Below are 72089 nucleotides of genomic sequence, written 5' to 3'. Positions count from 1 at the left end.
AATATTTCAGTGGAAATTTGATCAGGCAAATGGAAATTAGCTGTCAGCAGGTTTTTTGCAGAAGAGGTTTTCCTAAATCCAAGAGAATAAAAAAATTGTGTAGAAGTTGTCAAAAGGGAATTTATGTGGAGACATATGGCAAGTCTAAGATGAAATTCATTAAATTAGTTATACATTTTTAAATCCTGTATCAGTCAGTGAATTTTCAAACAGTAGGCCTAAAAATATTTTAATTAATTTAAATAAATTCAATGTTTTATCATTCAATACAAAACAGGCTAGATTAAAATTACAACCAAACATTCAGCTAGATGGATAAAAAATTATTCAAGTAAACCATACAAAATTCCTTGGATTAATACTGGACGAGAATTTGAGTTGGGATAAGCAACAAAAGTCATGTAGTAAATAAAATGTCAACTGGCATATACGCTCTGAGACTAATGTCTCATGTATGCGATATTGGCACTATGAAATCAATCTATTTTGCTCTGATCAACTCGCATATAGCTTACGGTATTGCTATATATGGCGGGACTAGCAATAAAAACCTCAAAAATGTTCTGAAACAGCAAAAGAAAGCATTATGAATAATTTTTAATATAAAAAATAGAAAGTCAACAAAATAATATTTTTCCAAATAAGGCATCATGACTGTTTATGACCTATAAATATTTGAAACCATTTTACATGTAAAAAAATCAAACACAAAAGTACAGCCGAAAATCACATAGCCTACATACAATAGAACCACATAAATTACAGGTTTTTTTTTAAAAGAAAACTACTTTTATTGGTACTAAATTTCTTTATAATCTGCCTAAAAATATAATATTCTTTGTGAAGAAAAATATAACAGTTTCAAAACCCGCTTTAAAGAATGCCTATTGACTCATCCTAACTTTTCAAGTAAAGATTTTTTAAATTTAAGGAATGTAAAATACATGTTTTTGTATTAGTGTCATACAACAACATACAATTATTTGTAACTATCACATTTTATGTAGTTATAAAATTTGACCCTGTTTAATGTATTCATGTAAATACTAATGATGAATAAAGATTATTTGATTTGATTTTATACGATTGAAGCTCTGCTGGGAAACTGGAGGTGCTAGATTAATGATGATGATGAAGAAGAAGTGCAAAATCTAAATGAGAATGCAAGGCTAATTTATTGCTGGGACTTACCTCTGTTACTGACTTCTCCTTTCAGTTCTTTGTTAAAGTTGAAACTTTGGATAATTGATCTAACAAGGGAAGCTACAAACCCAATTCCTTCAACATCAATTTTAAACTTGTGTTGTCCTTTAACAACAAAATAATAATGCTAAAAATTTGAATATGTACCTGCATTTATGCAGTCCACAATGTTGCTATAGGGCAACCAGTTACAACCATACCAAGTAGTTATATTGAGGCATACTAAAATGTTGTATTTCTATTGATAAAATTGATAAATTTTGTATCAAAGTACAATTTAATTCAATTTAACATCTTTGGTTTATGATTATATAATTTATTCGGTTTGATTCAACCAGTTGTAAGGAAGATTAATAACTTATTAAAATGCAAACAAAGTTTATGGAAATACAAAGTTTATACCGTAACTTTAATCACTGTTTTGATTTTTTCACTGTTAAGGAGACCAAGCACTGCTATTTATAAAAGCACCACTTAGAGCATTTTAAAGTCCACAGGGCGTTGCCTGAGAGGATCATGATAATCCCGTCATGATAATCGTAAGGACATCATAAGCCATGTTGGACGGGTTCATGATCTACTTTTACGTAAATAAATAACAGCCCATTATTGGCTCACCTAGAACAATTACACAGGCACACAAATAAAAAGCACCCCATCTTTATAACATGATAGATTTTAGTATCACATACCTTGTTCTGAATATGAGAACTCCAAATTGTTTTTTATCCAATCCAAAGCTTCACTCAGAGCGAAATCAATCCCAAGAACAATTGAGCAAACAAGTATCAGAGCACATATTAGCCAAAACTCTTTGTTCTGTAACATTAGATTAATGTATGTACTATCGGACAGCTAGGAAAACAGTTAGTTTCTTTGATACTTTTTGGATATAAATTCATTCATACAAAATATATGACCACAACTATTGAAATAAAACTTAACTATTAAAAATAAAACTCTGCGATGTGAAATGCGCCACAATGCATGCAAGTGCTGTTAAGAGGAGCTAGATTGTGAGAAACAACACTCAACTCAGTCTAAAAATCTTTGATGATTAAGAAGATCCAAAATAACAGGGCAGTCCAAGATCCAAGATCACTAACAGACAAGTGGAGACTCCTGAGAAGAATAAATAGGAGGTTGTAGAACTACATGATCTGAGGTTGTAGATAATGAAGATTCATTAAAGCAAGAAGGATCTGTTGAATGGGATGCTCAGAGTAAAGTGTTTAGAAACATGGTGCAAAGTGGGGGAAAAATGCAAATATGGATGAGGAGATGGAATACCTGGTGAACTTTAAGAGGGAGAGACTGAAAAGTTCTACATCAACAAAGTGAGCCGAATGAAGTGAAATTGGGACAGGGTGAGTCGGTGGCTCAGTCGGTAGCGTCGCAGACTTCGGGCCCAAGGCAGTAGTGTCGTGGGTTCGGATCCTGGTCACTGCCACTAACTTTTATCAGTACAGTTCACCTTTGTACCGGCTCACCCCTTGCTTTGCTGGATACGTTCAACGCACAGATCTGTAGTCTATGTGGACGGGCAAATGCAAGGTTAAAAGAGGCCGCCAACCTCTTAAAAAAAAACAAAAAAAAAACATGGACAACAAGGCCTGACAGAAGAAAATGTAACTACATAATAAGTAAGAATAGACTGAAGTATGATATGTATCTCCAATATTATTTAAAGGATTTTTAGGATTTTCGTGTGCAGCATATCGACCCCTAAATATTTATTTTTATAGGCATATTGAGTATCAATTTAAAGCTCTATTCTCTGATGTGCATTTTGCCGGTTTGGATGATATCCCGTGAAAGCACATGTCCTATAGGCTTTAAAATTTCATAGTTTGTGCTGAATTAGTCTGTTGTCAATAATCTGAACTTTTTCAAGAAAACATTTGTTTACAAACAGATGGCAATGATACAATTTTGTTTACATCCATACGAAAATGGGGTTTTCTTTAGTTGGTGATCTTTAAGTGAATTGAAGTAAAATGTTGTAATATTATTTGTATAAAATGTAAAGAAGAAAATGATTTATGCTAGATATTGTATTGTGATAGGATTTTGTGTTTTCATAGTATGTTTTATTGATGTTTTAGGGAATTCAAGTAAACTATTGTAATGTTATTTGTTTAGATGTAAAGAAGAAAATGACTTGCGTTAGGTTTTCTGTTTTCATTGTATGTTTCATTAGTATTTTTAGTATTTCTTAGATGCCTCGAAGAAATCGTGCATACAATGAAAATAATAGGGCTTGCGGTGCAAATAATAGGAATATGATGAGACATAATTGTTTTCACCCTTATCAACTATACCCATATCAAATATATACGGATTTTGAAGTCACAAAGTGACACAGGCTGCTAGAAGTTTTAAATATGTCATGTATCTAATATTAGTATCTTGTATCTAATGAAGTATTGTTAACTGACCTAGACTAGTTATTGATCTGACCAAGTGAGGTGGCATGCTTCTTCTTATTCAGGAGGTCGGGTTGTGAGGGGCTCCTCAATAATGGTCCTGACTAAAGAGCCAGCTGAACTTAGTCAGTATTAGAGCTCTTATCTCATACATTCAACACTCATTCTCCATTCATCTTTGTTTTGGGTGTCAGCATCGTAAAAATCTAATCTATTCCAAACATATCTGACATATTGAACTGTAGGCTACTACTAACCAAACCAGACTTTTCTGCCTTTGACAGTGACAGACTGTATGGATCAGCTGTCAATCTTCTCTCGACTTTGGTCTGTGGAAGCAGTGTTGATTTGCTGTGTTTACGGCGTCGGGCATCCAAAACCCTATAATCTGCTGTTATATAAATGTTATCATAGTCTGTGAATCGTAGGTAGTTATTGTGGTAGGTTTGGGCACTGCAACAAAAGCAATCCAATTATGAGCTGGAAAATATCAGAGAAGAGGCTGGGTTGGTAACTAAGTAATCATCTCATCAATGATTATTTTCATTCATCACCATTAATTTTCGAACTATGGTATTGTTACACTTGAAACTTATTGCCAACTCAACCAAGCCTTTGTTATAAGAAATTAACAAAATACTTGCTAAGAAAGAAAATTGGAAAAAAAATATCAACATTCTTTATTTAATTACCGGTAGTGATAGAAACAAGAGCTGTTTGTAAGTTAAGGTCATTGAACTTCTGACGAGACCAGAGAGCTGGTTCATATCTGAGACCAACGCTGTGTTGTTTATGTAGTTCACAACAACTCCAACCAGCAGTTTCTACCCCTTTAAGATGATTTGCCTTGTCTAATAGCCGAAAACGATAGAAGGGAATATCACCCTTCCCACTATGTAATGAATAAGATAAACCCATATTTAAATTCATTGGCAATTAATATATGTGTATGTAAGAAACTGTTTAGACATATGACATGTGCACGAGAGGTTTAAAGAATTCTCAGAAGGCCATACATATTCGCACAAACAGGATGGCACCGAGCATTCAACAATTTTCATCCGGTCAGAAGTCTATAGTCTTATAGAGCAGTCGCCTATCAGTTCAATAGGCTCTCGTTCAATCACAACACAATCCATGAACAAAACTAACCCCTGGTCACTGCTTCTAGCGAAACTGATAAAAGACTGTCATACACCATTGTGCAAATGATTATAACTAGGCTACCTCTGTACCCCTCAACCACTTCATACTTTACTCCATTCACATCCACCAACTATTAATATTTGGTGGACGCCTTACACTACAGAAATCTTCATAATTGGTGGGAGCGTAGATTTTCCTTCACTTCGTATTTGACTAATTTGATGAGACCAATCGCCCAATAGGGGTGGGAACCAGCTAGAACAGTAGTGCATGATATAAAATACACAAGTTGTTCTCGACTTTGAACTGGCTTGTTTGACCACATCAGCAGTTCAATAATGACTGTAATTTACAAATAGCTCTTGTAATTCTATCTTGTGTATGATAATAGAGGTAAGTAACCTTCTAACCTAATCAGAAAGATTTCAAAAATCCACACATTAGTTATGTTTAAAAATTATACCTCATAATTATCTCACCTGAAAATTACCATTATAAACAAAAAAGCAAGAAAAGTTCTCGTAATGGTCAAGAAGGCATCGGCTAAAGTCTTTTTTAAATAAATTTCATGAATGAATTCTTTTGTAATTGAAACCACTGAGTGAAGTCCAACCTGAAAGAAGTTCATGGTTGTTTAGGAAAAGTAGGCTATATGATGGTTCTAAGTATTACTCGTATGTGTAGTTCAATGTCTTCAACGGTTTTTGTTTTAATTTATATTTGTTTCATCTATGAATAAAATAATAAAAGTGTTATACTGCTTAAGCAAAAGAGTTTAAAGAAAGACCAAAATTTTGCTGTTCACAATGATACAAAATTTCTCGGTTTGTACGTAGATTCAAATTTAAATTTGAACAAAAGCATGAAAATTTAATTAGTAGACTGAATTTGGCTTGTTATTAAATTATATGTTTAACCCTAGATCTGGCGGTCATTTTATTCACCAGTGGCGGGTATATTTTGGCACTTTTGTAGTGGTATCATATATTTTGCCACAGAATATTTATTTGTGAATATAAGTACACACATATATATATTTTCTATTTCAGTGATGATTTTAGAATGTAATAATGTAAAAATATTCTTTTCCTAGCAATGCGTTTAGGCGTAGTAGCAAAAGGTTTGCAAATCTTTGGATTATGCAAATTAGAAATTTCAAAAGCAACCCACAAGAAAACCACAAAATAATTTTTTTACACATTTTATCTAAATGTAAAAGTTGTGTGAAATATGATTCCCTAAGTAGAAATATCAATGTTTTTTTTAATACTCATAAAAATAAAATTATAAAAAAATAAATTCTACATTCATATTTTCTTTTTTGAAAAACTACCAAATTTCTTTTTGTCACGTAGGAAATAATAGAATGCATAAACAAAAAATGAAATGGTACTGTACAATAGGTAATAAAAAGATCTATCTGAAAATATATAGTTATATTTAGTTGAATTCTAAAATGTCGGAGAAATTTACGTCGGAATGTAAAATTTTGAAGATTTTTTAACAAAAACATAATATTTATGACATTTTTAAAAACAAATACAATTTTTACAATCAACCTTATAGATTCACAGGGATTGTAGGGAATTTATTGTAGTTTCAGAATAATGTACTAATATTGTATACAAGTTAATTGACAATCACCAAAAACAGCTGTTTTTGTAGTCAGGTGACCAAAACTTACCACCGCCAAAATCGATTTTGAACTCTCTAGTTTTTCAAACTATGTTTCTCGCTACATAATACTCACTCAATAATGTTTTATGCATGAAAATGAATCCTCAGAATCTCACCTTTCTAATGGTATAAGATTTATTGCGTTTTAAAACTGTTTTCATATTTTAATAATAGAAAAAACCCGACCCTTGTCAACTTGGTCTATAATCGACCAGCGCCACTGAGAACTCACGTTTTAGTGGTCGAAAATCGACCAGCGCCAGATAGAGGGTTAAAAAACACTATTGACTTAAAAACTCGTTGGATGTTATACTATGCATACTTCTATTCAATTCTTCAATATGGAATATTTTGTTTATCCCAATTTTATTTTTATAGTTTTAGTTTATTTTAGTCTTTTATTATTATGTACTTTGACTAATTTAATAAATTAAATTGTGCACATAATGTTGGCTGTGTAGTGTATATTTATTACTGAATAAACTTCACATAAACATAAATAAAAACAACAACAAATAATTAACTGATCAGCTGGATTAAATAGGGACAGTCTTTGGAAATATGTATCAACTCTCCCCGCCTAAATTTCACATTTTAGAAGCTGATCGATATGAGGTGTTAGGGCATATAGTAGTGTATATACTTTACCTTTATTATCAGGTTCTTGGTTATTTAGATACAAAAATACTTCCAGTCTTCTTATGAAGTTTGTGATAGTTTCTTCGGGGTGATATGGTGTGAAATTAATTCTCCCTGATGTGTTACATAAATGTGTACTGGGTGATGAAGATGAAGAGGTGTTAGAGTTTTTCTGTTCAACAGCTAGCATCATTTCTTGAAGTGTAGTTGTAATCTGTAAATATTCATCTTCCATACTGCATCTGCATTCAATTTCTCTACTAAGCTCATCCAAATCTGTGCGTGAATCTATTTCATCTTGTATTTGTTTGTACTTTGTCCAGTATTCGGTAACAGTTTTGAGCTTTACATTTAGTTCTGTCGCCGTTGGTTTGCCTTTTAATAATCTGCTTGAGTAAATTGGCCTTTGACCACCGTTCTTGCTTTGATTAGTTTCTATAGTGTCTGTTCTTCAGTCATTTTGTTTTCCTCGTCGCCAATATTATGTACTTTGACTAATTTAATACAATTAAATTGTGCACATAATGTTGGCTGTGTAGTGTATATTTATTACTGAATAAACTTCACATAAACATAAATAAAAACAACAAATAATTAACTGATCAGCTGGATTAAATAGGGACAGTCTTTGGAAATATGTATCATTTATAACTCCTTAGTCTTAAGGTATTTGTATTTTGACAATATGACCTGTTTTGTAGCATTGCTATATTATGAAAACGTCGATTTATTTATTTCATACAAACCATATTAGTTAAGGTTATATGTAGTTATTGAGCTTTCTGCGATGACGTAGAACCATTCTCAGCCTGCCCCTTTGATGCCGTTGTCAACGCGGGCGCGGTTTACCCCAAACGTAGTAAATTATAACTTTGAAAAAAAAAGTCAGATTCTTACCCCTCGACGGGTTTTGGGACGTTACAAATACAAGATTGAATAAATTATATTGAAGATATTGCCAATTATTAATTAAATGTATAACTAAACTTATATGTTCAACAAGGCCAATATAAAATAAAATTATTTGTTTTATTCACAAGCGCTTTCAGAAACTATATGTTTCTATCGTCAGGCTTTGTTTTTCAACACCAGTAAAAAAAGTAAATATTAACTTAATAATAAATTAATTTGAAACTAAGTTAAAACAGATGATGTAAAAGATATTGGAAAAATATAAAAAAAATAATATTAGAAAAAATAATCTTTTGAATTTTGTATAAATTACAGTGTTGTTCTGGATGTAATTATTTTCAGAAATTCCGAGTTTATAATTGGGCCGTCAACCGCAGTTATGTACTTGAGAATGAGATTGGATGTCCGGCTAACTTTCCGAGAACAGATAATGTTTGCGACTGAGAAAGCGGAAAGGATTGTTGCCAATCTGAGCAGGCTGATGAGGAATATCGGTGGACCAGTTGACAGCAGGCAGCGAGTTCTGATGTCCGTTGTTCACTCCGTTCCTCTTTTCGGATGTGAGACATGGGCAGAGGCACTCAAAACAAAAGACTAAGAAGAAAGATGACAACAGTCCAGAGGAGAAGCGCTCTTTGGATCGCCTCGGCGTATTGTACAGTGTCAGAGCCAGCGGTCCTCGTAGTTGCAGGGGTAATTCCCATTGATCTCCTTGCTTTTGAACAGAAGCGGATTTTTGATGGGAACGGTGACTCGAGCCGTACTGAAGCCCGAGAACGCACTACGGAAGATTGCGATATCGCTGGGAGAGGGATGAACGATGAAGATGGACAGTGAGACTCATTGGGGATCTCCAAAGGTGGGTTGAGCGAGAGCACGGAGAGGTAGACTTCTATCTCACCCAACTGCTCACCGGGCACGGCTTTTTCGGGGCCTACCTTCACAAGATGAGGAAGATAGAGAGCCCAGAATGTCAGTATGGTGATTCCGACTACGATGATGTGCAGCATACCTTTTTCCTCTGTGTGAGGTGGGAAATACTCAGAAGGACCCTCAAAACGGTCGTTGGACCGGTTTTGTCGGACACACTCGTCCAACTGATGTTGTCCAGCCCTGAATCGTTGAATACTGTTTCTGCATTCTCCATTGGAGTGCTAAAAGTGAAGAGAACCAAACAGCTGTGATGCACCAGTGCAGCTGAACCCGGTGGATCATTGTGGCTGAAATGCCATCTCTGGCATACGAAGGCACCCTTTTGAAGTACAGTATTGCAAATAGCGTTTCTGAGAGGGTTTCTATTGCCTGGACCGATAGGTTTTAAGTGGGTGAGAGTCCCACACACCAGGGTAAAAAACATCTTTAGATCCTGACGGTTCAATAAGCATTTCCCTATCACAAAAAAACATTAAATCCATTTTTTGAGAGGATAGCAGGCTTACCTAAATGGGAAAGAGTCCAAACTGGCACAAGAGACACAAAACTTTACACTAAGCCTATATACAGTAAACAGTAAAATATTCTAATGTTTTGTGTAGATAGTGTAGGCTACAGTAGAACCACTAATATCTGGCCTCGGAAATTGCACATTCCTGCTCATGTATACATTCCTTACATCCTCGGTTCATCCGGTCACTTCCCGGAATCGATACCAAAAATATTTCCCTCGGCTGTACATGTAGTCTCCATGATTTAAGCGTTCTCACGTTTTATCTATTTCCTGTTCATATACATTTTAAGTGGGTTCACTACTCAGTTGAACTATCAAATTTGAAAAAGAGACTCCTAAAACCCATTTAAACAATACTTTTAAGGAATCACAAGTTGTTATGAGATACAAATTATCATTTTTATAATAGGTTGGTTTACCCGCTGGCCGGATATAAGGGGTTTTACTGTAAAGTTTTGTGTCTCTTGTGCCAGTTTGGACTCTTTTCCATTCAGGTAAGCCAAATCAATCAAATCAAATATCACTTAATTCAACTTGAGAAATATACAGGAATACATTAATGGTGGTAGGAATAGTATAACCCCGAATGGACTGAAAGTCCGTGCTCGAGGGAAGAGCTCTTACCAGCAGGAAATATATATTGGTTATTGTCCATAGGTCAAAAACATGTATACACTGTTTAAAAATAATGTGTACATCTATACTTAAATACGTATCAGGAGCTCTTAAAAAAATGTATATGCTATATATATATATATATATATATATATATATATTGTATACTAGAATATTATTTAACAATAAACAGCCTTAAGCAACAATAAAAATGTTATTCTATAAAGAAAAATGTATTTTGATAGCTATTATTGCGGTGTTTGATGTAAGAGATGAATTGAAATGTAAGGCGAGCGAATTAAAGCCTCTGCAGCCTCTCGTCCTACAGTCATCAACCAGCTATCCTCACAAAAAATCCTAAAAACCTAGGCCCTTGTGCTCTATGTTACATCCTTAACATAAAAGTCACAATCTTAGAAACAGAAACACAATTCATAAAATGTATCTGTAAATAGTTTTGTCTAAGAAAGTGTAGTATCATTAATAATAAGATATGGATAGACTTATACTTACAATGTTAGGAGGCTTAATTAGTTTATACTGGATACGCTCTTCTATAACTTTATTTTGAAGTTTATCAGGTGCATTTCTTAGATCTATGTATCCTTTTCCAATACAACTACTGACTACGGATGAAGGGTCACAGTCGTATCCTCCATAAGTAAACACTAAAACATGTTAAAACATGCATTTAGTTGGGAGGCTCACAGGCCTTGTGGAAGGGAAAATGCCAACATGGAGGGAGTAGTATGGGTTAATATAGTATGGGTTAATAGTATGGGTTTTATATTGATGACTTTTCTGACTCTTCGTTGTTTATTGATCCCAAATATTTGTATTTAAAAAGTTCCATTAAAACCTTTCTGAAACAATATTACACAATGTTCCTGTTTTAAGAAATGGAATTAATTTTTTATATAGGCCTATGATTACAAATTATATCCCATATAATTACAAAAATACCTTAACTCAAAATTATGTAATATAGTTTTGGAGTTGGCTTACACTACTCCTCTTTGATAAAAATCTTGTCTTCCAATGATATATTCCAAACAATAATTATTTACGTTTAAACATTTTTCATCGTATATTTCTAAGTTATAAGCGACAAAATTTAAATGCAACTGAACACCATATAATTAATAATTATTAATTATTCTAATACATGAACACTGCTGGTTACATTTCAGCATTTCATAGCCCAAACACTTTATTCGAAGCAGACAACTATTGACACTGACTAAACTGAGGTAGTGCAGTGAGTGACACATAAGTGAAATGACAGATCAACAAGTGGCTAATACGTGTCACTTGTGCATCTATCAGCCAATGAGAGCGCTCGGAGCTACTTCTAAGGCAGCTCCCCATAAATTTGCAGGGATTGAAGCGGTAAATCGGCTGTTGCTTCCTTGCAAGATGTAAGACGGGGATGACACCAGCAATCACCATGACTGCAGGCTCGTAGACCGTGCTGTAGGCAGAAGCAATTCGCGAGGCCCTCGACACTGAATATAGGAAAGCCGGTCATGGAAGACACGCCTTTCCAGCACATGGTCCAAGACCTTAGCACTGTGCAAGAGCACTGATTGGACAGCAGGCATCAGTAGTGGTGGTGTTGCAAGAGCAGGGACTGCCGGCATTTGTCATAAGCCTACAAAGGGCAGCGAATCCCTTAGCGCTATTACCGTTGATGGCATGGTAAGACCTAGACTCGGGACTGATTACGCTGTCATTTTTTAAATCGTCACAGACAAAAAACACTAATCGTTATATTTTTTTTTATGTATATTTTTCCCTGTCCAATTAGCAGCAAACCTGAGTTTACAATTTACAATTTACTTGTTAAATCTAATGTTATTTAAATTAATAAATATAATAATTCTAGTAAAACTTGTTACTTTTGAAAATAAAGTCCTGCGCAAAATCTTTGGCCCTACTTAAGAAGGAGATGTGTGGAGAATTAAACATAATCAGGAACTAAGAGACCTGTTCAAGGAGCCAGATATAATTGCAGAGGCTAAAAGCAGGAGGCTTCGCTGGACGGGCCACATCATTAGAAGAGATGAAACTAGCACACATTATCAAATATGGAAAAGTGACCCACTGGGGAGGAGACCACGAGGGAGACCGAGGAAACGCTGGACGGATGAAGTAAAGACAGATATGGGCAGGATGGAAGTTAATGAAGATACCGCAAGAGACAGGGCGACGTGGAGACAGTGTGTTGGTGAGGCCAAGTACCACTTGGGGTACAAATGGCCATGAGAGTAAGAGAGTAAGTAATAATTCTAGTAGTGAAACCAGGTATTGGCTGGGTCAAATGCACAATAAAAAAACCTTTTTAATCAGCAATGTATCAATGTTTATTTTACTTTAAAATGTTTAAAGTCCCTTCATATTAGCTGGGGTGGTGGTCCAGGACCTCCAATCCAGGCCTGACATCTCTTTCATAATGCCATGCGATTGTCGTCATCACAAGTGATATTTCGCCTGTCGTCTGTTGTTTGTTGTTGTTCATTTTTTAAAGCTTGGTCCAAGTCCTTAATCAAGATGTTTATTTTGTAAATCCTCATTTTGCGATCTCTCTCAATAGTTGTTTCTTCATGTTTTAAATACTCAGCTTTTTCTCCTGGCTTTTTCAATCTTCTACAACCCCTAGAAGGAACTTTGTTGATGTTCCAGGCCCACCAATTGTCTGTCTAGTTTTCAGATAGGCCTTTAAAGGTGTGGTTTTTTTAACTCCTACTGAAGCTCTCTATTTGATGGTGCTGCATAAAATATTTGGCAATACTGTAGTACCCCTTTCCTTTTCAAGCAGCAGAATTCGCCCAGTTAGCTTACCCGGCGGGTGCCGGCTGAGGGTGGCCAACCACAGGAAGCACAGCAGGAAGAGGTGGTGGTCCAAATAGTTGCTCAACGACCCAATTAACACTAGTCCAACACCTAACAAAAAAGTAAGGACACGACACGACCCATTACTATTACTTACACATAAAAAAGAAGAATTAGTATGGAAAATTAGCTTGTGCTATCAATATTGTAAGAGAGATGTATGCTTACTTTCTTGATGAGTTCATTAATAATTTTTTACTCTAATTGGTTTTTTATAGTTCAAAAACATAATTCAACTGCTTGATTTTTAATGTAATCGTTCACCAGACCCAGATGCCATTTTTGCCGTTAAGCTAACAATTAATGATAATATCTTTAAAAAAAGATCAACGTTTGATAGTAACAAGACCGAGGTTTGGTTTGTTTCTCTACAAAAACGTTATAAAATGCCAACATATAGACAAATAAAAAAATTCTAAACCCATTTTCCTGGATCAAAAACGGTTTAAGCTGAATATGGTTCTTGATTCCATGCCTAGAGCGGGCGCACAGCTAGTTAACATTAAAAGAGTACAAAGTGATTGTATTGTTGTGATTGTTGTACCAATTTAATGCAACATGGAAAGATTATGCTTAACGAGAGTTGCTAAACAAACTCAAAGTGTAATTTTAACCATGCTAACTTACAAATATTGGTATATACAATTGGAACAAAAATGTTTACATTTTCAACTAGGCCCCTACTTACAATCACACTTTATAACTCACTTTAAAGATTCAGGCATTTTTCTACTAGACTTGCACAGAAACAATTAATTCTACATTACAGTCCTGCCTGTGATAAAGATGGGAACTGAAGTATTTAACACGTTCGCTACTGAGCGTCATATATGCGCTGCCGCGGTCATTGCCATGGACCAAGGTATACAATTTAATCTTACACATAGACCGGTTGTCACATTGTACCAGTAGGCCTACACGCAGACCACAGGCGAAAACCTGTTAAAGAGAGATCATTTACTTTATAATACGCTGCAATCGGGTTTGTAAATAATATATTCTTGTTTTATATATGTTTGATGACCTTTTTTAATGTCGCTAAGCAGTGTTTTAATTTACAGCAGATAAACTGACCTCTATTTTTTCCCAAGTACAGGAAGTAAATCTGAGAGCTAGTTAGGTCAGGGTTGGTTAAAAGAGTCTATTATACATAAACATTTAAATATTATACTCACTTTTAACTATATCACAGATGACGTCCAATTTCATAGGCCAACAAATGGCCCAAGATATTGCCCAGTGTAACGCCTCTTCACATTTGTCTTTGAAATTAGAAAATCGCTTCTTGCAAGCTTTTCCCATACCAGTTTTAACATCTGTACAAACAAGTTAACAACATATTAATATATGAAATGTGTTTAACGATGGGAAAATATAAATGCCTATATACATAATAATATTTAAAAGAAAAACAAGTTATGATGCTGCTGAAGTCATAAAGCTGTCAACCTGACAAATGCTACAGTTATGATAGTATCTTGATCAGCCAGTCACAAAAAGGAAACTATGGCATAGTCTTACACACTCGAGAGTTTCTGGAACAGTTGCATCACACAATTAAAAACTATAATTGGACTGGGTGGCGTCGTCCTGTAATCCAGCTACTAGGAGGTCACGAATTGTGGATATTTATAGGGATGGACTCTGGATGCGATGCTCCCTGGTGTGGATTAACGTCCGCACTAGTGAGTACTACGACTATCCGCAGTACTATCCTGATAATTAGACCAATTCGTAAATTACAAGGAAAAATGTGGTTCGGATTCCACTATAAACTGTAGGTCCCTTAGTTGCCATTAGCTGTATGGGCTTTTAATTAACAGCTGTGTCTAAGGCACATGTCGGCCTTAGTCACTAACAAGACTACAAGATCGCGCCACTCATCCTAAATTCATATTTGGGTTAAAATACGCACATAGTGGCGTCCCCATCTTAAATAATTGATAATTGATAATTGATATAAAAGCAATGAGGAGTCAAGCATGCCAGAGCATCTGCTTCAAGCTTGGAAGCATTACAATTGGCTTCAAGCATTACAATTCGTAGAGCAGCACAATTTGGAATTTTATTGGAAGAAAACTAGTTATTTAGTAAACAAATTTTACACTACCTTCCAGAAACTTTAAAGTTAGAAAAAAATCCAAATAAGTTTTTGAAATCATTAAAAGGGGTTTTTATTGGATCAGCATTTCACTCCATTCAAGAATTTTTTTGTATGCAAAAATCAATAAAAGACATTAAGTTACCTCCATTGATTGTTCTATGCTTTTTTACTGTACTTTTAAAATGCATTGACATGTTTTTGGACTACTGTTATACCGTAAAGTTAAAAGTATCAATCACTAGTTTTAAGCAATTTAGATAAGACAACTAGATATTATTTAATGTACCAAAATGTACATTTTATGAAATAAAGATGATGGTGGTGATGATGATGACGACGATGATGATGATGATGATGATGATTTGTCATTTTGTAAAACTCAATGTGTAACAACATCCAGTTTTGTTTTTGAATAAAATAGTATATTTCATTTCATCACTAGAGAGTAAAGTGACTCTTTTCGCCCCGTGCTCAAGTTTTACGATCAAGGCGATGACGAGGTTGGAAGTAGAGTGAGGGTTCAAAAGACAATTTTTGTTGTGTTATGAACTATTTTTTTTTTGTCATATTGCACCATTATTTGAACCAACTATGTTACAAAACTTAAATAGTTTTCATTTTAAAATAACCTCTCAAAACTACTTCAAACTTGTTTTTAATTTAATTTGCTACTGGAAACAAGCAGCTGTCTAGTAAGTGATTTAATCGTTTTGTCTGTTACAATTGTGTTAGTGTACCTACATTCATTATACTATCAAACTTTTTACAATAAGGCAAATGTAACAACAACAAACATTGTCAAACAATAATCTGCAATCAATGCACCCATTTGATACATGTGATAAAAACCAAGTTGAGAACAGCTGATTTTTACTTCCTAGGGGCTAAAGATAGTTTTTACTTCCTAGGGAGTAAAATACTACTTTAGATCCGCAATGCATGCATTAAAAACGGTTGTTTTTGCTGCAGTATGAGGAAAATTCTTTTTATTAGATATTGTAAAAAGTTATAGTGTGTACTACAGTTATAGAAATGCAACTTTTTTATAACTAATAATAAAAACATTACTATAGTATACACCATAATCCTTCTTTTTTTACTACTTTTTGTGAAACAAACTATAACTTCAATTAGAGTCTGTTTTCTAAAGATTTGTATCAAGAGGCATTTAACACTCATCTATGATTTAACCATAAAAAAATGCACCGTAATGTAATGTAATGGAAGTATAATTAATTTTGGAAACACTTACTTTCACATCTAGTTTCCAATTTCTTCAAGTATTGTTTTTGATATTCCTCAGCAGTTACTGTATTATTTAATTCATACTCTTTAAAACTTGTTGACTTGTTCACATTTTTTATAATGTCAAACATGTTCCTGCTTAAATTATTAGAATATTTATTTTCTAGTTCTTCACTTCTTTTTGTGTCATTCTACAACAATTGAACTGATAAAGTAGTGAGGTGTTTAAAAAACTAAGATAAAAGGTAAAGCTGTGATTGATGTAGGTTCAGGGATTAAAAAATATATGTGGCATGGTGTATTCAGGAACCTTATAGACAATAATGTCTGCATTAAATAAGGCTATTAATTGCTATACCAGTCAGTTGTGGTTAGGCGCTCACAACGTCTGCGTGAGAGAAATACAATAGAACCACCTTGAAAACGCTGCACGTTGACATTGGTGCAGCAAAACATCAAAAATAAGAGTCTGGATTTTATTTTTATATTTGCATTTTTATTCTAATTGTATGTGTTTTTGAACAATCGTGACAAGGACTGTATTCTCCTTATTTCAAATACCCCGGCCGCAGCAAACCTGCCAACTAAGCGAATTTTCATTTGTCTGAATTGATTTTCAATCAAAATCTATTTAAATAGCATTAGGTACTTAACGTGGACCAACGATCACATAAGACCAATAGATGGAGCACATTGGCTGCGACGTGAAGACAGTATTTTTCACTAATCTTCTTCACCAAGATGGTGGCTGCCGGCTGTGATGAGCCCTAGTAGCGTGCACAACTAATTAAATGTTAGTTGATATCAAAATGCACGGCTTTGTATTATAAATATTTCTATTAATAACATAATAACCTTCAAAGTACACTTTTAATTTTTTCCTAACGTTTACCGTTTCTTAGAAAAAGTTAGTTTAGATAATAAACAACAAAAACTTTTTGGGCAAAAGAAAAATTCTGAAAGCTAGAAATTAATTTAAAATATATGTATCTATATCGTATTAAAGTTTGATGAAGTTCTGACGTTTGGTTTACAATATACAAATTTTCAAAGTCACAAGATAGTTTCTGAAACTCTTAAATCAACTCTCCTTTATATTCTGACTGTCATATTAACGTTTGTGAAAGAGCTAAAAAAATATTAATTTTTATATGAATACAAAGAATTAAACGAAGAACATTTATATGTACTCCGTATCTCAATCCACTCTACACTAACTTTGTATTTATATTCAGCTTAAAATATTTACAAAAAGTAGTAACTATTCTTCACTGCCTTATTGATGTGATTTTCTGATTTTTTGATCTAGGTTAAAACTTAAATAAATAAAGACTGCAAGATTGCAGTCTGTGGTTGGAATTTAAGTATGATCATAGAAAGGTTTAAAACTCTAGCACTTACCAATGCTTCATCCATATAGTCGTTTTCTTCTTGGATGAATTTGACATCATCAACTCCCTCTATCTCTTGAGCAAACGGCTCTACTACATTGTTTACAAATCCCATCATATCTTTAAGTTCTTCTGATTCAACCTACAGTATAATTGACAAAGATTATTACTTCTTTTATCTAAATAGGATGGAACTGACCGATTGGTTGTTGGCCATTCTAAGGCTCACTTGCGAACCGACTAATACGGTCAGTTGGCCACTCTCAGGGTTAAAGTTACAGCTATAGTTTTTGAATTAAATCTAATTAGAATGAAACTAGCCAGGCTAGTTGAACTGACCCAACGAAAAGAGTCGGCTGTTATATCAATTACTGATTTATTTCCTAAAGACCAATTTTTTTAACAATCCAAACTCAAATGACAATTTATTGATAACTTAGGAATTGTTTCTATCATATTAATTACAGAGTTATAAAAACTTAAGAGTTAAAAAAAGACGTTTTGACATGTTTTGTGAGTGTGGCTCATTCAACTTTGGTTCAGAGGGGTTACTTTCAAGTATGTAAACGTAAAGTCAATGAATAGTTATAACCACCAACCTTGGTGTTCAAGAAGGCAATCTTGAAAGGTTTGACAAGAAGATCATATCTAGCCTGAGAGAGGTTATGAGCCATGGAGTTGCTACAGGTAAACATCCTCATCAACTCTTCAACATTGACCATGATGTTAGGAACAGGTCCAGACATCAGTGCACTAATGACCAGAGCCTTCACAATGTGTCTCCCTGACTTTCCGAAGAATGAAGGCATCGTCAACAATGTTATGCATCTGATCTAAACATTCAAATGCCACTGATTGGTTGGACAATTATGTATTTCAGAGCTGAATTCCAAAATAAATTTGCTGGGTTAAATTCCAGCATCAACTAATCCATTGTCCGAAAATCCGGGTTTGGACAATGGACACTTCTAGCTGCCAAGATAAAAGGCATCTTCAAAAGTGTTAAATATCAGACTTAAACATCTTCTACTGAATTTTGAATTTGTGACTGCATAGAACTGACCTATTCTCAATGAGCTTCTTAGTACTTAAATCGACGTGAGGGGCTCTCCCACAATCCCCCACTCTTTCGCAGAAAAGGTTCTCATCAGTATCTCAGAAGGGGAAAATGAGACGCTAGTACTTAAAACCCTCTGGGGCGGAGACCTTTTGACGGATCTGCACCAAACTTCAAACATATATACAGGGTGTTTTTTTAAAAACTTGCATCTTTATTTATGTAAAAACCGCAATAGATAGAAATATGCAGTTTGCGGGAATCATCTATTGACGTAGGGGGACCAATTGTTTTGAATTCAACGTTACATTCACATTCCCCCCCTTTCCCCCCTGCCCTCAACTAATTTTTTTAAATAGCAAGGTACCCCTTGTGACATATCAAATGAAAGAGAATAAAAAAAGAAAATGTTTGATCAAAAAAAAATTTAAATCGGTTCATAAATTTGTGAGATATTCCCCCCCTCACCCCCCCGGAACTTATTTTTTTTAATAGCAAAGTACCCCTTGTGACATATCAAATGAAAGAGCATGAAAAAAGAAAATTTTTGGTGAAAAAAAATTTAAAATCGGCTCATGAATTAGTGAGATAATCACCCCCCTTTTCCCCTACCCATAACTTGTTTTTTTAATAGCAAGGTACCCGCCCTTGTGACATATCAAATGAAAAATAAATTTCACCAAAATTTTTCTTTTTTTATGCTCTTTCATTTGATATGTCACAAGGGGTACTTTGCTATTAAAAAAAAATAAGTTCCGGGGGGGTAAGGGGGGGAATATCTCACAAATTTATAAACCGATTTTCAATTTTTTTTCATCAAACATTTTCTTTTTTCATGCTCTTTTATTTGATATGTCAGAAGGGGTACCTTGCTATTTAAAAACATTTAGTTGGGGGCAGGGGGGAAAGGGGGGGGAATGTGAATGTAACGTTGAATTCAAAACAATTGGTCCCCCTACGTCAATAGATGATTCCCGCAAACTGCATATTTCTATCTATTGCGGTTTTTACATAAATAAAGATGCAAGTTTTTAAAAAAACACCCTGTATGTTTGTTATTATTGTTTTAGAATGCTCAAACAATATACAGGGTGGCGCAGATGGATCGGGTGGTTCTAAAATACTTGTCAAAATGTCAATTTTAAAGGTATTGGATTGAAATAAAGTGCAAAACGTGTAGTAACAATGGAAGTTTAATAACAAAAAATTAGTTAAGTTAGTTTTTAAAAATTACATCCATCAAATGCCTTCCTTCTCGAGCTACGCATTCTTGGTGTCGGTCCTTAAGGTTCTGCATTGCTCGCTCAAGCACATCACCAGGAATTGATGTGATTTTGTTGTGAATTGCAGCCTTCAACTCCTGGAATAGTCCAGAGTTTGTTCATGTAGACCCTTGCTTTTAAATATCCCCATAAGAAAAAGTCACATACCGTGAGGTCCGGTGAGCGAGGGGGCCAGTGGAAATCTCCATTACGGGAAATCATACGGCCAGGGAACAAAGCGCGTACAGCTTGCATTGATATCCTAGCGGTATGTGCAGTTGCCCCGTCTTGTTGGAACCACATATTGTCCATGTCGTAATTGTTCACTTCAAGTTGTGGGAGAAGAAACTCTTCAATTATGTTCACATAACGCTGCGAATTAACAGTAACCGCCTGCTCCCTTTCGTTTTAAAAAAAGTAAGGCCCAATTATCCCTACCTTAGAAACACCATACCAAACTGTCACTTAGACACCATGGAGAGGCCAGGCCGTTGGTGTGGGTCTCTTGGGTTAGTGTCGGCCCAGTAACGGCAATTTTGCTTGTTGACGCAGCCGTTAATGTGAAAGTGAGCCTCATCAGACATCAGGATAATCAGGTTTTCATCTTCCAATATCTCCAACATACGTTTGCTAAACTGAAGCCTTTGAAGATGGTCTGTTGGGAGAATCTTTTGCACCACCATGATTTTATAGGGGTGGAATTTCAGTTCTTTGTTAAGAATCCTTTGAAGGCTCCGACGTGACATTCCAAGAACTTGAGCACGACGTCTAGTTGATGGACGTGGGCTCGTAGCGACATCGTGTCTCACACGCTCCACGTTGTCAGGTGTTCTTACTGTTCGAGGTCTAGGCGTCCATTTTGCAGCACATGAACCAGTAGTGCAGAAATTATGCACCCAACTCATAATCATATCTCGCTTAAGAACACTACCGCAAGGTGGGATGTTGAAATGCCGGCAAAAGGCACGCGTCACAGCAGCAATTGACTCGTTATTGCGGATAAACTCTTCCACTGAGAAAACACGATGCTCAACGGACCACGTGGCCATCACGACTGACTGCCAGTCTGCAACTGAGACTTCCGGTCCCCCCACCACAGGACGAAGACCGCCAAATACCTGGCTTCCTCCTCCCAGACGTACGGTACACTTCAAAACCACCCAATCCATTTGTGCCACCCTGTATATATACATACAAACTTCCTCTTTTATAGATATAGATGTATTTAAACACTAGGTAAATAACACTGGGTAAATAACACTAAGTAAATAACACTAGGTAAAATCTTTAAAATTAAATTATTTCTAAATTTCACTCAAAATTTAACTGTATAAAAGACGCTAAAGACCAAGTTCCTACTTCACAAACTTACAAGGCTTATTTAATATATTTATAGCCCAAGACTTAATTTTTACCTGAGAAGATAGAGAGCAACCCAGAGTCAGTAACATGGTGAATACGACTCCTAGAGTGAACACTGTAGATGGCTGGAAGGCTATGCCAGAGATAATGAATTCGTAAAAAGCTGAAAATGTTTAACAATGTTAGATGGATGGATGGATACAACATATATGGAGTTAGTAGTGCTCTGCTATATGATGAGTGATGGTTTTTAAGTTATTCATCCATTCCTGTGCACTCCATTTTTAACTCAATAGTAAGGCTACACAATTAAATACATAGCTATGCCTCCTTGTCATTGACCCAATACCGGATTTGCCACTAGGCCGACTGTGCTGCGGCTTGGCCACAATCAAAAGGGGGCCACAGCAATTAATTGGTACAAAAGCAAAGTTTTAGAACAAAAAAAGAAATTTTTTTAAATCAATAATTCACTTCAATAATGGGTGATGATGAGGATGTCTCCCTGTGAGATCGCAGAGGTGATATTTATGATTTGCTGCAAATACCGGTGAAGATAATAATTTCTCCACGATCGCTGGAGTTGTTCACAATTCTATCACGACCGCAGTGCCAATAATGATGTCCCCATGATCGCTGGAGTTGTTCAAGATTAATTCAGGCAGTTGCCAATGACGGTGATCGTTTCCCTGAGATAACAGAGATGTTCAAAATTGTTATACGATCACGGAAATGATGATGTCCCCGCTATCGTAAGAAAATCTTTATCGCCACTTTCAATTACAGCCTGCTACAAAAAGCTTCAGCGATCGTGGGGACATCATTGTAGTCAACATCGTCATCGTCACCCATCATATTTGTGGTGAATTGTTGATTTTATAGTATAAAATTTGAATTTTAGTTCACAATTTTGTACCAATCGTGTAGGGAAATTTAAACTTAACGGCAGGGACCGTCTATAGAAGTGTTTATTTAGTTTTTAAATCTGGCTCTGTTTTAACCAGTTATTCTTAATCATAATTGTCCATCTAAGTAGGCCTGTCTCTTTCGGAAGCTTTAATAGAAAGTAAAACTTAAATTGAAAAAACACAAAAATAACAATGAATGGGGATCAAAAATATAAGGGCTAAAATACCACACTTACCAAGCCCGACAGTTAACCCGAACACACTTCCGATCAGCATTCTGTAGATTAAGCATTCATTTTGTTCCCCAAAAATAACACGATTCATCAAGGGAACCTGTTGTTTGGTCTGTTTTTGTCCACCTTAAACATTCAAATGTAAGCAATCATTTTTTTCTATAGGCTATTCAACAAACAATCTCTGTTGGGTATGTAGTTTAAAAGTTATTTCCTGTTTATTTATAAGTTTTGTTGATTAATAAATAGTCATTGTTAGCCTATTCCCATTATAGTCAGCTATCGATATTAGCCCTTTGTAGTTGGGAACAATATTTTACTTTTGATACAAGACATTCCATCCCCATATTAAAGTTGTCGCCAGTTATTACATCAAAATCATCATAGGCCTACCCTACAATTATTAAAATAATTTATTAAAACACTGTTAGCGGTACGTGAGACACTGCTTGATTGTGCTGATCTAACTTAAATTACTAATTTCTGGTGAATTCACAAACGTTTTTACCAAGCTATAACTTAGCAACTGACCCATCAACTAGATATCAGCAACAAAAATAAGGTAGAAAGTAGAATTTTAGAGAATAACTTATTCTGTGACTTGCTCACACTCAGTTACTAACTTACGGTAAGTAATGTTTATTTTTAATTAAAAATTGGCGACAGCTGGAATAGCCAACCGAGTGTTAGGTGGGATGTCTACTTCTATAATCCATATTATCCTATACTTATATAATATGAGTAAGGCTTAAAGTTTGAATATTCGTTACTTCGATCTCCAAATTGGCACCACGTTTATACTTACGAAATAGGCTAACTAAGTTCCAAAAATAAGTTCTAGACCAGTGGTAGCCTATAGCCAGGAAAATCTATTTTCGCCATAATATGAGTACAAACTTTTGAAAATATAACATGGGCCTTATGGGACGCCATTCTTTTGACTTGTTTCTTTTGATTGTTATGTTCTTTTGATAATTTACTTGTTTATTATCAACCTGTTTATTGCTTATCATTGGCGATAAACAAAACCGACATTTGTTAACAATCCTCAATCTCTGGTTTTTGTTTAAAAATTCTATGTTAAAAAAATGTTGTGTACCATACTATGTGTGCTACGTCTTGGAACAATTACCATTTACAAAATTTCTTCATCTTCTATACCTATATCTTCAACTAAGTTAATAAATATAACTGAATAAAACTTTGTCTTTTCCTTAAACTCATTGATTACTATCACTACTTTAATACAGACCGTGAGCGATCTGCAGTGCTAAGGACTGGCTCAAGACATTTATCAAGTGTATGCAACTGCATGTCTGTAAATCTGTAGGAAATAAATGTTTGAGTATTGGTTCCCTGTTAAGTTAGTGGCTGGATAAACCAAGGACTAGTAAAACCGAGGCTGGATATCAGGGTTTCTACTTTATATCGTCGCTACCCAAGTGAAAGGGACATTTAGGCTATTAACATTATGGCCTTCTTGAGATGTAAGAAGTAAGGATGCATCATCTTGTAACTTAGGCCTAAGGCTATATAATAAGTTAGGCCTTAGTATTTCTTAAGGCTATGATTTGCAAATTAGCCTACAGTAGAGTATGAAAATGACTACTTATTTTTGTTCTAACTCATCACAAAGTTAAAATCTAACTCACCGTAAGTAAGTTACCTAACTTTATTAAGTTGCTCAGCTGCATTTCCTTATAAAATTGAGGATTTAGCCTACTCACTTGATTTTAGGGTAAGTTGGCTGCACTTTACTTTAGGTCCTAGTACAGTCATTCAAATGAAAATATTGATTATTCTATATATCGTTTGGTTAGTTAGGTAAGGTTAACCTAACCTACCTAACCAAAGGATATATCGAATGAAACAATTGAATAATCAATATTTTCATTTGGTTGTTTGTGTAGGACCTAAAGTAAAGTGCAGCTGGTAAGTTAGTAAGGTTAAGCTGATAGCCTAAATAAATTTCTTAAAATATGTATGTTTAACCATTAGACTCCTTATCCCATTGTAAATTTGAAGCGTTTTTGTTGTCTAGTTCATGTAAGTCCACACTGATCCCTGGGTCAGACGAAATTTTGTTTACCTATATTAAGTTATTTTAGGGTTTTTTTCATGATTTGTGCTTTACTATTTGGTTATATAGCTAGGAGACCAGTTGTTGTTTATGATTATGTCATTTTATTTTGTTAAATGAGGTTTTAAATGACTGAAATAACAAGAAACAAATTGTAAACAAAACACGATCTCTGATCTCTACAGTTGGACGTACCTACAGAACTACAATAAAATTGGCTTCAGCTGTTCCATAAGGATGACAAATCTACTGGCCTTACTTACAACTTTATTAACATACCTTCTAATAATAAAGGAATTATTTTTAATAAATTTAACTTCCCACCATACTTATCTTGCTTTAAAAAAATCATTTTCTACCTAGGCTTAGGCCTATCACTGAAAATCCGAATTCGAGCACAAGTATGTAGGTACACTAAGTACACTAGTTTGGCTTAATTACTGGACTGGCGAATTTTGTGATATCAATCAGCGGTTCATTTGCTTGTACTGTATGAATCTTTAGCTGTAGTAGTAAGTTCGATTTTTTATTTACTTTTCTATACAAAAGTTATGTTGTTCTTGAACTTGAAATTTATTGTAATCAGATAACAATGAATTCGTTCTATAATTTTGATTCAGAAAAAAATCATTTTCCGTCCTCGTACAGGTACACTCCTCCTCATACAGATAACAATAAAACCCAATAGACACTGGACGGAGGATATCATTGGTTATTCTCAGTATGTTCCATACTATGCTATAACCATTGATTTAGTTTGAAAATCGGCCACCTTTAACTCTTTATAACTACGGCCCATCCCTAGTGGAAGACATCAATAGAAATCAATAGAAAAAATCTATTGATATCACTAGATGCTTAGTGATATCAATAGATGTTCATGGATATCATTACAAGTAAATACAAACAAATAGACATCACTGAAAACTTAGTCAATACATATCACTAGACATCTATAAACATAAAATATATCAATATAGATCATTAGAGCAAACAAATCGTTCATTGATATCAATAGAGAATATTTTTTAAATATGTAAGATGTAAATATAAATCAATAGACATCAATACGGGTAAATAAAATTCAAAATATCTCTCAAATGAATCACATATGAGCATTATGGATTATACAAACTATCAATGTAAAGTGGTTAAATAAACAGTAATAAGAATGTTATTTTTTGAAAAAAGGAAAAACTCTAGTTTTAGGTCATAGACGTTAGCTGAGGTACCTAAAACTCAATATGATTTAAAAATATATCATTTTAAAATTGTTGTAAAACAGTTACAACTTGTATTAAATCTTATTTTTTAAACTGCCAAAAACTGATTGCTAAACAATTTTAAAATTGTTGTAAATCAGTTTACAACTTGTATTAAAACTAATTTTTTTAAACTTCAAAAAACTGATTAAAAAAAAATTTAAATTGTTGTAAAAAACAGTCACAGCTTGTATTGAAACTATTTTTTCAACTGCAAAAAACTTATTGTTAAACATTTTTAAAATTGTTTCAATCTTATATCAACATTGTTGTAATATGAAGTTTAAATCAAAATGTTTTAAAATTGTTATACAACAATTGTAATACAGCTTTTGACAACTTTTAACAATTTCTTTTAATGGGTTATTGTTAGGGATAAAAATCACTCACAAATTCATCATTGAATTCCTTATTTCTAGAAATCAATAAAAATAAATTGTATTGACACTAATCACATCACCCAAGTAGCAAGAAAACAGTTTGAACTGGTAATAAAACAGTTTTGAAACATGTTAAAACATAATTACATGCATGGGTACATGCTTTAAATGACACAAATGCCATTGAAAAATCTTTTAAGTTCAATTATGAGGCCTAACACAGCTTCTCGCATTCAAAGTGGCTATCATTACATTAGTGGCTTAGCTGGCTTCCATGCCGGAGTCCCAGGATCAAATCACGGGAATACCAAAAGCTTTTTGACAAGAATTTTTTTACTTTTTCATTTTTATTTTATTTTTAGTGCATAGTAGATGTGATTCAATGTGTTGAAACAAATTAAAAATTGTTTATTAACAAGCTACAAATTATTTTCAATTAAGCTAATGACTCGGATTCTATATTTACTTGTATTGATATGTATTGATGTGTATTGATGTGTATTGGCCCAAATACACATACGTATTAATACGTATCAATATACAATTTTTGTATTGATATATATTGATCTCTTCCACTAGGGATACTACGGACGACTTTAACTCCATACCGCGGCCTTCGAGTTTGAATTTAACCACGGTCGCCTTTAACTACAGGCCGCGGCCTTCGAACTGGCAACGTCGCAAGTGGTGTTGTAACAGCTGTTTTTGTTTGGAAGCAGCTAATTGTATTTGTGTATCTACGAAAGATTGGTTACTGGACTATGACTATATTTACTCCGCTTAAAAATGTACAGATATAGGTTTTAATTCATATTGTTTCGGTTTCCAATTCTGTGGGTTTTATTTTCAATATTTAAAAAAATTTATGTTCATAAATTTAAATTTAAATCAATAAAGTGCGAATTAATGAGCTGATCACCTGTCTGCCATGTTATCTTATGCGACGTCTGTCGCTGAACAACACCACTTGCGACGTTGCCAGTTCTACCAGGCCGCGGCCTGTAGTTAAAGGTGGCCGTGGTTCATACGTGTCAAATCACGGCCGCCTTTAACTACGGACGCTGGACCAGGCGACTGATACAGAAAGTCAAACCTTGGGTTAATCGGCGGTGCGGAGAAGTGGACTTCTACCTAACCACAGAGAAGTAATATAAACCTAACCCAATTTCTGACGGGTCACGGCTTTTCCGGTCGTACCTGTTCAGGATGAGCAAAGCCGTGTCACCCGATTGTATATACTTCCCAGGCATTCCCGATGACGTGAACATACCTTTTTCCACCGCCAGCGTTGGGAAAGGCCCCGCCTGGAGGCTCAACAGTTAGTAGGACTGCTGACGGTGAACACGGTCACATACCGATGATAACGGAGGGTGAGGACAATTGGACCTGTGTGTCACATTACATCCAGGGTATTCTCCGTGCCAAGAAGCTCGACCTTGACCGGGATGCGGCGTAGGTCATTAAGTATCCAAATGCCAGAAACGGTGAGAGCCCTGAGGGCTTAGGTCACATGTTGGCCTGACTTGAAGTAATGTGACAAACAATTCCAGGTCTGTGTCCAATAGATCAGAGGGGGTTTTGTTGTGAGTAGTCTGTGATAAATTCAGGAGTCTCACACTAGTCGCTACCTGTATGCGTAAAAGCATTTCCCATCCTCTCCCTTAAAAAAAACCATGGAGTGAAATTATAAAAAAATGTGAGCATTTAGCATTGTTTAATGAGTAATAAATAAGTGCGTAGAAACAATAATGACTATTGCGTTAGTTACAAAATATGGTTGATCATTTAACGAATAACATATTAGGAACGCGGCAGCGTCCGCCCCGCCAAGTCCCCCAGCGGTACGCAGCTGCTGCAGTGTATATATATATATATATATATATACATGACGTGACAAAGTGGCTTTTTTACTCGTCTATAGCTCTGAAGAAACAAAAGCTACTAGGTGGCGTTCGCAAAGGCATCCACAAAATTGAGCGGAGTCATCAAGGGTTCATATTATATTGTTTTTGTCATACTGCAGTAAAAACAGTTTGAGTTTAATTGTATTAGAGGTGGCTGTGATTAAACCATAGCCACCTCTAATACATTATGTATTAGAGGTGGCTATGGTTTAATGCATGCGTTGTGGGTCTAAAAGTAGCATTTTTAATATTTAGGGATTAAAAATAGTTTTTAACCTCTATGGAGTAAAAATCAGCTGTTGTATACTTAGTTGTAAATTTCTATTGTAAACGATTGCATGTATCGAAAATATATATCGATTCGTGCTTCGTAATCATTTTAACCTACAGTCTACAGTCTCTTTCCGTAGCATAGCATTTTAGCATTACGACACTAGCTTGAGGTCCGTTACGTATGAAGTGGTGAAGGAAGTAGTAAAGGTGAGCAGTCTGGAGTGTGGAAACTGTTTATGACAATTAGATTAAGGTATTTGCAATCCTATGATTCTATGGAAAGGGAGGAAAATAGGTCCGTGACGTAGGAAGTGGTGAAGGAAGTAGTAAAGGCAAGCAGTCCGGACTGTAGGAACTGTTTGTGACGATTAGATAAAGATATTTTTTGCAATCCTATGATGCTATGGTAAGGGAGGGAAACAGGTCTGTGACGTAAGAAGTGGCGAAGGAAGTAGTAAGGGCAAGCAGTCCGGAGTGTGGGAACTGTTTATGGCGATTAGATTATGGTATCAAAGGGAAGCGAACAATTATTATTTTATTTATTGACAACTGCAGTGCTCACCACACTATTCCCGAGCTCAAATGGATAAAGGTCCAGTTTTTACCAGTAAATACGACGTAAAAAATTACAACCTCTGGATCAGGGCATTATTAAGAATTTTAAAGTTGTTCTTTACAGAACTGAAGTTATAAGATGATTTGTGACTGATAATAAAGACGGAAAGGAGTGTTCAATCAACCTGTTACAAGCCATGTGGTTGATTGACAAGGGCTGGAAAAGTGTAACAAAACAAATTGTTGTCAATTGTTTTAAGTCGTGCGAGTTTGTAATCCTAAAATGCTATGGAAAGGGAGGGAAACAGGTCCGCGATGTAGGAAGTGGTGAAGGAAGTAGTAAAGGCTAGTTGTTCGGAGTGTGGGAACTGTTTATGACGATTAGATTAAGGTTTCTGCAATCTTAAAATGCAATGGGAAGGGAGGGAAGTAGGTCCGCGACGTAGGAAGTGGTGAAGGAAGTAGTAAAGGCGAGTACTCCGGAGTGTGGGAACTGGTTATGACGATTAGATTAAGGTATCTCTGTGATCTTAAAATGCAATGTACTACTTCCATCACCACTTCCTACGTCACAGACCTGTTTCCCTCCCTTCCCATTGCATTTTAAGATCACAGATACCTTAATCTAATCGTCATAACCAGTTCCCACACTCCGGAGTACTCGCCTTTACTACTTCCTTCACCACTTCCTACGTCGCGGACCTACTTCCCTCCCTTCCCATTGCATTTTAAGATTGCAGATACCTTAATCTAATCGTCATAAACAGTTCCCACACTCCGAACAACTCGCCTTTACTACTTCCTTCACCACTTCCTACATCGCGGACCTGTTTCCCTCCCTTTCCATAGCATTTTAGGATTACAAACTCACACGACTTAAAACAATTGACAACAATTTGTTTTGTTACACTTTTCCAGCACTTTTCAATCAACCACATGGCTTGTAACAGGTTGATTGAACACTCCTTTCCGTCTTTAATATCAGTCACAAATCTTCTTATAACTTCAGTTCTGTAAAGAACAACTTTAAAATTCTTAATAATGCCCTGATCCAGAGGTTGTAATTTTTTACGTCGTATTTACTGGTAAAAACTGGACCTTTATCCATTTGAGCTCGGGAATAGTGTGGTGAGCACTGCAGTTGTCAATAAATAAAATAATTGTTCGCTTCCCTTTGATACCATAATCTAATCGCCATAAACAGTTCCCACACTCGGGACTGCTTGCCCTTACTACTTCACCACTTCTTACGTCACAGACCTGTTTCCCTCCCTTACCATATAGCATCATAGGATTGCAAAAAATATCTTTATCTAATCGTCACAAACAGTTCCTACAGTCCGGACTGCTTGCCTTTACTACTTCCTTCACCACTTCCTACGTCACGGACCTATTTTCCTCCCTTTCCATAGCATCATAGGATTGCAAATACCTTAATCTAATCGTCATAAACAGTTTCCACACTCCAGACTGCTCACCTTTACTACCGTACTTCCTTCACCACTTCATACACGTCACGGACCTCAAGCTAGTGTCGTCATTTGATTATATTTATGATACATACCGTTTCTGTTCTTATATCTGTGGAATAATGCTATCAGCTATTTCTTTATCAACTGCATTCAAAAGTCAACAGCTGATCATGTGACTTTGTTTATGTGTCAAATACTGCTTCCATAAGGATTACATTGAAACTTTGAGACCCACTGGGGCGGATCCCTGAGAGACCTTTTTAACGCCATATAGATGTTGGCACTCACCGATATGGTCTTTATCACCATGCAAAATTTGAAAACGATTGATTCACCCGTCTAGGAGTTTGCGTATTCCGAAATGCATAAGAGTCGACGTATAAGAGCTTTGCTCGCTCCGCTTAATTAAAATAATTGTTCATCTACTGGATGGGGGCACTCATTCTAAAAAAAATAAAAATAAAAAAAAATAAAACGGTTGTGTTTGAACCAAGAAAAACTAGTTTGAAAATTCGCAAATTTTCCGTGTTCTCCTTCTCCTCCTCCTTCTCCATGAATGTTGACGGACCTACAGCCCGAACCACTGGCTCAATTGTAATGTTTTGTATGTTGTTTGAAAGCCCTTAACGTGTAGATGTGCCTTTTGAGGGTCTCAAGTCCGTGCGTTGACCCATAAACCCTTGGCAAGCCCTCAAAGTACGATTTTGGCCTATTTAAATACCATGGGATTAAAATCAAAACAGAAGAGGGACCAGCTGCGATTAAATCTCAATTAATTTAAATGTTAGAGAACAGGTGATAATTATTTTAAAATATTTAACTCGATAATTTGATCTTTAGTACAGCTCGTACAGCTACACAAAGTTTGGTTAGTCATGACCAAAGATAACACTTAGTTACCGGTATTTGATTTTCCAACAGTCTCACTCAGACCATATGTTTATAGTTCTATGACTCAGACACAGCTGTATTTATTTTTTCTCCAGACAATTAAACTAAACTAAACTAAACCAAACGTCACTGGTCACTAACGTCAGTTCAGTAACACAGTAACGTCAAACGTCACTCATTCCATTCTCAAATCAAATCTAAATCTGAACTCATTATCCTTCTCGCTCGCATGACTTGTGTCTTGTTTTGATCATTTTTGGTTGGAGTATTGAGTAGTGTGACTGGTGTTATTGTTTACCGTCTTTTTACTCGAAAGGGAGCATTTTTGAAGACAGAAAATTTATTTCATTAGTCTGAAAATATGGTGTGTGCACTCTACGATTTTAGACACCTATACCTAATAAAGCTGTTAAACCTAGGTAACTATTATAGTTTTAGGTTACATTTAAATAACTTTGTTTTGGATGCAACATAGTAAATTTCATTGAAAATAGTAACATAACCCTAGAACCCTAAATCTTAACAGTACTAACAAATTAATTCATAAATAACCCGCAAAGTAAACTTGCAGATGAAGCAAATTCCGGCTGCACTTTACTTGACGTCCTACACTCATTCGAATGAAAATATCGACCAAGATTGCTTCATTCGATATATTGTTTGGTTAGTTAGGTAAGGTTAACCTAACCTAACTAACCAAACGATATATCGAATGAAACAATCGAATGAAAATATCGAATCGAAAAAACAATCGAACGAGTGTAGGACGTCAAGTAAAGTGCAGCCCAAATTCCCATTTGCCTGATTAGATTTTAGGCATTGTCTTTAAATAGGCCAAGCAGATTTATTTTTATTAACATTAAATTTAACAAGTAGCCTAGGTGGTATTTATTCCGATATTCTTAACACTAGGTAAGTTAGCCTATCTAAAATTGTATTTGTGGGATAACTTATAGGTACCGGTTACACACTTAGGCCTATGTTTTTATACCTATATTTACAAAAGAGCTTCAGGACAAATCTAGGAGGTTAAACATTAAGGAGAGGGCACGCAAATAGAGATATACATGTTGCCGTGAAGCCAGCTTTAGCAGAACACTTGAGGGACATGCAGAGCCGTAGAGTAGCAAATAAGTATAAGCCGCGGCTATATAATGGGATGGATAGGGGATAAACATGACACATGCTGTTTCGAATTAAAATTGCCGCCAAACTAAACTTAACTTAAATTACCCGTGTTACTTACCAGTGACATTTTAAAGTAGCCTAAATTAAATTTCCTATCCAATGATATTAATTATTCCCTGCAAACATTAAGTTATTTAAGTTATTATTTAGGCTACTATTGGAGATCAAAATTGGGAGAATTGTCTTGGACTTTGAACATATGATTACTTTAATTCAGTTTTTGAAATAAATAGGCCTAATGTATGATGTAGGCCTATCTATACAAATAATCAATTTATTCGTGTTCCCCTAAAGGGTTTCTCGAAGTAAAAATAATATAGACTTTACCAATAGTTTTAAGTCAAGTGGAGTAAATGTATGCCCCGGTCAAGTGGCTTTCCAGCTACAGTAGACTCCCTCTTATCCGGACTCCTCGGGACCGAGGCCAGTCCTGATAAAGTTTTTCCGGTTAAACTGACTTCCCCAAAAATTTTTAGAACGGACCGTTTAAATGCATACTGTATACAGTATTATTCTACTTAAATATAACCCTTTCAGACCCGGGAATCTTAGTCATCTCGACCGCTTTAAGTCCTGAGCAAATTTTGAATAAATTTTGGTTTTTAAACTAACTTAGATTTCAAATACTAAAATTATTGATTAGGTTTGTTTTAAAGACGAAACCTTCATAATACCATATTAACCATTTCAGTTTCAGCAATAATTAGCATTATAGGCCTATACGTTTAAAAACATAAATAAAACAGTCATTAACTTTAACAGTCGCCCTATCTCCTATCTATTTCTCCTATCTTACCGTGACATTGCAACAAAACAATCAGTGTTACCATAAGACATGAAGGCGGACTGTCACGTCACTCCTCTTCCAAGGGGTGCGAGGGGGGGCTCGCTTGGGTGAGAGGTGGTGTAGAAATCAACACTCGACAAGTCAACTAACCAACGGACTATTTATTTAAATAAAAGAATACGTACTTCCCTAACTTAACACTAACAAATCAAAAATAAAATTCCCTGAACTAAATATCAAGGTACCGACCGACCCTCTACCCGATCACGTGACGACGTGTCGCGGATGTACTGACACTCTCTGTCTTCGGAGACCTTCTCGGCCCCGTGTCTCGCAGCTCACTGCCTCTGTCGTCGTCCAAGACACCACGGCTCGGGGATGCTGTCTCAGCAGTCTTCTCGTCTTGCGTGGGATATGGGCCCCACGTCACAGGACAGGAAAATAAAAATTCCCAGCTGATCACCATAACCTACACAATCTATGCGTACAGGTCTGAGCAACAGAAAGATCCAGAAACTAAAAAAAAAAAAAAATAAACATCTAACCTACACAATCGTGTTGGTTAGGTTGTCAGGACCTAAAAATTTACCTACACAAATGAGTGTGCTGGGTCTGAAACATCGAAGTATATAACACAACTGGAATGCTAGGTACGTGTTCACGAAAGCGCGCTGTTGTGGCAGCCTTCCCGCACCAACATGGGGGACCCAGCGGATTTTAGCCAATTCATCGAATAGTGCGCAAAGTTGTTAACTCGCTCCTAGCATTCAATAACAAAGATTAAGTACAAATAATGTTTATATATTAGTATTCTGCATTAAATGCAGAATCTAATGGTATAAATAAATTTTACTTTTGATTTAAAATAGAATTTCGATAGTTAAAAAGAGTTAACAATTTTTACATTGTGACATGAAAAAGTTAGTATGCGAGGAAGTATTTTATTTTTGGATCAGAAGAAAACTGTAAGCGACGAAGTTGTAGTTTAAGAGATGATTTTTAACATGTGATCAAGAAATTTACAATTAAGTTTGTAGTTTGTTTGTAGTATAGTGATTAATAGCGCGACGAGGTTGATTTAATGTCGCACCAACCTCCTCAGTCCAGCAACTCTTTATGTTTTTGCTACTCGATCATTCTAAAGCTAAATAAATTTTAACATTTTTAATAGTTGATATAAATTAAAGAATACAACTAACTATTCTATTGATGTGATCATATATTTCATTTATTTGCAAAAGATAAATATCAATACCGGTACCGGACTGCCGCGCGCCCATGAATGACACTGTTAGGGACACTGTTTTACAAAACGGTTTGTTTCTCCAATGCTAGGGACATTATGAATGAATGTAACAAAAATAAGTTAGGTGTAAGGCAGAGATTGAAGAAATTGGTTTTGTTTCACAACATGTAGGCTAATGCAACCTTTGTACTATATTTAAGCACGATTGTGGACAGTTAAACATATTCTTAAAAGTAATGTTTAGTATTATTAACCAAACCCTTTTCTCTTATGTGTGATGATATGAATTTTAAAACATATACAGAATAACAATGACACTCAAAACACGTTTTACTAATCGTGTATTTACAACATTATACAAATACTCATATTGTCAAAGGAACACGACTAACAATTCGATTTGTAAATTTATTATTCAATTTTTGTTATTGTAAATACTTCCTAGGTTTAGTAATTAGGACCTTATCAATTATTTGATCTGAGCCTTAATATTTGAAATTTCTCATTAATTACCAAACAAAGCAGATAATACACGATCCCTTGTTACATTTAAACAAAGGGGGATTACCAGTCCCTGTCCCTGTATCTATAGTCTACATTTTATATTTTAATTTACGGTAACATTGTATGTAAATAGTTTACCTAGAAGGTGATAATTCAGTATTTAGTTATGTGTTACCTGTAATAAAAATGAATTTAATATAACTACCTGGTTGTACTCAAAACGTTTCTGGGAGTACCGTAAACATAAAGATCAGCGGAACCAGTGAGAACGGCCCGCGGCGCAATTTATAAATAACCTCTTTGCGTTACTAATTATTCCATTACACACGACTAGAAAATTTTATTTGAAATTGCTTGGTTATATGCTGAAGATCATCTCATTAGCTACAGTTTTCTCGCTTGAAGTTTGCTTCTGACCAAAAAATTAAAAAAATCCTAGCTTAGTAACTTTTTCATGTCAAGGTGTGATATTTGTTTAACATTTTTAGTTGTTAAAATTCGAATTACGATTTAAATAAGATTATATTTATACTGTCAGATTCTGCAGTTAATGCAGATTCTGAATATTATATAACTTTAATTGCAGTCAACCTTTTGTATGCACGGCCAGGAGCGTATTAACAACCGCGTGCACGGCTTGAGGAACTAACATATCTGCGTTGGGTCCCCCATAGTGGTGGAGGAAGGTTACTGAAACGGCGCGCTTTTTATCCCACATCTCCTATCTACCCGGTGTTCCAGTTGTGTTATATACTTCGATGGTCTGAAAGGGTTAAGAGAGCATTTTATTTAGACACGTGATCACTTAGCATCGCCCACTTCCTGCCGATCTAGTCGTCCAGTTAAACCGATGTGCTGATAACAATTGTCCGGTTAAAGAGATGTCATTTCTGCCGAGTGTAGTCCGGTTAAACCGATGTCCGGTTAAAAGGTGTCCGGATAAGAGGGAGTCTACTGTGATAATAAATTTGTTTATTAACAAAAAAATATAAAAACTTGGCCAAAGGTATTTCAAACTATGCTTTTAGTGAATTTTCTATATAGGGAATGAGCTAATAGGTACCATAGGTCTCATGGTAAGACCTGGACCCGGGACTGATTGAGAGGGTCAGAGGGGATGAGAGGGTCTGATCCTTTGGGACCCCCCTGTCCCAAATTCCAAAAACACGATCCGTTCAAATTCATATATATAAATATTAAAACATATTTTAATAAATAATTTTACTTGGGTACTAAGTTTATTAATGTTTAATCTTTATTTATATATATATATAAATATTTATTTATATAGGTACATTTTAAATATGTGTCCGTTAGCACGATAACTTAAGCAAAAATGTTGCTGAAATTTGGTGTAAACCTACATTCATTCTAACGATTTTGCGAACCAGCATGATCGGACAATGTGAACAGGGGTTTATGGGGGCTTTTATGGTGTAAAATGGGGTTTCACGTTTTTCACCTAGAAAACATAGGTAACATTTTGCAATTTCTTTCCAGACCATTTTGTTGACCTCTAAAAAGCAAATAATTTAGTATATTAAAGCATTGTTGTACATGCCTAACGGTTACAGATAAAATTCCAAAAAACTGTAAATTTAAATTGTATTATTCTTATGGAGAATAAATAAACTGTAGCAGCTTGCTTGTCTATGGACATATCTTAATCAAATTTGGAAAATTTGTTTAGTTCATACTAAGCTATCAATATTTGAGTAAATACCCCCGCCGCAGCAAACCTGCAGACTTAGCGAATTTCCATTTGCCTGAATGGATTTAAACTAAAATGTCTCCTTAAAAATATCACATTTATTCCCTATTTAAACAGAATTAGTTTAATGAGTACTTAGGTTTGCTGCAACAGGGAGGGTAAAAAAGTTTTTTTTATGTAAAATATTAAAAGGTACTGCGGTTTAGTAAGAAATTAATGTATTTTCCAAATTTGATCAAAATATGTTCATAAACAAGCAAACTACAACAGTTGACTTATTCTCCATAAGAATAACATGGGCATTTTAAAATTACAATTTTTTTGAATTTTCTCCGTAACAATTAGGCGCATAATAACGCTTCAATATACTAAATTATTTGTTATTTTAAGCTCTACAAAATGGTTTAAAAAGAAATTGTGAAATGTTGTGTTTTTAGGGTCAAAAATGGGAAAAACCTATTTTTACCCCATAAAACCCCCCATAAACCCCCGTTCGCATAGTCTGATCATGCTGGTTCGCGAACTCATTCAAGTTTATCCCGCCTTACACCTTCAAACCAAATTTTATCAAAATCGGACAAAAATTACTCAAGTTATCGTGCGGATGGACACACATATATATACAGGGTGTTTTTTTTAAGTGTGCCACCATTGGGATCTCAGTAACTAATGATTTTACAGCAAACTTTAAATGGGGAACATTCCCTTGTTTTAAAAGAGGCTCAAAAATAATTGAATAAAATTTTTGTAAATGGCCGCCATTTTCCAATATGGCGGCCAACTTAATTTTTTCTTATGGAACACCCTATATTTTATCATGTTTTCGGATAGAACATACAATTTAAAAACTTTTTTATTCTTGAAATTTTTTCGATAAACTCACTCGTTTAGGAGCTACAGAGAGGTAAAGGTTTAATATAAGGTGTATTAGTTTCAAGTGAGCTCGTGGCTTATTCTTATTTTACTTGCTGTTTATAATAAGAAAATAATTAAAGTTATCTACTGTACACAAAGGAAAGATTTATTTTAATTGTAACAACTTCACTTTTGATACAATAAACTATTTACAATAGGTGTTCAAAGTGGCCACCATCTGTATAAATACAAGCAGTCGCCCTTTTCAAAGCATCATTCACCACAGCCTTATTGAGTGTGTTGTGGTGTACTCCATGAAGGATTTCTCTGACTCTGGTTGTCATATCTGCAACATTGTTGTATCGGGATTTGTACAATTCGTCTTTTAAAAAACCCCATAGAAAAAAATCCATAGGTGTTAGGTCTGGGGACCTCGCTGGCCATTGTAATGGGCCATTTGTACCAATCCACTTTCCAGGAAAGTGAGTGTTCAAAAACTCCACTGCAACCCGACTGTTATGTGCTGGGGCACCGTCTTGTTGGTACACCAACTGGTTTCTTACATTGATAGGTAAATCCTCAATTGAGTCCAATAAAATGTTCTCTAAAATCTGCAAATACATATGTCTTGTCAAATTTCCCTCATAAAAGTGTACTGCTATAACTGCATTATTTAACACAGCACACCAACAGTTTATCGAGAATCGAACTTGGTCATGTCCTTCTCTCACTACTAATGGATTTTCTTTAGCCCAGTAATGGTAGTTCTTCCGATTCCACATTCCTCTATTTGAAAAGTTAGTTTCATCAGTCCATATAATGTTCGATAAATACCCTGGTGTATTTACAGCCTCCTGAGCTAACCATCCACAAAACTGTAGCCTCCTATTTTCATCACCCGGCAGCAAAGCTTGAACTGTCGCATACTTATAAGGGTGGTACTTGTTTTTCTTTACTACTTTAAAAACTGAGGAGGTTGTAGTTTGCAAAATGGATGCAACTTCTCTAATAGAAGCATTAGGAAAAGCCTCAAAGTATGCCAAAACATCAATTTCAAATTCATCAGTAACAACTGTGCTTACTCTCTGACGTGGCTTCACAAAAGAACCATTGGCTGCCAAGTTTACAATAAGTTTTTTGAAATATCTACGATTCGGTACTCGCCTATCAGGATACCTCTGTTGATATGCGATATTTGCTGCACTACAGTTTCTGTTACACAGAAAATACACTTCGACCATGTCAAGTTTTTCATTGTTTGTAAATTCCATAGTAAGAAAGCTTTCACAATAAGCGTAATAAAAAAAATAAAACTAATAAAACTAGTCAAGTTAAAAACCACAAGAAATTATAAATAAATGGCACGGTGAACGACAACTATTCTCAGACTGCAAGTTTGCAGGTTACAACAAAACCAATGCTATTCCAACAATGCTAGTAAACAGCTGGAAATGGAAATGGTCGATAGAGTAATAACAGCTGTTATGAAAACCTAACTAAATTAAACCTTTACCTCTCTGTAGCTCCTAAACGAGTGTGTTTATCGAAAAAATGTCAAGAATAAAAAAGTTTTTAAATTGCATGTTCTACCCGAAAACATGATAAAATATAGGGTGTTCCATAAGAAAAAATGAAGTTTGCCGCCATATTGGAAAATGGCGGCCATTTACAAAAATTTTATTTAATTATTTTTGAACTTCTTTTAAAACAAGGGAATGTTCCCCATTTAAAGTTTGCTGTAAAAGCATTAGTTACTGAGATCCCAATGGTGGCACACTTAAAAAAAACACCCTGTATATATATGTGTCCATCCGCACGATAACTTGAGTAATTTTTGTCCGATTTTGATAAAATTTGGCTATATATATATAGATATATAAAAATTTGAACGAATGGTGTTTTTGGCCTCTGGGGACATCAAAATGAAAAAGTAAATCGGTCCCGGGCTTAGGTCTTACCATGAGACCTACGGTAATAGCTACTTCCCTATAGGGAAATTCGCTAAAACACACCTTATTGTCTCCCTGTAGCAGCAAACCTACGTATTAAAATTAATGATACTAGTGGCTTGTAGGGACATAAGTCCCTAAAATGCTCAATAATATAAAACAAATTTTTCTAATATTCAAACAAACAAAGAAATATATTATCTATGTGTCAGAATAGATATCCCTGTATATATGCCCCATCTTTTGTGTAAAAAACAGTTTTTTTTTGTCTTTGTTGATGTTATTTTCAATAAATCATTCGAATCACTACATAGATTTAACTCTGCTAAAGCAAGGCCACACTATAAAGGCAGCAAACATATAATTGGTTGTGAATAAATACTGGTTTATTAAGGTAGCTCGTTAATTATTTATTCAATGTGGTTATTTCTTGTTAAACACAAGTTTGAAAAGTTTCACAGTAAAATAATATATTTCCATATTCTATATAACATATAACGTAACTAAAAAGTCTTAATTATTATAGGTAAAGTTATCCCTGGTTTTATATAGTACATTGCTGAACTTACTGGCAAATAAGTATAATCCAAATGTTAACATTGCGTACTGGCTTGATGATAAATCACGATCAGCTGTATGAAGTAAACAAAAATTAGCAGAAAATGGCTTCTAATGCTATTCTTGAACATTTTACGTTATATCTCGTTTTCTGGTAACTTTATGGAAATTCTACTATTTTTCCCGAGTCCCTGGGGTCAAGACCTTTAATTTAAGATCCCTCCCACTTTTCTGCGACTTACCAGACGTCCAAAATTTTCTGGTAAAGATTTTGTCTTACAGAATTATATATAAGGATTTAAATAGGAAATAAATATGACAATAATTAAGTGGAATTCCAGCCAGGTAAATGGAAATTCGCTTAGTCTGCAGATTTGCTGGAGCCTGTTTTTAAAAATTATAATCCCTAAAAAATTCTCTTGCTATGATTTCCATGACTTTAGACATGTTTAAAAACATCTTACGTTTCTACTCAAAACACAAATGCTGATAGGAAAATTTAATACTGAAAATTGAAATAAACCGAAATTTGATGATCTTACTAATTTTTTTTTGGGGGGGGGGGGGGAAATCAAAAATAACATTGTTATAGCCCTCAAAGTCAATTTTGGGGAGTTAGGGGAGCCCTGTGTGAAAATACGTTAGGGGCAAGTGTACACACCCCCTCAATAAATGACAAATTATCCAAGAATAAAGAAAACTTAGATATCTCTTGCTTGAATGACAAGAAAAACTTGCACTTTGTAAGTATAGTTTTTAAGGTATAATATAGGAACATTCAGGGCCTAAGTCAATTACAATTTAAAATATTAAGGTTTTAGGTTACTTCACTGAGCAGAGGTTTACGAAAAATCTCTTAACCAGGCCTACTGTATAGTTTAAGATATTTTAATTATTAAAAAACCAAAATAAAGCTAATTTTCAGCTCTTTCTTGCTACAAATTCATTTTTTTTAACAATATGAAAAAAACACATTTAATACAAAACACTTCAAAGAATAAGCTGAGCAAATTTGAAGTTGTACTAACTTGTGTAATTTAGGGCGTTCACTTGACCCACTTCCCACTTGATCTTTAACTTTTTTTTAGTTTTTACAGTTTTTAAACCAAGTTTATTAAGTTTAGTTTTTAAATTAAAATCCAATTTAGATTGTGAAATTAAATTACCATTCCTTATTACTTTCTCAAATGTTTAATACAGTTTTTTTGCTACTTTTAATGCATTTTTATGTGCTAGGCAAGTAATTTGAAATAGCCAAAGTCAAGAAAAAATTCAAAGCGGCTTTCTCATTTATTACACTTACAGCCATTCTAATTAATTATGAACATAAAAAGTAAAACATTTCCTTAGCCATTGAATGTTCAATTATTTATGTCATATTGAGCCAGGCTAGAGAGCTTGATGTTTGTTAAGAAGTATTAAATAAACTTTGAGTAAAATGTGAAATCTTTCAGTTCTCGCATCCTCTGATGCCACAGTGCGTACTTATCATTATTTTATAGTTTTAAAACTTATTTGATTTATTTTTATGCAAAAAATGTTCAAATACCGGTACTTATATTTCTTTATGATTTGAGTATAGGATTATGGAATTGGAATTAGGAATTGGATTATGGAATGGATTATGGTATTGGAGTATATTCAATATTAACACAATAGTAGTGGGGCAAAAAATAAAAACATTCATCCTTTAACTGTAAAATTTTATTAAATTTTGTAATATGACATTCTCTAACGGTCCTTATTGGTTGGCGTGTTTGGTTAGCTTTAAACATTTTACTATGTATGTATCTAAACACAGTATCTCCCCCCCCCCCCACACTACGGCACGGTGCGCGGTTGGGATGGCTTCAACGAAACTCGAGCATGCCCCCCCTCCTTAGTTTAATTCTCTTAGAGACAAATGGTAATTTTTCAACTACAGACTTAGTTATACTTGAATAGATACAACTTCAGTATCGGCGTGGTGTGGAGGGGTAGCGAGCAGTGGGGAGACTACTGTTGCGGTGTTGCCGCGTTGTCGCGGACGGCGGACTACAGTCATTAGAGCGAGTACTGCCCAACTAACTTCAACACAGAATATGCGCGCCAGCGTACTTGTCAACAACGCAAACGCACGCAACGTTACTATTACGACTTACGAACCCAACTTACCAACCCTCCGAGTAAATCAAGATCAAGCTGGACAAATGTCTTTGTTGGCCACGACTGAAGAAACTGATGGCACAGAAAACGTACTACCAGTAGTACGTTTTCTGTGCTAATAGTAATAAATAATACCTCAAGTTTTAATCATCTTAAATACAAAGTTGTTTCTGAAATAAATGCACACATATTGCTCCAAAATAAAGCTTACCTAATATTGTGAAAAGTCTAGGACGTTTTCGTTAGTGGATGTGGATGGCAGTGGATTTATTCCATCGAAGTCATCATCGCTATCATCTGCTCCGTAATCAGCATACGTTTGGTTGACGTATATTTCCTGTGTCCCTTCGTCAGTTTGCACTCTGTATTCATCAGAAAAATCCTCAAGGTCACTATTTTCACTGTCACTGTCATCTCCATTAAGGTGTATTATTAGTTCTTCAACTGCTGTTTCAATGAGACCCTCTTGTGCCCACGCTTCTAAAATTATTTTTTTTGTATGTCTTACGATATCCGTCCATTCTACGCTTGTCACTTGTCCAATGCCTTCTTCAGTTAATCTTTTAATTTCAGTTAGGTTAAATGCTTTATTGTTTCGAGCAACGTGTCCCTTGACTTGCGCCCAAACCATTTCAATTGCATTGAAATGGCAATGGTAAGGTGGGAGCCTGACGATCTTGTGTCCTTGGGCCTTGGCCATCTCATCTATTAAATACTTGGGGGTCGTTGGTTTATACCTGTCACTTAGTTCTAATAATTCTGCTTTTCTTAAATGTTCCTCAAACTGTATGTTGTGCACACTGAGCCATTCCTGAATTTCTGTTTTTTTGTTGGCTTGTGTTGGAGCCTTATCCAAAATCTTGGAATGGTATGGGGCATTGTCCATAACAATAACCGATGGGGTTGAAAGGTTAGGCAGAAGTGATTCTGTGAACCATTTAAAAAATGTATCATGGTTCATTTCTTCGTGGTAGTCTGTGGTTTTCTTTGAAGAAAACAATAAACAACAGTTAGGAACAAACCCTTCAGATGTTCCAGCGTGCAGCAAAATCAACCTACTACCTTTACCAATAGGAGCTGCTAACGTACCTTCAGTTGTCTCGTCAGTCCATCCTCGAGCGAGGGTGTGGCCGGTATTCACCCATGTTTCGTCTAACCACACTATCTTATCGAAATTCAAATCTTTCACCTCCCGCAGAAACCGGCAACGCCAAGCAACAATATCATTTCGTTCCAATAAAATTCTCCTCCGATTCAACTTTTTATACTCAAACCCCAAAGTAACTAAAACACTCTTGAGAGAAAAACTGCTGCCTCTAAATAAATTTGCGTCCCTTAATGAAATCAAGAGTTTTTTAATTGTAGGGTGCTCTTTTTTCCTAATATAATCGTATATATGCCTGCGAATAGCATCCTGTTGGAAACCATCTATGGCAGTGACGGTTTTCTGTTTCTTTCTCCTTTTTCCAGGTGTCTGTAAGGTCGTAGTGGCATTACCAACCTCATTAATAAGTTTTTCCTTCTCCTTGCATATTGCAACGACTGTATTTTTATTTAGACCTAACGCTGCTGCGGATCTGTCTACTACCCTCTCTAATGGTATTAAAATAGCCCTGTTATCCTTTTCTCGCTGAAAAAAATTCCGTACATTAACCACAAGTTCCCGTGACTGGCTGCGTAAAGCAGATCCCTGGCCAACTTTGGTGTAAGGTGATGGTCTCACTGGCCGAACGCGAGGACGCCCTCGTTTATTAACACTAGCGCCTCCTCTTCTTTCCATCAGTATTAATATGATAACACAACGTAATATGAAACAACAGATTTAACACGATATTACACCATGTAATTCCCAAAACCACTCACGACAACAACACTGGACGCAGACAACGCAACGGCACTACTGAGAGTTCCTGCCCTCTGGCCCTCGGCATATACTGTATATATCTGTAAACATCTGTTGTAAACATCATTACTCGTATCATCTTTGTTATGATGAGTGGGTGGTCGCGTCATTTGATTCGGTGCAGTCTCGTGTCTTCACCTACAGAGTTCTGTTTTGATTTGTCCATTGCTTACCTATGTAAAAACTATAGCTGAGTTGAGCAAACAGGCAAAGGACATATTTTCCTTTTTAAAAGAAAAAGTTACGCATAAACTCAAAATTTCGCGAAATAATATGTATAAAGCACTATAATTCTTAGTATATTTGGAATTGAGAAATAATTGAAAAAAATCATAAAAAAGATTAATTGGTTTCACTTTAAAATGTATTACACACGGTTTTTGTTTTTTAGACATAAACCTCAATTTTGTAATTTTATCTTTTTTGCGCAGTAATATCACTATGCCTTAAATCTTTAAACATGTATAAATATTACTATCACAATATTACTATATTGAAAACAAGCTGGGAGTAGTTTTGATAGGTTATCTCTACATAATCATTATTTTATTTTCTAGCTATGTTTGATGAGGCAACATGATGAAGAATATAGCTCAGCACGCGAGCAAAAAGTGGCTTTTGAGGCTCTAGTGATAGAATATACTATTCCAACATAAAAATGTTTGTTTTGGAGCTTAGGAGACTGAACTCTCGCGGACAGTATACTGTTTTACTCGAAGTAGTCACTGTCATCTATCATAACACTGGAGGAACTGCACATGTGCGTGCGTGCGTGGAGTTGCTGAGCGATATGGCAACAGCGCCTGTTGCTATGGAAACCGCGTCAGGCTCTCCTCGCTCTTATTGGTCTGGTAGACAACCTGGCAGTTCTCCCTCTTACTTGAACGTCAGATAGCCCCACCACGCCGATACGGAAGTTGTATCTATTCAACTATAAGCATTCTATAACATGACAAATAGATAAAACAATTGGAACGTTTCAAAACCCATCTCGCAACAATTACAGCACACATCGTTGAATATACAGTAGCTAACATAATTTTATTGTTGTCTTTTTAAATGTTTGATTGTGCTCATCGATAATCTGTATACTGTTTGTAATATGATTTCTTAACATGAAGTTACCTGTAGGTTGATTGATTTGTAATAAGTCTAGTACAATATACAATTACCCTGATGGCACAGTGGATACAGAGGAGGGGGGAGTATATAGGTCAAACATGGGTGTCCATTAATATGGCTGGAGAGGAGGGGCTTGACTCTGCCTATGCAACCCCATGTAAAATTTTGAATGTAGAATTTTTTTAAGATTTGCAGTAAAAACGTAATATAAATAAACCACCAGACCATGTCAAAGAATGAGTGTTAAACAAAGGGTGATTCACCTGCTGTAGGCCCTATACAGTAGCCAGCAGGCCTAAGTAAGTTTTGAAATCAATTTTAAAAACAATTTAAAAAGGGTATAAAACTGTGTAGTCCAGTAAATCTGTCAGAAAAAATGGGGTTGCTGTGCAAAAGGTCGGGTAGTTCTGATTTTTGGATATGTTGTTAGTATTGGGCCCATAACATAAAATCCAAGTTATCCACCTCGAGATGCTGCCGCTCGCCGCGGGGCGCACCACTTGTTATCGAATTATAAAAAAATATGGCAATTCCTATTGTTTTTCACTCAATCTTGCGAACCGTTGATTTTACCGGAAATTTTATATTATTACATTAAAGAAGAATAAATTTGTGGCAGTTTAAGCCCAACAGCAAGTATGTAGCGTAAATAATAGTCATAATACAGACCATCAAAATAAATAAATTTTCCAAAGACGTATAAAAATTGTGGTTTTTTCAATATGTCCACAATATAGTTGTTTGAAGCAAACACCGTATTGAATTAGAGAGTATGCCAGTTTATTTGTTATTAATAGAAAATAAATGAAAGTATGAATAAAAATACCCCCACCTCAGCAAACCTGCAGACTAAGCGAATTTCCAGTAGCTTGATTTGATTTTCACAAACCTATTCAAATAACATTAGGTTTAACTGGTACCTAGGTTTTCTGCTACAGGGAGGGTAATATCTATACTATTATAAAAAAGAGGTGGTGTCTGTGTGTGTGTATGGGAAAAGTAAACGCGAAAACTACTGGTCGGATCAGGCTGAAATTTGGCATGATGATAGCCCACATTTCTGCTACAGGGAGGGTAATATAGTATATAAAATAATAATAGTATGATAAGAAACAAATCAATTTACCCAATTTTATAAAAATGTGTCTATAATTAAGGTAAAAACAATAATTAAACATCTTCGCTATTGGAATAACTTGAGGTTTTTTAATTTACATTTTTTAATTTTCTCCGTAACCAATAACTGTAAAAAAACATTTTAATGTACTAAATTATTAGTTTTTAAGCTCTACAAAATTCTTTAATGATACAATTGTAAAATTGTATGTTTTGAGGGTTAAAAATGAAAAAAAAAAAAAATATTCTTACCGGCAAAATACCTATAAAGCAACCGTTCCTATGGCCGATGCCGATCATGCTTTTAATAACTCGTTTTAATAAATAAATGTACGTTTAGATGATTCAATGATTCATTAAGCCACTAAGCAAAAGCAATAGGCTAAGTCACTTACAATACAAACTAAATAATAAATAGTCCATCTCTTGATTCACAAATAAAAGTAATGTTTGTACCAAAATTCCATTAAATCGGATGATTTTTGGGAATCATCGTGCTAACGGACGATAATAACTTTTTTGGATACAGTTTAGTAAAATCTTTAGTTTTTTTTTTATACAGGGTCTGCAAAAAACTTACCTAGTTAGAAAATTTATTTATTTATTGTACTAGATACAAACTACTGTTTAACGACTGATACCATAGAGAAGGCTATGCTGATACATTAAATGAAAGGTAATAAAATAAAAGTTATTTTAACACGATCACACCTCAATATGCGAACCATTTGTAGCCCTGCAGACATGCAAGCTATTTTTACTCATTTTTATCATTAATATTTTATTATTCGTATTATAATTTATTACCAAAACTATGTTCAAGGTCAAATAGGTGTACGCAACTTATTGCCAACGTACGAAACTAAAACGTTGAAGTATACTCTACACAGCACGAAATGATTATTACTCATCCATTTGAACAATAGTATCAGACCAGTATCACACCAGAACTCGTCTGTACGTCTTGTAGTGAAATTTCCGATGTTTGTGAATTTGTTGTGTTCTTCAATATCAATCATGTTTTTCAATTAATTCATATTCAGCATGCCCTGTATAGATGGGCGCACTTGGCGTGGAAAAATTACCCGCTGCATGGAAGATCTGTAGAGTGATTGTGATTGGAAGATCTCATTTGCCTGATCTTTAAGCCTCAATAAACTGTTAACTATGTTATACACTGTTTTATTTTGTTTTCATGTGAAAGTATTGTACCCAAAGCTTAGCTTAAATGTTTATGTATAAACATTTGACAGCTTTGGAAAGAGTAGTTTTGCCGTTGAAGGTATATTTGAAGGTCTGTTTTTCGGCATGTAAACCTACATTTATTAAAACGAGTTCGCGAAGCATGATCAGGCCATGGGAACGGTTGCTTTATGGGGTTTTTGTTAAGAACGGGTTTTTCGTATTTTTGGTCCTCAAAACATACAATTTTACAATGAGTCTCTAAACCATTTTGTAGGGTTTAAAAACAAATAATTTAGTACATTAAAATGTTTTTACAGTTATTGGTTACGGAGAAAATTAAACAACCTCAAGTTATTCCAATAGCAAAGATTTTAATTATTGTTTTTTCCTTATTTATAGACACATTTTTATAAAATTGGGTAAATTTATTTGTTTCTTATCATACTATTATTATTTTATATACAATATTACCCTCCCTATAGCAGCAAACCTAGGTACATACCAGTTAAACCTAATGTTATTTAAATAGGTTTGTGAAAATCAAATCAAGCAAATGGAAATTTGCTTAGTCTGCAGGTTTGCTGAGGTGGGGATATTTTCATTCATACTTTCATTTATTTTCTATTAATAGCAAATAAACTGGCATACTCTGTAAATCAATACGGTGTTTGCTTCAATTAACTATATTGTGGACATATTGAAAAAACCACAATTTTTATACGTATTTGGAAAATTTATTTATTTTGATGGTCTGTATTGTGACCATTATTTACGCTACATACTTGCTGTTGGGCTTAAACTGTCACAAATTTATCCTCGTTTAATTATATAAAGTAATACTTTCGGTAAAATCAACTGTTCGCGAGATCGAGTGAAAACCCACAGGAATGGTCAGATTTTTGATATTTCGATAACAAGTGGCGCGCCCCGCGGCGAGCGGCAGGATCTCGAGGTGGATAACTTGGATTTTATGTTATGGGCCCAATACTAACAACATATCAAAAAATCAGAACTACCCGACCTTTTGCATACCAAAATGTCTTATTTTACTGGACTATGTGCATCTTTAACCATTTGGCCTACCTACATTTTTCTGGACACCCTTCTTTACTAAGAGTTATTCCGTACTCCAAAGAAACCACGACCCCCTTATGGAAAAGTTAGATGGAGCCAAAATTGTAACTTGAAGCCTAAATTAGAAAATGTCTCCTATTTATAAGAATAGCTTCAATTAGACTAATTTATTTTCTCTGTTACAGGAAGTGAACATGGATCAAAAAGAAGCTTTGAGCAGAAATAGACTAATGTTGGTCAACAAATAACAAAAAAAAATATTCAATTGAAAAACTTGCATCAATAAATTGAATCTTTACTGTAGTTTGGAATCTCTCCTTTAAGAAAGCTAAAAATTTGTTGACATATTTCCCCAAGAAATAAATAGAAAAATGTTATTGGTATTTACTTTTACAAACACAATTATAAATTGTTAAGACAATGGAACAACAAGTGTCTAAGGAAATTATTTGTGCGTTCTGCAATAAAACAGTTGATAGTGTGAATAGTTTAAATGTGCACATGTTAGAGCACGCAAAAGACTTATTAGATCAAAATAAAGACAGATCCATTAAATGTATTTCAAGAACTAAAAGTGATACAGATATCCCAAAACAACTCAAGAAGCTTGAATTTCGATGCTCCATTTGCAATAAGACATTTGGTACAAACGGCGCTTTAAAAGTTCACCAGTACAAGCATACTGGGCAGTATCCGTTTGTTTGTAATATTTGTAATTTAGGTTTTCCGATCAATTCAAAGTTCAAGGAACATCTACAAAGGCATAAAGGAGAACGCCCCCACATGTGTGAAATATGTAATAAAACATTTATCCAGAAAAAATGTTTAAGAATCCACTTATTGACTCATTCTGATACATTAAAACACAAGTGTCCAATCTGTCAAAAATCATTCCGGCATAATGGAAGCTTTAAACGACACGTTAAAAACCATGATGAGAAGAATGGACCAGCTGAAAAGTGTCCTGTCTGCAATAAAGAATTTGTGTTTAAAGGTTATTTAAAGGTCCATATGAAGATTCATTCCGGTGAGCGCCCGTATCAATGTGAAGAATGCGGAAAAACGTATACATTTGCTGAATCCCTGAGATGCCACAAGAAAACTCACAGTGTTGAAAAACCTTACCAGTGTACTCAATGCGACAAAAAATACAGATTCCGCGGCCAACTGCACTATCACCTTCGACAACACCGTGGAGAACGGCCCTTCAAATGCAATGTTTGTAATAAAGCATTCTCCCGAAAAGTATTGTTGAGGGTTCACACATTCAATCATACTGGGGAAAGACCTCATAAGTGTTCTATTTGCAACAAAGGTTTTACGATAAAAGGTAGACTGGATGTTCATATGAAGACTCACAGCAGAGTTAAGCCCTACCAATGTGCTTTGTGTGACAAGAGTTTTACTGCTAAGCAAACCTTAAAGGCTCACCAATTACGTCATGTAAGTGAGCAACTATTTAGATGTGATATTTGTAACAAGTCCTTTTATCAAATTCAATCATTTAAGGATCACATCAAGACACACTTGGAAACCAAACCGCTCAAGTGTTATATCTGTAATGAAGTTTTCAGCTTGAAGTTGCATCAGAAGAACCATCTGAAAACTCACCTAATGTATTCACAGTGTTCTGTTTGCAACTCCATTTTCAAAGATGATCAGGACTTGAGTCATCATATCTCGTGTCATAGTGAGAAACCTGAATTGAATGGATCAAGTAACAGTGATCTTCCGAAACAAATCTCTGGAACAAATAAGTTTTTGAGTCACAGTGAAGAATATTATACTGAACAACTTTTACAGTGCAAATTATGTCGGGAATTTTTTGGAAGAGGAGCTCTGAAGAAACATATCTTGCTTCATTCTAAATCCTGGGCTCAAAAAGTAACTCCAAGCAAACTCTTTAGATATAATGTAAATACTCAGGTAGAAAAAATAAGTGAAAATCTTCACATTTGTAAGATCTGCTGCAACGTTTACAAATCAAAGGAAAATGCTGTTATGCATCTGTTGGTTCATAAGTACATTCACTCAGTCTTTATTAAGAAACTTTTACGTCAAACTACAAGAGTCAGAGGTAAATTTAATAAAGTAAATTCAAAGAAATTACATTTCCACTGCATTTTTTGTATCAGATCGTTTAGGGATAGTGAATCATTAACTGATCATATATTAACTCATTCAGTGTAAAGACTTAAATATACGAGGGCTATCCAGAAAGTAGATTACGTTTTCGTCTGTATCCGCTAGGGGCGGGGCTGACCATCTTGGTGTTAGTTCGTTATGCAGCTAAGTCGGCATCTAGCCGTGCTAGTAAGAGGTTTCTGTTACTCCGTTGAGTTACTGTGACAGTTTGAAATTTCTTTGTTAATTAAAAATTCCGCGAACTGTGAAGTGTGGGAAAAAAAATGAATGGACTCTTTGGTTACAGTTTGGTAACCAAATTTTTCGGTTATTATTTCGTTCAACAAACTTCACGAAATGTTTTGGAAAACCCATAGAGAGTTCTGTTATTGTGAACTTTTGAGTTTTCGGGACATCGGCATCGACTTTTTTGACAAGTTTGGCAGTCACAATGACACAGTCTTCCACTTCGCTCTTCGTGGTGAACGTTAGTTCGGCCATTTTTGAATTTGGTGGCCAACTGAGGAACTCCACCTTCAGTAATAATGTTTTCCTTAAAACTTCACAAAGTTGCCGATAGATTTCTTTTGGTTTACGTTTTTTTGCAGTCAAAAACCTTATAACTGCACGCACTTCACAGTTCGCGGCATTTTCAACTAACACAGAAATTTTCAACTGTCACAGTAACTCAACGGAATACAGCAGAAACCTCTTACTAGTACGGCTAGATGCTGACTGAGCTGCATAACAAACTAACACCAAGATGGACGCGCTAGCCCCGCCCCTAGCGGATACCGACAAAAACGTAATCTACTTTCTGGATAGCCCTCGTACAAGGAGCGGAGCAAAATTCTTCTCTGTGAAATATAGGCCTTGTCTATTAAAAAATGCTAGCGTGACATAAAAGTTGTCCAATATAGTACTTTTTGGTTTGCGCCACTTGGCACACTATTGTAACATCTATAGTATAATTAGACTGAACTAACAACAGCTTCAAATTAACACAATCACATGTAAATGAAGCCTTTCCTCGTTTCATTTCCTAGCACATAATTTTTACTAGGCAAGGTACTTTGTTAGTATGATAATAGACTGTCACTCTCATCTAAAGCTGTTTTGATTGGACACATATTTACTAATTTTCCTTAGCAACTTAAACTAACCAGACTTAGCCTGTTCTAACACTGGACAAGATGTTATTGTTGTACAATACTACTTTGTTTGTTTCAGTGTTTCCATACTATGCAGGATTTTTATCCTGATTGAAACATACAATTACTGAGATTGAAACAGGATATAAGATAAAACGGAATTTTTGGCCCTGACATCTGGTTTTCTAATTTATAAACCTATTCATTTTTGGAAAAAATAACCTTTATCTAATAGTCATAAACAGTTCCCACACTCCGGACTGCTCGCCTTTACTACTTCCTTCACCACTTCCTATGTCACGGACCTGTTTCCCTCCCTTTCCATAGCATTTTAGAATTGCAGATACCTTAATCTATTCGTCACAAACAGTTCCCACAGTCCGGACTGCTTGCCTTTACTACTTCCTTTACTTTCCTACGTCTCGGACCTGTTTCCCTCCCTTCCCATAGCATCATAGGATTGCAAATACCTTAATATAATGGTCTTAAACAGATCCCACACCCCGAACAGCTCACCTTTACTACTTACTTCACCACTTCGGCACTTCCTACGTCGCGGAACTGTTTTCCCCCTTCCTATAGAATTTTAGGAATGCAGATACCTTAATCTAATCGTCATAAACAGTTTCCACACTCCAGACTGCTTACCTTTACTACTTCCTTCACCACTTCCTACGTCACGGACCTCAAGCTAGTGTCGACATTTGATTATATTTATGATCTATACCGTTTCAGTTCCAATATCTGTGGAATAATGCTATCAGCTATTTCTTTATCTACTGCTTTCAAAAGTCAACAGCTGATCATATGTCTTTGTTTATGTGTCAAATACTGCTTCCATAAGGATTACATTGAAACTTTGAGACCCAGTGGGGCGGATTCCTGAGAGACCTTTTAACGCCATATAGATGTTGGCACTCACCGGTATGGTCTTTATCACCATGCAAAATTTAAAAACGATTTATTCAGCCGTCTAGGAGGAGTTTGCGTATTACGAAGAAATGCATAAGAGTCGACGTATAAGATAAGGTTAACATGGAAAACTCCAGAGCCACTGGGGCGGAGCCCTTTTGACGGATCTGCACCAAACTTCACACAAACCATCCTTGAATAATGCTTAATAATGCCTGAAAGTTTCATTACAATCTGTCGAGCGGTTTGGAGTCCACAACGTTCAAATATATACATATATACAAACTTCCTCTTTTATAAATATAGCTTGATTTTTGGAAAAACTGACCCAAATTGGTTAAACTGTTGTTTCAAAATATAGTCACAAGTTTTAAACATGTATTTAAATATAATATGTCAGATGGATCACTCGTGATTAAACAAGAAAATTCTTGCCAGATAAAATGAACACTTATGTTGCAACCTTCGAAGAATTAGAATTTAGAATGGTACTCTACAGCCCTGATGGATACATTGAATGCTATTTACAATGATTGTGATTTATTTACTAAATTATAACATTTACTTTGTAATTTTGAAACATTTTCCTTCTTTAAATAAATTTTTAACTGTTTAAACTTGAAATTATTTCTAACAAGGGTCATGTTCTGAGTTGTTCTCAAGGCTACAATGTTCACTTAGCGACTTGTCATGGGGACTTTTTTGGTCCCTAGAGGTGGCCACACTAGGCTAAAATTTCAACATTTCAGTTAACTTTTTAGCATTAGGCCAGGCCTACCAGTAAAAAGAGTTTAGAGATGTTATATTCTTTAAAAAAATTTATAACTGATAACAGAAATAAAAGCATAAGACCCTTTTTTCATGCTTTTGGATTAGACATCCAATACATACAATGCTTTTATTATTATTTGCATTATTATTATTATACAATTTAAGCGGATCTTGTACAAATTAAATCATACTAGTGGCTTGTAGGGAAATAAGTACCTAAAAAGCTCAAATGTAAAATAAATTATTGTACTATTTTAACAAACTCAAACATTGGAAATTGACTTCGTCAAATATGAAAAGGCAAATAACGGTCCTTTTGAGCATAAACTTGAGACCTTTAATTTGAGCCCTCTCCCGTCATTCTACGACGTCTAAGTCGCCCACAATTTTGACGCAAAGAATCGGCTTATGTAATAAATAAATAGATAGGCCTAGTTATAGTTACAGTATTTGTATACGTGCAGCAGCGCCTTCTTCATATTTTGTAGCCTACTTGGTCTCGTTATAGTTTTTAACCACTAACCTGAATTAAAAGAATTTTCTATCAAAGTAATTGTTGTACGGTTTATATCTTGTTTCTAAAACCAATTGGTGACGTCTTATCACTCAATCACAGTATAATGCTCTGTTGCTTTATAGACTATATAAAAATGAAGAGAGACCCCAGGTATGGAGTGAAGTTTCTGAAACATTGTTTTTATAAAACCCCAACAACATTGTTTAGGGATGATGTACTTGTACTTTAAAACTGTAATTTTATGTAGGCCTACTGTAGTATTTTTGGATGACATAATGACATTGAAGACAACGCGCAATGCTTAAAAAAATCACGTTTCAGATTCCTATTGCACCAGAAGAGAATATACTCAATCCTTAAAAGCTACTTCTCATATATGCACGCTCATTTCGTCAATGAAAATATCTATATTTTAACTTTATATTTTCCATTTTTACCACTGCCAGCTGATCAATATACAGTACACATGAAAACAGTGCAGTACTCGTCGCTTTTTGTGGCCACTGTCGTAAGATAACATGGTGAGCTTATTTGTTGACACAGCTGCGACCAAAAGACGCTTCTGGAGACATTTAGTTTTCTGTCGCCAATGGTCGTTGCTTAGTGTGGCCAACTCCTTGTAATTTAATATTACTTTTGTCCTTTGTCATGGCGACCAAGTCGCCAGGTATGGCTGTAGACTAAGAGTTAGAGTCAACTGCTGTAGTAATGATCTTTCAGCAAATTTTTCTCCCTGCCAAAGATGAAGTAGACATAACTGAGAGCATTCTAACACTCTAGAGCATTCAAATATCATAACTACTTCATAAAGGTACGGTACTTACTCATTGTTTGTAGATAGTTAAGCCTACTCCATTAAACTAAAAGTAAATCCTCAAGAAATTGAGACCTAACAAAAAGAATATTCTAATTCTGCAGACTTTTTATACGTTCAGATACAATTTTCACTTGACCAATTTATGAACAAAATGATGAGTTAAGTTTCAGCATATTACTACATGTATTGTTCGTATTTTAGTTTTAATTATTTTTGTGTAACAGTGTTCAAGGTATACCTATGTAATGTTACTCTTCTAGATTACCTATGCTATGTCTTTCAAATATACATTATGATAATGTCCTTCTCTAGATTATAGTTAAAAAAAAATAGCACGGCTTTAAAAACAAAAATGGTGGGAAAACTGACAATTTTACAAAAAGAATTATATTTTTAAGGTAAATTTACCTTGTAATTTGGCAGCCCAAAAATCTAAAACATCCTTTAAGGAAAGTAGGTAGTTGATCTGCTAAACGAATTCCCATTCGAATGCTTAACACCTTTTGTTATAGGGTGTGTGGTGAAAAGAAAATTAAGGTATCAAACATAAATTCAAAATTGTAATAAAACTGTGACATATCATTACATAGAAACAGTTTATCCTTTTTATTATCATAAGCTATGGGAAACCCCCTGAGGCTCAATCTAAATTCCCATTGCAAACATATGCTGGTAGTTGATTGTAGCGTAGCCAATAATATATTTTGAGTAAATATTATGTACCCTAAAATATTGTGACAATAAATGTATATTCTACTTACCGTACTTATAGTTTTTGTTTATGTCCAAATCAACTATGAGCAGCCTAAATCTGGTCTTCGATCATTGGTCTTTTTATTAAATACCATCTTGCAAATTGATAGAATTATAACATCTGGGTCTAGAGAGCAGAATGCTTGGGATTAAATCGGCAACCATTAGATTTCAAGTGCAACACTAACTATTCAAGCTACCCAGTCAATTCATATGTACTTAAATTTGTTATTTTTAATCAAATTACTTGTGTTCAATATTTCCTAATTTTAATACATTCAAACTATCTTCTATACTATCATACAGGGTGAGTTTCTAATTGTCCCCCCTCTGAATTTTTTCTACATTTTTCAATAATTATAAATCCCAGACCACTTCCAAACTTTGTTGGGTAGTAAGTACTTCATTTTGACTAGGTGGTAATTTCCGGTCGCCATCTTGGATTCACCATATTGGATACAAAATACTTTTTTTGGATGTAAAGGTGGAGTTGTGACCCATTTTTTCCAACTAGATCTTTACAATTTTAATGCCACAATCCATTTTTTTTTTTATCTTGATCCATTCCAAGGTTATGTACAATAGTAAGTCGGCCTTAGTCACTAATAAGACTACAAGATTGCGCCAATCATACTACACTCATCTCCATTTATATATACTTGGCTTAAAATACCTACTTTGTATGGTCGCCATTTCATTGAAAAGTATAAAGTATCAAGTATGGAGGGCTTTTTATAACTTTATATTTAGCTCATTTTAACATTGTGCATTTACAAACTAAGACCATAATATCAAAATAGTTCTAGATAAAGATAAGTATACACCACCAGCCATTGTCTACCTATTTTCACTTGGTTATGAAATTTTTTCAGCCACCATCTTGGATCCGCCATTTTGAAATGTTAATTAATCCAGCAAAAATCGTGTTGAAGGTTTATTTAAAGATGATTATTGTCATTGATTGTAAGGAAACAAACTAGATTCTACAGCCATTGTCTATTAATATAGGCTCTGTCTCCGAGTTTTCTAAATTAACATTAAGTTCACTACAATATAGAAAGAAGTTAAAGCAATTAAAGAAAAATATATATATGTAAAAAAAAGGGTCAATCAAGGAGCAGAGAGGCAGTGATGGTCCCAGGATTTAATTTTGGGGGGAATATGACCACCGGGGGGTCTGGGGGTATGGAATATTCCCCACAAAAAAGGGGTGCGGAGTCCCCCCCCCAGAAAAAAGTGGAATTTAAATCCTAAAAACATATTTTATAAGTATTTGAGCTCTAAAATATGCTCAGGATAATAGTATTTATGTTAGCTAATAAAATGTAAAATATTTCGGGGGGATATTCCCCTCCCACCCCCCCCCCTGGGACCTCAACTGCGGAGAGGGGATCAGAAGTAGAGTGGGCTTCACTTTAAACATATAAATATAGAAACCACTTTGTCCTTAAGTAGTCTTTAAACGCCTTGAATTTTTATGTCCTCCGCTCCCATCCCTGCACCTCACCACTGAATTCATATAAATATTTTATATTAGCTAGGTCACTTTAATACATTTATGTAGGCCTATAGTAAGGTTAAAACAAATTGTACAGCAGCCTCAATTTGGCCACCACCCAAAATTTGCGGCTTAGGGCAAGTGGCCCACCCTTCCCCATTGCTTCGGCCCTGCTTTTACTATAGTGTGTAGCATACCCATCTATCATTGTAGGTTACAAACAAAACTAATACAGAGTGACACTCCATGCGAAGGGGACAAATCTTTTCTAGTTTTATAGATTTTGCTATTTCCAAATCATGTCACTCTTTGACTGTGATCCTAATAATTTCCTTTTAATGTAATTGCTTAATAAATGCAATATCCCCTGAGAGCTGTATTACCGGCAGAATGGTGATTGAGCTGTAGGCTACCATTTATTTTTACAGAGCCTACAACTATTTGTATGTGTTACCTCTACAATCAAATTAGACCTAGGCATCTAGGCCATTGTGAACTCTTATCATGCACAGGTAGAAGAAGCCCCATGTGATAATATTTCATTTATATACTAGCAGTTATCCGGCGTGCCTTGCTGCGCTAACAAAATACATCTGACTGTGTGAAAAGCATGTTCTTTCTACATTTAAACCGACGATAGTCAGGGATTGCACTAGTGCCTTATAATGGTGATTGCAAAAGCAAGACACTAAGGAAATTGTAGTTGCTTAAATTCAGAGGGTAATTCTGATGAAATCATCAGTATTTTTGGGATTAAGACTATTTCTCCCTTAAACCTACCACTGAACGTAATTCTTTTACCACTGCATCAGTCCTGATTTTTGTTTCAGCATTTTATTATATTAATTATATTATCTATATATTAATAAATATTGGTTTTCTTTTCCGAGTCGGTTCGTCTCCTCTACCTGACCAATTTTCATAATATTGGTCTTAAATTAAAGGTATTCACAAACAGATTTGCCACCAAGCATGATCATTCATGTATCTACTGTATGACTCGACCAAAAATGTAAATCCGATTTAAAAAAATTCTTACTTTAATTAAAGCCGTATTTCGCCAGTTCTGATTGCATTATCCTATATGTTTTGCTCTAAGAACATTCAGTAAAATGCCAGCTTTAATTTTGAGCTATTAATTATTAAGATCGGACGTACGTGAAGCACGCTACTGAATCACGAATCAACAATAATAATTATTATTTTAACACTTATCTGCAATCAATGATACGTAACTCCATTTGTACCTAGTTATTTTACATGTCTTAGTCTTAAAACAGGACTACCCCTCAAAACAAAGGCTTTCATTTGAGATGTTGACCATTTTTTTTCAGTTAAGTTCAAGATACTGTCTGTATTACTCAATTATTACCATTATTGTGAATACTTTCTTGACCTGGGCAACGCCGAGTTTTGCTGCTAATATTGTATTAATATTATGATTAAATCAAGTCAACCACCATTATAATATTTAATTTAAGGTAAGTGCTTGCTTCTCCCTAGCTGAAATAAAATTATTCATTTTCTTATGTGATACGGATAAGTTGCCTCATATTCTTCCTAAAAGGTTATAAAAAGAACGTCTCGTTCTCCCGGAAACAACCAAAATACATCTTGTCGTCATCTCTGAAATCATCATATAAACACTGAAAAATACCCCTGAGCTCTTACTTTTAGTAACAGATTGCCTCCCAATACTTTTGTTTTGTCTACGTTTATGACGCCTTCAGCTTCTTTACTTATTCACTCTGAGAAACTACATGTATGTCTGTAACACATTCGGTCAGTCGCGTGGCCTCGCCACATCTGTCGCTACCCCAAGCGACTGGCGGTCGCGCGCGACTCGAGTGGCCGCGCATAATAAGGCTCTAATGAACATATTATTTCAGTTATATCTGTTATTTAATATTTCCCACATTTCTATATGAGTCTTGTCAGTGGCATCATTTAGAAATCCATTAGCCCAAATCATTAACAAACCACTAGTGGCTTGTAGGGACATTAGTCCCTAAAAAGCTCAAATGTAAAACAAATTATTGTAATATTTAAACCTAAACAAACTCAGAATCTATTTGTCACGATAGATATCCCAGTACAGGATTTCTGTTGTGTCAAAAACAGTTTGTTGTTTGTTATAGTTTGCTTTTGTTGATGTTATTTTCAATAAAATATTTGAATTATTACAAAGGTTTAACTCCGCTAAAGGCAGCAAACATGTTTGTGAATTAATATTGGTTTCCTAAGGTAGCATTGGTATTTTGGTTGATGATGCTAAAAAAGGCTTCCCTGATTAAATTATTAGAAATTATCTTCGTAAAATATGAAAATGCAAATAAAGGTGTGTTGAGATAAGCTTTAGTTCTTGGTCAAAACTGCTAAATTAGCACCCCGACCCAGTTATTATGTCTAAGTTGGTGCTCCTTTTGTAAAGGTTTAACGAAATTAATGAAAGGTAAAGACATCTCATTGACCAAACTTAACACTAGATTTGTTTCTGATCAATAAAAAAAAAAAAAAAAAAAAAAAAAAAAAAAAAAAAAAAAAAAAAAACTATAAGAGTACCTAGTGTAAGATTATGTGGTGGTAATCCTCCTACAGGTAATGACTACATATTTTATCAAAAAAGGGCCTAATCAACGGCTGATTCCTAACTATTTTGCGACTGGTTACGATTCTATTAGGCTACCCAGTTATCAAAATCAATTACGAAATTATATCTCATCAGCATCTTCTACATGCAAATTTTTGGTTAAGAAATGGAAAATACCTCAAGGTTTTACTGTTATATGGATGCTCCCTTTACCACCGTGCATGCTAGGGTATATTATTTGAACCTTTTTTGCTTGGAGCTAAAGGCAGTACCTGGTTAAAATCTCATACGAACAATATTGTTTTTCTGCCCATTGGAAATTGACACTGCACTTACTTAATGAACAAATATATTGCCTGTACGAACCTATTTCATCTTTATTCCCAGGTTGTTTTCCAAGAGTGGCCGTTGAGGTTAGTCCACTACATAGAAAATATTGATTAAACACTACAATATATCTCAAATTAAAAATGTTAGTAAATAAACAAAAAAGTTTAGAATAAATCATCTTTAACATATGGTTTGAAATCAAAACAAAACAGAAGTTTTCCATTTAATCTTGAGTCTTAAATAGTTTATTATTTAGTCAATGTGGTTATTTCACGTTAAACATTCCTTCAACAAAACAATAAACTTCAAATTAGAAGAAAAAAACGTAATTTTTTCAGCCATTCTAAGTTCAATTCCTTTGATTTGAGACATCTCCTACGATTCTACTATTTTGCTTGCCACTGGTCTCCTCAAAAATCTCGTATACTGTTTTTAGAAACTTTTTTGCCTCTTCAAGGTCAGAATCAAATTGGTACTGTAAGAGGTCCAACAACATAAAATACAGATTCTTTAGTAGACCAATTAATAGACCTTTTTGATTAAATCTGATGATCCTGCAGAGTAAGTATTTAGTGAGAAGCCCTTTGTCTGTAAATCATACAGCTCTTTTGCTGACATGTCATTTATCTCTGACCTATAATAACACATGGTGTTTTCAAACAACATACCTGTATGACTTACATCTTGCAATTTCGGAATTCTGGACCAATCTTTACTACAAGGCAAACCATTCATAGGACATACCAGAAAACGCTTCATTATAAGCACAAGATCAGACACCTTGACCCTGTACTTACGGTTTGCAAAGTTCTCCATTAAAACCAGCCACTGTTCTTTTTGTAGTGCACAGCTAGAGGGGGTGGAGGTGGAGACTTCACTGTTATCATCTCTTTATTATGCAAGGCAACTTGTGTTCCCCGCTCTCTCTGTTTACCCAAAGATCTTCCACTTGATGGGTATAGTTGGCCAAGGTCCGGCATGAGGGTCCTGCCTGTCCAGTTGGATCTTGGAACAATGAACCGCATACTTCCACCAGTCCTAGGGGGTAGATGTTGTACTTCCTCCCTCTTGTACAGTTCCACCTTCGCAATAAACTCGGCATGGTAGTCCGGATTCTTCACTGAAAACTGTCTGTTTTGGTTCTTCCAGGTGATAAAGGAGGATGTTGCGGAGGCTTTCGTGGTCCAACCGGATGAGGGGAAGTGCTTTCCTGAAGATGATGGGGCAATCACGCCAGTTTGAGATTCTTCCACAACAGCAGTTACTTGAGTTCCAAGTACAGAGGTGGAGGCAGTGCCAGTGGTCAAAATTTGGTCTGGAAAGGTAGCTAATAAAGTAGAATTGTTCTTCTCGGTACTTAAATGGGATACTTCGTTTCTTATCTTGATCCTTAAGGAGTTCAATAAAACTTTCAGTAATTCCCTGGTGTTGGCATCGGTAGGTCTCGATAATAATGTATTTTGATTTGTAATTAAGCATGTTCTTAACAATTTGTTGCCATGACCGTTCTGGCACTCCTTCTTCATCATCTCTATTAGGTAATATATAAGTTCTATTATCTCTATTAACAGTATCTCGTTTACCTCCACATCATCGACTGCCATCTTATCCATCTCCTCTGTCCAAAGAACTGTTAGAAGCTGATAATGAAGACTCTGAGCTGGATCCCTTGAGATGTTATTGCCTGCGCAGTATTCTCTGATATAATGCCCTTCGGTGTTGGTACCATTGTTGATGTCTCTGTTATTCTGGATGTAGTAATTGCTTGACCTTCCTTCATCTGCCTCTTCATGGTAGGATGAGTTGCCACTTGAACTGGAGTATCTTCTTTCTTGTCCCTGTTTTTCCTTTTCTTCAATTCCTTGGTCCGGATATCTTGGCTCTGACATAGGTTTTCTTGAATGTCGTCTGGATCGTCTTGAAATGCGTCGGCTATATCTTGAGTATTAAATAATTATATTTCATCTACAGAAGTTAATTCTTAAATTTTTCTTGATTCACGATCACCACCATAAGACATGGTATTTTCAACACTAAACTTTTTAGGTCCTAAATATCTATAATATAATTTTGATTGCACTAATTTATTTCCCTTACGTCTACACACACGATATCTAATATTTCTAACTCTACTAGTGTAATAGTCTGTTAACCGCGACTGAGATATAAGCAGAACTGAAATATTGTAGCGATAACGTGTTGACAAAGCAATTATAGCTCTTATCCCCTTAGAGATAATGATGTGGTCAACAGAACACTTAAACAACAAGTGTTAGTTATCAGCAGTCATACAAACATTCGGCTACCGGTACTATCAAACCTGAAAACATGTATGAATGACAACAACTCCTTGGTCTTGCATACCCACCCATACATACGTTGTAATACAGGCCTCCTGGAGGCTTGTCACAGCTACGCTGCCAGTCACACTCCGACGTCCAATGGCCTGCAGGACGGAGACAAGTTGAATGAGCAGCCTAGCGGAAGTTACGAAGCTAACGTACAAGTCATGTATAGTAAATAAAAATAAAATCTATATATGACTTAGGAAAAAATACAAAATTAAAATAAATCTTATGTATGTCCATGTGAGGACAAACACAAGTTCCTAATTGACATCTACACATGTATGGGTGATTGTGTACGTTAGCATTGTGTGTCAGCTGACACCGTTAGCTTCGTAACTTCCGCTAGGCTGCTCATTCAACTTGTCTCCGTCCTGCAGGCCATTGGAAGTCGGACTGGCAGAGTAGCTGTGACAAGCCTCCAGGAGGCCTGTATTACAACGTATGTATGGATGGGTATGCATGATACCCCACCCTCTAACATGGTTGTTATCTCAAGGACTAATGCCATCAGGTTAGTTATGGATGTGACACCACCAAGAGAGTTTGTACACCGACATCGTATCAGTTTTTTGCAAATTATAAAGTTAGTTTTAGTATTTAAAATTGTGTACATAATATTAAACCCAAACTTTTTAACCAAAATATGGCAAGTGTTATGGATACTCTCCTCCGAGGAAGTGCAAAACCAACCACTATGGAACCAGGCGGTGAACCAGCCCCTAAGAAGAAACGAGCAGTACCAGTAGAGGGCAAAAGAGAATCTGGTGGTGGAGGTATGTCTCAAGGAGCAAATATTCAAACAGGTGGAAAGGATTATCAAAAAATCAGCTTGATGTATAAACATACTAGACTGATGTCAACCTTTGCTTTTAACTACTCTCCAGTTCTAAGTAGGTCTACAGTACATATAAGGATGATTCTGATTCTGGTACATCATACTGGCATTTATTCACACCCTATGCTAAAGTAACCATGTCATTGGATTCCATTCTTTCTATCTACAGCTGGGTTTTACAATTTATCCGTAGGAAGTGAGGTTAAAAATCTTAAAGTATCTGTCAAGGCTATTGGATATAGGCTTCTATTTCAAACTGGACATAGCAGTCAATTATGTAAATTCAAACCAGACCATACACTGCATGCATATTCATTGATTAGAAAACAAAATTATTATATGCTCCTTTTTTGTAAATTTAATAACTATTAATGACATAAAAATATGGCATATATTTCAGCATGAGTAATTAGTCTAAAAACAGCGTAAAAGTTGAAAAATGTACCGATGATTGTGAATTTCGAGACTTCAAAAATACAACAAAAAAATACCTAGAACCTATTTAAAAACAAATAAATGTTTGTAACATGTTGCCCCCATCCCAAAAAAGATTAAAACACATAATAATATACTACAAATAAAGTATCTACAAAATAAAAGGCCAGGGACAGTTTTCACTCAAATACAAAACAGCTACTAAAGAGCTGTTATTATACTGTATACGGTATTCAATATAATTTTAAAATCTATAAAAAGTGTAGGGGCGCAGTATAATAAAGCACAGTAGCAACCAATGGTCTGCTGCCACAGCCACAGCGAGCCAAAGTCACCTGTCGCCGCCCTATCTAATATGCTCCATTATCATTGCATGTTTCGCTTGTTTGTGCGTCAGGAGTGGTGGCGCCAGATCGCATAACAACATAATTTAACATACAAAGTTATAATTTTTTTGTCTACAAAATGTTTTGGAAATAACTGCAAATTTTAATGCTTTTGGTGTAAAAAATGAGAAAAATCCATTTACCCCATAAAAGCCTCCATGAACCCCTGTTCCCATGATCCGATTATGCTAGTTTGCGAACTAGTTCAAATTAATGTGGGTTTACACCAAATTTCATCAATCGGATGATTTTTGCTCAAGTTATCATGCTAACGGACACATTAGTATAGTGTTTTTAGCCTCTGAGGACCTCAAAACGAAAAAGTTAATCGGTCCTGGGTCCAGAGGTCTTACCATAAGACCTACTATCTAATTGCACTAAATGGGGATAGACCTTGTGGTTTTTTTTTATAATATGCAAATTTTCATGTAATGAATAATACAGTCATGAGTGGAATACTGTATTCAAATATTATCTAGGTCTAAGATTTTTCAGTCACATGGCACACAAATGTTTGTATAACTCATAATTTTGTAGTAGTTTTTAACACGCTTGCTACTGATCGCCACATATTTGCGACGCTGCGGTCAATGCCACGGCTTGTGGTATACAAAAAAGGTATACAATGCCATTGCTTGTGGTATACATTTTAAGTATACACATAGACCAGGTGTGACTTGGTTAACAGTACGAGTACTTGCAAACCGTGGGCCAATGATGCAGCAAAGTAAAAAACTGTTTTGCCAAATATGATATGAGGTCTCAAATCATGTCTACACAGGCACATATGTGACAAGTATACACATAGACCAGGTGTGACTTGGTTAACAGTACGAGTACTTGCAAACCGTGGGCCAATGATGCAGCAAAGTAAAAAACTGTTTTGCCAAATATGATATGAGGTCTCAAATCATCATGTCTACACAGGCACATATGTGACAAGTATACACATAGACCAGGTGTGACTTGGTTAACAGTACGAGTACTTGCAAACCGTGGGCCAATGATGCAGCAAAGTAAAAAACTGTTTGCCAAATATGATATGAGGTCTCAAATCATGTCTACACAGGCACATATGTGACAAGTATACACATAGACCAGGTGTGACTTGGTTAACAGTACGAGTACTTGCAAACCGTGGGCCAATGATGCAGCAAAGTAAAAAACTGTTTGCCAAATATGATATGAGGTCTCAAATCATGTCTACACAGGCACATATGTGACAAGTATACACATAGACCAGGTGTGACTTGGTTAACAGTACCTACTTGCAAACCGTGGGCCAATGATGCAGCAAAGTAAAAAACTGTTTTGCCAAATATGATATGAGGTCTCAAATCATGTCTACACAGGCACATATGTGACAAGTATACACATAGACCAGGTGTGACATCCCTGTAGATCACTGCAGAGAATTCAGGGACTTCAAATAAACTGTTACGAATAAATAAGCTCCTTAATAACATTGCGATGTCAGTCTATTTTAATGTGGCCATATGTGCATCGCTTGGTATATATGACTAAAAAATTTAGTACTATTGCGGTAACGCACGTATTAATATGATATGATGAGAAATCCTTGTCCCAAGGGCACTAGGCGCACTAACATTTATAACAAAAATTGTGAAAATGACATTTCTCTACCTTATGTTAATATAATCCTTTATAATAGTTCAAAGTAATGAAAAATTCTGCACTCAGCGGTCTTACATTATATCGTACAGACTTTAACTTGGCTATTTCATTTCTGTTGGTGTTACCTAACGTCTACTTCTCATAAGAAGTATAGAATACACTATACCCATCTTCAAAAGTCTGTATGGGACCTGGCTCCTGACTCTCCATCTATCTCAAGACTGGCCTGTGCCTTTAAACCTTTAATAATCTTATAACCCAGGCCTTATAATACATATGTATTAAAGGAATTTTCTAAACGTGTATAAAATATAAGTTGAGTATTGTTTGTTATTATACCGTACTTAATAGTTCATTGTATACTTATTTTTTCAGAGATCCGGTACTGAGGCTGGTTAAAGTAGTGAATGTTCAAGAGTTTGCAGCCAAGTGAGGCAAAGGAACCGGGCTTACATCCACCAGGATAATATTATCCATCAGGCCTCTGACCATACAACAGGGTTGTACAACCTGGCCATATTCATCACGCAAGGCAGTGTCCCACTGTACAGATCGGCTTCTTGAAACATCGGATGGCGGAAGAGGTCAATCATCAGAGAATGGCGTTGTTAGGGGTTGGGGCGGACCCAGTGATGCGTCCTCAGGATAAGCCGGTGTTAAAATAGGTAAAACCACATTGATGTAGTATGCTTTAGTTTATAACATTACAATTATTGCCATATGGCTGGCTTGATAAATAGTAGCGCTGTTACAAATGGGATGGGTTTGTCCTTCGATCACTCATATTTGGGTTTAAATACGTACATATTGGCGTCCCCATCTTAAATAATTGATTGATTGATTGATTGGTTGTTATAGGATGTACTCCTAATTTTAGTATAAAGCAAGACCCACCACTCATTTTTTGATCATAAAAATAATTTTTTTTCTGCAAAACATGATGATATTTTTTACATGCATAGCCTATTTAAAATATATATATACTAGCAGAGAACCCGTCCTTTGTACGGGGTTGGCGTATATTCATATAAAATGCTTATTGCAGTTATACTCAAGCTTTGCATTTAGTATAACCATATAACACGTCTAACACAGCCATTATGTTCTACCACTGCACCTAAATATATTTGAAATAAATAAATAAATAAATATATTGAATATTTTACTTTTTTCTATTATAATAGAAAAAAGTAAATTATTCAACATTCGTACAATACCGCAAATTATTAATTAAATGAAAAACATATACGTAACTGTAAACAATACTACTTTGACAATTTTCATTGTGTATCACAGCATGGTGGAAGGAAAAAACATAGGTGTGCTATTCCCACATATTCTGACGTCACTCATATTGCAAACAAAAGATCAAAAACAAAAGAGAGAGTATATGTATTTGTTTTGATTTGGTTGTTATTGTTTTTATTATTATAAAAACAATACAATACAATACAATACAATATTCTTTATTGTTAATTCGTCAAGAATTACAATAGTGTCAATACAATAGTGAATTGTACATGTTAATTTTCATAAAATTCCTTTATTGAGTAGAAGGGTCTTGCGATTAGCCACTTCTTCAGCTCCTGGTGTAGCTTGTTGCCAGTCAGGTCTCTCAGGTAGTCAGGTAGATGGTTCCTCAGCTTGCAGCCGGTGTAGGAAGGTTTTTTCTCCCAAAGAGTTGTTCGGTGAACTGGTAGTGCAAATTTGGAGCCATGACGGGTGTTGTAGTGGTGCAGGTCTTGGTTTCTTGGGGGGTTTATTTCATTCACATACTTAATGGTTTCAAGTATGTAGAGAGACACCACTGTGAGGATTCCTAGGTTTACGAATGCTAGTCTGCAAGTCTGTGGTGGTACAAGGTTGGCGAGGGCTCTTATGGCTTTCTTTTGAAGGACAAGAATTCGATTCATATTTTTTGTTGAAGTTCCTCCCCACACTGTCAAGCCATATCTAAGATGCGACTCTACCAGTGCGAAGTAAGCTGTTTTGGCCACAGAGAGTCCGCCTATGTAGTTTATCCTTCTGACGACATGTATTCCAGTACTGATTTTTTTGCTTAGGTGGTTGATGTGCTCTTTCCATGTCAGTTTGTTATCAAGGATAACACCGAGAAATTTTGTGTAGTTTTCTATTGTTACATCCTCTAATTGAGGGACTATGTCTTTTTTCTTACTGAAATTCAGAGTTGTAGTTTTTGTGGGGTTTATTGCTAAGTCATTGTTCTTTGAGTAGAGGATAGCTTTATTTAAGATCGATTTTGAATTAAGGTAAAGGCTTTGGGCTGTGTTGTCCTTGATCAAAATGGTTGTGTCATCTGCATACATGATTGCAACAGCATTTTCACTCTCAATTTGTTTGGGGAAGTCATTAGTCAATAAGATGAATAGAATCGGGCCTAATACAGAGCCTTGTGGAACTCCTCTTGTCAGCTTGCTTTTTGAAGATTTGAAACTTTCTGTGACTTCTTTTGATGAGTTTTTCAGTTCCACGACTTGTGAACGTCCCGTTAGGTAGCTTTTGAACCATTCTAGCGCAGAGTTTCTTATACCGAGTCTTTCAAGTTTCTTGCATATCAGGTCGTGGCCCAGGCAGTCAAAAGCCTTACTGTAATCAAGGAAGATGGCGGAAATGTATTGTTCGTTTTCTATCTGGTCTAGGACGTACTCAATTAGTGCTGTTATAGCTGAGGATGTAGATTTATTCTTCCGAAAGCCATGTTGGTTGTCAGTTAAGAGTTTGTTATGATTAAGATGTGCCATTAATCTAGCCAGAGCAATTTTTTCTATGATTTTAGAGAAACTGGAGATGAGAGAAATGGGCCTGTAGTTTTGAGCATTTTCAGTTGGTCCTTTTTTATGTTTGGGGTATATTTTACTGACTTTTATGGCGGATGGGAATTTGCCTTCTTTAAATGATTTATTTATAAGATAAACCAGAGGAGAGATGAGTTCTTGAGAGCAGTGCTTTATCATCTTAGAGGAAAACTCATCTATTCCACTTGATGTTTTGGCTTTTAGGGAGTTTATTATCGTTTTAACTTCTTTATAGGATGTTGAAGTTAGGGTAAGGTGTATTGGGCAGACTGGTTCCTGTCCACTCAGCACTGTTTCAGGGTCTATAACGATTGCTCTGTTTTGGTCAAGGGTATTTTCTGCTATATTTGAGAAGAATGTGTTGAAGTGTTCGGCCATTTCTTTTGTGTTGTTTGTGAGTTTGCCATTTATTTCTAATTCTGCAAGGATTTTCTCTTCACATTTTCCTTTCCTTTCCTTGTTTATAACTTGCCATAGTGCTTTTGGTTTGTTGTCAGCTTGTTCTATGAAGCTAGCTGTTGAGGACATTTTTAGGTTTCTTAGTTTCATGTCGTATATCCTTTTTCTATTAATCATTTCTAATTTGTCTTCATTTCTGTTCGTTAACTCAAACTTTTGCAGAGCTTTCAAAAAGTTCTCTTTAAGGTATTTTGCTTCAGGATCGTAGTACTTCATATGTTTTTTGTTTTTAATAATTTTAGTTTTCTTTAATGGGCATGTATAATCCAGTGCTGTTTGAAGAATATTATGAAATTTGTTGTAGGAGGTTTCAAGATTGGGTGAAGAGTAAACATGTTCCCAATTTTGTAGATGGAGGTGGGCCTTCAGATTGTTTAGGTTTGTGTTGTTTAGGCTTCTTTTCATTACAAATCTTTGGGAAGTGTCTTCTTGGTGTGTTTTCAGCAGGCACAGCTGCGCAGTGTGGTCAGATAGACCAGTATGCACAACTTGTCCAGTAATATACGCACATGGTATGTTTGAGCATATACAGTCTATTGAAGTGGCTGTGTCATGGGTTATTCTGGTGGCCTCTAGAGGAAATCTCCAGATGTTTTGTGTGGTTAACTCTTCTTCCAGCATGGTGTTTTTGGAATCTTGGGTGAGCCTGTCGATATTTATGTCACCGATAAGTATTAGGTTTTTCTTGTGTACTTCTTGTAGTTCTAGCGTGTCTGATAGGAGGTCAAGGGCAATTCTTGCATTTTCGATTGGTGGTCTATAGATTCCCAGAATGTAGATATCCTTTTTCTTTGTTGTCTGCATGCGAATCATTGCTGCTTCGAAAATTAACTCCTGGCATGTGTTTGATATGTTAATAGCTGATACTGTATCAGCAAGGGATTCCTTGGAATATATTGCAACACCTCCAAGTTTATGTTCTTCTCTACTAAAGTGGGTAATTAAAGAGTAGCCGGGAATTTTTGTAGCTTCTAGCTCTGTTTTTTTCAGTCCGTGTTCAGTCAAGACTAGAATGCTTGGTTTTGTGTCATTGAGAATATGGTGTAGTCTGTTCGTCTTTGTAGCAAGTCCTCTAATATTTTGGTGCATTATTGCTACACAAGAATTATTTGGAGATTTGCAGATTTTTCTTTTGCTTTTTTCAGGCTGTTTGTTTCTAAAAAAGGGGTTATAGTATGGGGCACTGTAGAGTGATTAGATTGTTGACTTGAATTGGGTTCTTGCAGCTGCTCATGTTTCTGTTCTCCTTGAGAAGAGAGGCAGTCCATCTCGGTCATGTTTAGTCGCTTGGTGTGTGACAGAATATTCTTTTTATATAGGTCTATATTTTTCCAAAAGAAGTCTTCAATGGTCTCTCCCGGCTTAAGAAGCTTGGCGGTGATCGGGGGTTTCCCTGTGTTCTTTGGTTTAGTTGATTTGTTTGGGGGAAATATAGTGCCATTGAAAGTAGAGCAAACTCCTTTTGGAATTTTGATGGCCTTGGGTTTTTTAATATTTTGATTTTGTGTTTGTTGTGGTTGACTTTGGTGTTCTGGTGCTTCTTTCCTCAACTTGCTTTTTGCTATTTGCAAGGAAACGCTGAAATGGGTTTTCTTAGTAGTTGCCAATTTGTTTTTATTATATGAAACTCGTTTTGGTGTGTTAATTGGCTTGCAAGGAGTCTCCTTTTTCTCAGTTATTAGTTGCTGGGAATCTTCTACTGTTATTTTATCTTCTAATTTCTTCATTTTTGACTCCATATTATTCTGTTTTTCTTTTAGGGCCTTTAGTTCAAGTAGAATTAGTGTTTCTGTGTTTGATGCTTCTGGATTTTTGTTGTCTGAAACTGTGGTTTTGTTTGTGAGGTCCTTCGCCTCTGTAGTGGTTGTCTGTGTGCTTGTCTCTCTGAATGATTTTGTAGATTCTTCTCCGGTGTTTATTCTGCTGCATGTATTTTTTTGCCTAAGGCATTTAATTTCATTCTCCATGTCCTTTATTTTTGTGTTGAAGCTATTAAAAGTTTCTTCCCTGTCTTTGTCATAATCTTCAAATGTTTTTGTGAGAGTGTTTCTCAGGCTTACTTCCTTTTCCAATTGGTGTTCTAGTTCAGTTATTGTTTCGATTAGGTCGTTGTTTCTAATTAGAATAGTATTTTTCTCATCTTCTAGTTGTTCAATTTGAGCGTGGTAGTTCATGATGTCGATGGTTTGTATGTTTGTTAGTTTCTGGGCCAGACTCGAGTTTTGTTGAGTCAGGTTGAGTACTTCTTCTCTTAGTTTGCTATTTTGTGCTAGAAGTGCGTTTCCAACTTCTGCTGCAAGTGTTAGAGAAGTTTCTAGATCGGGATCTTCTGAGTTTTCTAGTTCTAGAATTTTGTTTTCTACCTCGCCCATTTTGTTACCCTGACTTTCAGAGGATATTTGATTTGGGGGTGTGGGAGTTTGATCTTCTTTTAGTTGTAACGCTGGCTTTCCAGAGGTGAGGGAAGGATCACTACAATTGTTACACCTCCATAGGAAAATGTCTTCTTTAGAAAGGTTTTTTAATTGTTTTTCTGTGATATTGACACACCCACCATGAAACCAGGAGTTGCAGGGACCAGTACATTTTATACTGGAGTATTTTACACCGATGTTGCATTCACCACAGGGATATTTTGAAACTTTTTTGTTCTTCGACATAGTTCAGGTGTAAAATTGTATCAGTTTTGAAAAGTTTGGCTGGTTCTTTATGTCAGGGGTCTTGAAGTTCAGGTGTAAAATTGTATCAGTTTTGAAAAGTTTGGCTGGTTCTTTATGTCAGGAATCTTGAGGTTTAGGTTAAAAATTATAACAATCAATTGTAACAATCAATATTGACAACAAGTCAGGCGGTTGTCTGGGACACTAATGAATGAAGAAATACAGTCATTTCATTCAAGTGTGTGACCTACTGAGATACTTATACTCATCCATGCTTTAAAAATTTGATTATCATTAGAATAATACTTTTATGATAAACTGCAATACGCATTTTTATAAAAAATAGTCATAGAAACATTTATATTAAACTGTG

At 35.4% G+C, this 72089-nt stretch overlaps 2 protein-coding genes across 6 annotated transcripts in view; one reads left to right on the top strand and one right to left on the bottom strand.

The window, feature by feature from the left end:
* The window catches only part of LOC129001218 (protein sneaky-like), a 25701-nt gene extending 3030 nt beyond the window's left edge, over positions 1 to 22671 (bottom strand). Inside the window, exons 1-11 of one of the 2 annotated variants that reach the window (XM_054428443.1) lie at positions 22523 to 22671; positions 21432 to 21541; positions 18297 to 18530; positions 17708 to 17839; positions 16314 to 16497; positions 14133 to 14273; positions 10579 to 10733; positions 5255 to 5388; positions 3887 to 4082; positions 1896 to 2022; positions 1192 to 1308 (exon numbers count right to left, since the gene is read on the bottom strand). In XM_054428443.1, coding sequence (XP_054284418.1) covers positions 1192 to 1308; positions 1896 to 2022; positions 3887 to 4082; positions 5255 to 5388; positions 10579 to 10733; positions 14133 to 14273; positions 16314 to 16497; positions 17708 to 17839; positions 18297 to 18530; positions 21432 to 21541; positions 22523 to 22610 — 1618 coding nt within the window. In that variant the 5' untranslated portion in view covers positions 22611 to 22671. The remainder of the gene's footprint in view (positions 1 to 1191; positions 1309 to 1895; positions 2023 to 3886; positions 4083 to 5254; positions 5389 to 10578; positions 10734 to 14132; positions 14274 to 16313; positions 16498 to 17707; positions 17840 to 18296; positions 18531 to 21431; positions 21542 to 22522) is intronic. The other variant, XM_054428444.1, reaches the window with a different exon arrangement.
* Positions 22672 to 31607: 8936 nt separating this feature from the next.
* Positions 31608 to 61392, top strand: LOC129000111 (gastrula zinc finger protein XlCGF57.1-like). 4 transcript variants are annotated; one of them, XM_054427009.1, is made up of 3 exons: positions 31608 to 31755; positions 48865 to 50756; positions 61292 to 61392. In XM_054427009.1, the coding sequence occupies exons 2-3, from the start codon at positions 49100 to 49102 to the stop codon at positions 61336 to 61338; spliced, it is 1704 nt and encodes a 567-aa protein (XP_054282984.1). In that variant the 5' UTR covers positions 31608 to 31755; positions 48865 to 49099; the 3' UTR covers positions 61339 to 61392. The 4 variants fall into 4 exon arrangements, with proteins under 4 accessions (XP_054282984.1, XP_054282986.1, XP_054282985.1 ...); XM_054427011.1 differs by lacking the exon at positions 61292 to 61392 and adding an exon at positions 52690 to 55736; XM_054427010.1 differs by lacking the exon at positions 61292 to 61392 and adding an exon at positions 52034 to 55736.
* Positions 61393 to 72089: the final 10697 nt, after the last annotated feature.

The sequence above is a fragment of the Macrosteles quadrilineatus genome, unplaced genomic scaffold (assembly GCF_028750875.1).
Source record: "Macrosteles quadrilineatus isolate MER2022 unplaced genomic scaffold, UCM_ALF_1.0 Scaffold_8__2_contigs__length_117827958, whole genome shotgun sequence".
NCBI classification, from domain to species: Eukaryota; Metazoa; Arthropoda; class Insecta; order Hemiptera; family Cicadellidae; genus Macrosteles; species Macrosteles quadrilineatus.
The sequence above is the reverse complement of the archived record's forward strand: the minus strand, read 5'-3'. Positions and strand labels throughout refer to the sequence as shown.

What these genes read in the sequence shown, in the direction of transcription:
- LOC129000111 (XM_054427008.1), top strand. Translation starts at nt 49,100, where the DNA reads ATGGAACAACAAGTGTCTAAGGAAATTATTTGTGCGTTCTGCAATAAA.